The 72,089-nt window shown below is 39.7% G+C and overlaps 1 protein-coding gene across 1 annotated transcript; it reads right to left on the bottom strand.

Annotated features, from left to right (window-relative positions):
• Positions 1–14,923: 14,923 nt before the first annotated feature.
• LOC120750013 (uncharacterized) lies at positions 14,924–33,793 on the bottom strand. The gene is made up of 4 exons (XM_040058127.2): positions 33,708–33,793; positions 17,695–17,884; positions 16,787–17,013; positions 14,924–15,108 (listed from the first exon to the last, which is right to left on the bottom strand). The coding sequence occupies exons 1-4, from the start codon at positions 33,772–33,774 to the stop codon at positions 14,924–14,926; spliced, it is 669 nt and encodes a 222-aa protein (XP_039914061.1). The 5' UTR covers positions 33,775–33,793.
• Positions 33,794–72,089: the final 38,296 nt, after the last annotated feature.

Here is a 72,089-nt window from a genome sequence, read left to right as displayed (position 1 = left end):
ACTATAGAAAATGTTCATTTTTTCAGAACCTTATTCGTATTTGTGGGATGAGAGTGGCCTGAAGGGAAGAAAGGCTGTACAGACTGGGCTAGTAGCAGTGCACTTGTAATCGCCTCATTGTATAGCCAGGAGTTGGCAGCCGATTAAAAAAGAACAGCCAAGTGCAATGGTTATCGCACGGTTTTTGAGGTAAAAGGCCATGGCTATAACACAAGCAGATAGAGTAGAGAAGAATAGTTGCAGGTAACATCCAGAAGTCGCTTTTCTCCCATGCATCAAATATGATTTTTTTAAAAAAGAATTATCTAGAAAGTTTAAAACATAGGAGTATAAATTTCCTTTGGCCAGCAAATATGTCTGCCAGACAAACTGCTCTGTGCCTGACACAAAGGCATAAGCCATTTTTTCCAGTTTTTCTTTTCACATTCCTTCCTAATCCCCTAGGAACAATTTTGCCACGTACATACCCCACCCTCCCTCTGATTTTATGTCCAGTGATCACGAAGTTTATCAAGCTTTTCTAAGGGGACAGCCAGGAGGGAGTGTCGAGTCTAGCTGTAACAGTGCAAAGATCACAACAAGTTGGATCATTTGGAGTCCTGAAATCAGAGTGAGCCATGCCATTTTATGGCTTCCTCAAATGAGTTTCGTTTATCTTTTTGGGAACAGCTGCATTGCAAACAATTGACATAGCCTATAACGATCATAGCATGTCTCTTGATTATTTTGGCATCAGACAGAAAAGCAAAATGTAAGGTGGAAAGAAAGCAGAAAAAATTCAGAAGCAGCACAAATTAAAAATAAGTATTTAAATTTATTATAAAACTTTTTAAACTTCTTGAAGGGTTAGAGAGAATAACTTTGCACAGTGGTAGCATCTCTTTATCAGTCACTAGAAACTGTATGAACAAGTTCCTCTCAAACTACTTAATAATTCTCAATTAAAGGCAGTTCTACAAAAATGATATTAAAACCTTACCGTGTGGCCCATTCTAAAAATGTTTTTAATAGCTTTTGAGTTTTGAGGTTTTCTTTATTGCTTGTTAGTCTTTAATTTGATAATAATTATAAATATAGACTTTCAAATATCTGCTTTTGAAGTCTACAGTTCACATGAAAAGTTGAAATTGTTGCTATTAGATTATTTGGTGCTTTTTCCATATACATTGTCCTCCTTTCCTTGTCTTCTTTTTGAGCTCCTCATTCTGAGAAGGCTTAATAAAATTTTTTGAGACACCAATGGTGAACTCCATTGCAAGACATATACACAATATACTTAATTTTAAAAAATGTTTGCCTGTGGCAGATGCCCTCAGTCAAATGAAGCCATCTGTGTAAAACATTTTGCATGCATTTTTAATGTACCTGAAGCAGGAAGAGAACTTGTCTCTTGAGATGATTTTTGAATTTGTTTCCTCTGGCTTAGTTTTTATGGATGCCTTTTCAATATTAACACATTTAAGCAATATAATCCTACTCAATTGCAACTTAGTGTCATTCCACACAAATTTGTACTCCATCTCAATTTTGCTGATTATTATTTACTTTGGATCAAACAAAACATTGCAGAGTTGGGTTTTTGTGATGGCATCCCAAATAATTTCTTTCCCTTAAACAATATTTTTGTAAATGCCTTTGACCTGTTATGGTGTCAATTCGTGTATTACTGTTTGTGCACCTGAGAACATGTGGTTTTGCATGTGCATTTGGGAACTCGGATTCAGGAACTAGTCCTTTTGTTTCAAATAACAATAATATATATAAATCAAGTGTAATACTCTTATTTTGTCTCTGGCCTAGCTGTTTTCTTTATATTCTAACATTTGCTGCCATCCTGTGGTACACGGAGAAAGGCACACATACACAAACAAATGACAGCGTAACTTAAATGGGGAGTGTTTAAATATACAGAATGAAGAAACCTGTAGAGGTCTTGAGAGGAGACAACACCACCGGTCTTCACTTGTTGCTAGTTTGAGCAGTGTAGTGTGCATCTCTTTGTCACATGTATCAAAAGGAAGGCCTATGTATCACAGAAAGAGTGAAGAAAAGTTTTGGGTCGTTCCACTGAAGGTGATAAGGAGGTTTGGATTTTTTAAAACTCGTAATTCTTCTTCAAGGAAGAAAAAAAATTCAAACACCTTTCCCCCTCACTGCTTAGCTATTACATTGAAAATTTCTTTAAGAGCTGTCAAGTGCCAGATGCTTGAAAAAATTGTTCACAGTGCTACAAAGAAGGAAGCTTCATGCAAAGGCTGCTTATAAGGAAAGCTGGGTGCTCATACTGGTTTGATCTACAGTGATGGAGAAAACCTAGAACCAGTTTTTGTACGCACAGAGAAAGAGGGTAATGATGTGCTTTAGATTATCTGGTGTCTTACTGGCTCATGAACTTGCATTGATTGTGTAAGATCCAGCAGATATGTCAGAGACTCATCTGGATATTTTTCTTGTAGGATTTTTACCGTTGAGAGTTAGATAGGTATTCTTTAGCAAGATTGAGAAGATAAACATTTTCATATTGCTCTTAACAATAAAGTTCACCCAGAATCTGAGACATGTTCCTGATGAATGGTATGGGTCTTTCTTGTGGAGGGCCTTAGTTTCAACAAATCAGTGCAGTCTGATGACAGACCTTCAGATCAGCTGCAAAGGTAGTGCCTATATTCTTTTATAAAAACATTACACAGTTGTATGTGGCACTTGTCATCTGAAAGAGAGTAAAAGCCTTGGAGAAAAACTGAAATGGCTATTCCTTCTATACCTTTGCTTTTATTCCTTTTTATTCCTTTTATACCTGCTCCCTCTTTGCACCCTCTGAGAGTCCAGCCTTCAGATAGCTGGGACCAGCCTGAACAGGAATTCCAGAGGTTTCTTGCATACTAGAGATCAAAGAACCTCTTTGTAACTCCTGGGTCATCTTATAAATAAGTCAGCATTCCCCAGTCCTCTAAAGCATTTTGAGGCTGCTAAAGAGGTGGATTAATATGGGCTCACACTGAATGATTATATATATATATATATGAAAAGGGAGATCAAAGATCACTTTGATCTGAAGGTTGACAAAAAATCCAAAATGCACAAATAGTACCGTTCTCAATTTAGGTATTCAAGGTGGCATTTTGCTGCCTTTCCTATTGAAGGCATACTTCAATATATACACTTAGTTGTGTACAGAAAAGTGAAATCTTGTAGAACTGGACCTAAGAGTGTGAGGAAATGGGGCTAAGTTTGTGTAGAACTGCCTGGCTCTACCTCCTAAGTTTATGTTACTTGGCATTGGTATTTTCTGGTAAGATTTGTCCCCTTTAACTACTTGGCAATTTAGGTTTTTCTTACTGCTCTTTTCTTCTTGCCTTTTCAAGGAGTGAGAGATTATGAGGTGTTTCAGGTTTTTTTTGAAAAGTAGGAGGCATTCAGATTTCCTCTTCTCCATCAAGAAATGAGAACTGAAAATTTAGTTATTCTCTGGTGAGGACTGTTACAGATACTTTCTGCTTCTGAGCTCAATGGAAAGTCAGATGATGTGGCTGGAAAAGGTTTGGTCTTCCCATTCTTCTAGGTGAGAAGGATGGAGAACAGAACTGATATTAGAACTAGCAAAGACTTGGTGATGCTGTAAATGTTAAGAGTCCTGCAGAAGACCCAAGGCAGTGAGACATCGTGCCAGCTCTCTAAGCAGAGAGATGAGTAAAAACATTCCAAGAGCAAATTCTCATGGAAACAATTTCAAAGCATATTAAGGATGAGAGGGTGATTGGGAGTAGTTAGCATGGATTTATGACAGGCAAATCATGTTTGACCAGCTGGATAAGTTCCTATGATGAGATAACTGGCTCGGTAGATGTGGTTAGAGGAGAGGATGATGGTTATCCCGATTTTAACAAGGCTGTTGAAGCTGTCTCTTCTAATAACCTCATTGACAAGCTGATGAAGTACAGGCTAGGTAAGTACAAGCTGATGAAATACAAGCAAGCTAAGGACAGTGAGGTGGACTGAAAACTGCTGATTTCCTGAGCTGATGGGTTGTGACAAGTGGGGATGAAGTCCAGCTGGAGTTCAATCACTGGGATTGACACTGAGACAAATACTATTTAACATCTTTATTAATGACCTGAATGATGGGATGGTGTATCCTTAAGAAGTTTGCAAATGACACAGAACTGGGAGGAGTGGTTGGTTGATGCATCTGATGGTTGTGCTGCAAGTCAGACAGCCTGGAGGAAGGGATCAACAGGAAACCCATGAAGCTTGACAAAGGCAGATGTAAAGGTCTTGAGCCTGGATGAGCTCCCGTGCATCAGCACAGGCCGGGAGCTGACTGGTCACAGTTCGGCTTTGCAGAAACAGACCTCTGTTCTGTGGCCAACAAACAGCAAGATAGACATGAGGCAGCAAGGCACGCTTGTGGCCAAGTCAGTCAGCAATCTCCTGGGCTGCATCAGGGAAAGCAGTATCGGTAGACAGGGGGAAGGTGATCCTTCCTCTCTACTCAGCAGTGGTGAGACACATCTGGAGTACCAAGCACAGTTCTGAGCTTGCCTCAAAGGCAAGAGGTGTGGACGTGCTTGAGGTGAGTCCAGCAAAGGGTCGTACGGGTGGTTAAGAACTTGGTCGGGGAATTTGACATCTGAGAAGAGGCTAAGAGCGCTGGGACTGTTCAGTCTACCAAACAGAAGACTTAGGCTATCCAATTAATGTCTGCATTCCTGATGGAGTGGAGTAAAGAAGATAGAGCTAGATTCTTCTCAGTGGTGCACAAAAGGTATAAGAGGCAATAGGCAAAAACTGAAAGATGGGAACTGTTTAAATGTTAGAAAAACTTTTTCTAAACTTAAGGGTGGTTGAACACTGATGCAAGTTGCCCAGAGAAGCTGTGGAGTCTCCATCCCTGGAGGTATAAAAGCCTCAACTAGACACAGCCCAGAGCAACCTGCTGTAGCTGACACTGCTTGAGCAGTGGGAGTTGGACTAGATTATCCAGAGGTTCTTTCCCACCACCAAGATTATGTGTCTTCTGAAATGAGCAGCAGGAAAATGTTACTAGACTACCTTTCTCCAAGGAAGAAAAAAAAAAAACCAAACAGAAGGGTGAGGGATTTTATGCAGTGGAAGGCACTAGATATGGGGCTGTTAAGAAACAGAGACTCTTCTTTGATGGGAGAATTTGCTTTAAACTGCGTCTTTTCATCCTAAAGCATGTCTTGCTTTTTTGCACTTGCTGCAGGCTTTTCCTTCCACATTAGTAAAACAGAACCCACAGATCTCCCTTGAATCAGCAGCTCAGAGAGCTTTATGAGTTTGGTAGAAAGGGGATGCATAAAATATAAGTGTGAAGCATGCTAATATATCCTGCCACTTATTCAAGGGTAATTTTTTTGTTTGAATTGGAGTAGGCTGAAAGTGGGAAAGGCTAATGGTCTGTTCCTAGGGAATGTGCGCAAAAGACTGAGGATGCCTGAAAATGGGGCCTGGGGTGTTTATTGTCAGTGGACACCACCAGGTCTGACTGCTCCTGCCCAACCCTCCAGAGCCATCAGTCCCTGCCCCAGTGATGCTGCAGCCACAGCAGGGCCCATCTCCAGCTCCCCACAGCCCTGCCTGGCCTCAGTCCCACAACCTGTCCTAACCTGGGGCCAGACCCAGCTGCCTGCTCCTGGCTGGGGTGGTGGGACAGGCCCTGGTGGACAGACCCCATGAGCAGAGCCCTCCTCCTGCAGCCCTGGTAATTGTTCCACCACTTTTCTAGAGATGTTCTGAGGCTGTTGGTTAGTGTTGTATCCATTTAAAGTTAATGCCTCCTTGGGGTTTCTCTGGGACCCAGGTCCTGGCCAGAGCTCTGGCAGGCAGGCTGATACCAGCACCCTTTGTCACAACAGAGTCTTTGGGTGAAACCTTCTAAACTTTAGCTATTGACATTGACTTTGAAAGACTGTGCTGGAATCAAATTAGCAAATGTAATGTGGGCACCTGGAGAACTTTGTTCCTTTTATTTCTGTGACAGAGCCTTGCTATTAAAATACAATAATAGATGTGCACCAGGTAGTGCATTAGGAGAAAAAACAATGGGTAACTAACTTCTGAAAGGCTATAGATAGTGCATTAAATGGTGACTTTTTTCTCACTAACTTGGGTATCTTGTCATATGTTAATTAAATGCCTGGAAAAATCTTTAGGAGATAATAAGAAGATAATAGTGCATAGACTTTAATGTAAATTGGAAGTATTACACTGTATATCTTCTTCTGTCTTACTTTTAAAGCTCGGTAAGAAATCTTAGCTCAAACAATTGATCTTAATGTACTAAAAAGTAAGACAATTTAAAAGTAAATTAGAGAGCTGAAAAGCAAGCATTCTGAATTCCAAGTGATTTAGTCTGTCTTCTTTGTTTGAACTCCTCATTTCCCACTTGTTTATGTATCATTTCAGAGTTTATATAAAGGCAATCCTTGTCCTAGCTCATACTGTCCCACTGGGAAAAAATCAGATCTCTTATGTATTTCTTTGTTCCTCTTTCATGCCCCTTTTCCTTTCCCTTTTAGAAGTCTGCTTCCTGTGGTTTTGATCATGCGTGTCAAACTATAGTCTATGTGCATTCATGCAAAGGCGTTGGAAGGATGTCTGTCATGGCCATAATGAACTGAATTCTGCTGTCCTTGGCAGGAAGATGAGAGAGCTTCTGATTATCCTCATGGCCACCCTGGCTGGAGTTTGTCATTGTAAAGGCTGACACTTGCATTCCAGCAGGGCTTGATCCTGTGAACCACACAAAGGAAAGCTCCCCATTTATCTTTGTCCTTCTCAACGCTAACTGAAGAGTGTGTGCCTTACCTTGAGGAAGAATACTGGGCAAAGCTCGGCTGCCCCATCATTATTGTCTTATCTTGTAAGAGGGGATATTTGTTTATGTTAGATCTAGATAATAGAAAAATGTTTGGAGAGTATGCACAGTCTGGCCAATACTTTCATCTTATAAGTTCCTGAACACCCTGATGCTCTTGCCTTCTTAACATCTTGAGCTGATTTTTTTTCCTCTCTGAAATCCTTCAGCAGAAGAATACATTTCTCAAAACACAGGGGAAATAGGAGTTTCTCTTACTTGAATACTGATGTCACTTCATTTCTTTCTTTCCCTTTCTTCCTTCATCCTTTATTCCTGGAAAGGGAGACGTGACACTGTTCCCGGCTCTTCAAAGCACTAGGAGTAGAAGGCAGTCCTGGATTTCTGTTCTAGTTGTGGTGTTCTCAGTTAGAGGGGACCCTGCTAGTGGCCCCCAGGATGTTTCTTCGTGGTTAGCGATTCATGAAGTGTACAGAAATGGCCCACTTGAAATCCCAAACAATTTCCATGGCAGTTCAAAGTGCTGTCATTTACTGTATCAAAAGTAAAAATTTATTTCCATGATGTCCAGAGAGTGTTGTAACTTAGATCAGAAAATAGGGACCCTCCTTTTTCTGTGTTATAGAGTAGTTATTTTCTGCAACACTTTCTATCTGATAAATGTTTGCTGGTTTTGGCTTATAAATGAAGTAAAATAATGCTCCCCTAAATCTGGGATAATGTTCACAGAAGCTGCTTTATTCTGTACAGCAGCAGTGGCTGGCTGCAGCCAAAGGAAGACTTAAATTTTATCAGATTTTCTCATTCATCTGCAAATCTCTCCAAAGGTGCTGGTGCTTGTCTGAGACTTTGGGGTAGTGGCTTAAAGGTAAGCTAAGCAAGAGAGGCTTGTACTACTTAAATATTTGTGAGAAACCCATAGAAATTGAAAGTAATTTTGACTTCTATGTTCCCTTTTCAATCAAGATGTTGAAACACCAGCTTTGGCAAAAGAGTTCCCTTTTCTGTGCCATTGTCAGTGATTTTGGTGACACTCTACACCAAGCAAAGGCTCTGTGTAGGCAGTTAAAAGCAAAAGTCACAGTAGTTTTTCAGAAGACTGTATTTTAGGAGCTAAGAATTCTTCATTTTGATGTGCAGAGGTTTTCTTCTCATTTTAAAAATATCTAACCATTAAAATAAGAAATTAGTGTTTTCTGAAATTAATCCAGAGTGACATTTGTCTTTTCCTTTCCAGCTTGCTCATTAGCCATACTGTGATACTTAACATAGCCTGAGCTCCCCTAGTGCTCAAATAACTGGCAAAACAGCTTGCCAGTCTCCAGTTCAGGACATGTTTGTGTACAAGAGTAACTGTTCTCCTTAAAAAAAAAAAAAAATCACTGAGAGTATATTGGCATTTAAATAATCTTGTCATAAGATTAATGGGTCCACTTTTTGAGTTTTTAATGAGTTTCATTGTTTTCAGCCAAATAGCTTTGTGTTAGAAATTGTAGCAGACAGAAAGATAGGTGAGAGGAAAGCACCCTGGTCTTTATTTCTCTTTTGGATCTCCTGTGCTGTTTTTGCCTCGCTGATAGATAACAAAATTATAGCTGAGATTATATAGTTGTGTAGCATGTTTCGTAAAAACAATGGACATAAAAAGGGCAAAGTTAAATTTCACAATTTCAATTTTCAGAAAATTCAGTTTCTACCCAGATAAATTTAGTCATTTGAGTTCTTAATTTAGGGGACCCACATGAAAGGTCAATTCATTGCAACACAGGTCTTTGGAGTACTAAAGAACCCATAGTAATGATATGTGGGGAGAAAAAAAAAAAATCAAAACAAAGCCCAACAATTGAGGAACTCAAGTGTGTACATTGTGAAAAATCTACAGGCAATTCACCTATAGAATGGGAGCAGCTGTTTAAAAAAAAAAAAAAAATAACCAAACTACTTGACTTCTGCTTGGTGCCAGTAAATTTCTGGTTTGACTAACAGGTTGATCCCAAGCAGTACTGAGAAGAGTTTTGCAACATACTCTTTTTTTAGAAATTATGTTTAATAGAGGCAAAGACTTTTATGAGTTGTCTTCTGTCACAAGGGATGTGATTTTTATATCTATTTTTAGAAATGTACATACAGATCTTACTTGAAGTTTGCACAGAGTATGTTTTCTTTCATTCCTACTGTAATAGCAGGGTCTTCAAAATCTATTGAAACATGTTCTTTAACTTTTAAATTTGTAGCATCACATCAATAGTCACATTGCATGTATTCATAGGAACAGCTTAAAATGACAGAACCAGCAGAAAGAACTTCAGACTTAAAAAATATTTGAGTATATGTATTGTATAAAAGAGAGGACATTACCTGGTTCATGCTGACAGCTTCTAGGGTCCCCACATGGGATCAGGATGCTGTCGTGATGGTGGTTTTGGAACTGTGAAAGTCTGTACCACTCTATAGCTGTATTATGTGTTTTTATACTGTTTGAAAAATAGTGAGCTAAAAAAAAAGTCAACTGTTCCCTGAATATTCAAAGCATCCCTTTCGAATAAGGGATATTCACATCATTATCTTTTCCATCCTTTTAGTTTACTGTGTCTTACTACTTCCTTAGAGCAGAATCAATCTGTGAAGCTATGTTAAACCACCTTTTTAGAAGTGGCTGATACTCAAAATGCATACTCTGAAATGGCTGCAAAGTCCAAGCAGGTGATGAGAGACATCAATTGACATCTATTCTTTTGTCCTGCCCTATAACAAAAGAAGGGAGATGAATCCAACTAATTGAAAAAGTATTGTTTCATCAGAGTTTGGTAGGTGTTTCCTCACTTTCTCTCCTTTGTTCTCTCTCTTTTTGGAAATAATTTTTAGTTTCTGAAATGGGAGAAGAGAATTGACAGGGTACTTCACCTTTCTTTTGATCTAATTCAACAGATGAGAAAATAACTTGCATGTACTGTATCCCACAAGTGTCATGTACAGATAGATGTATTAGCTCTATGTAGTCATGGTATCCTAAATGAGATATGCTAACTCATGCAGCAGTGAATTCAGCACAGGGTTTTACCTGCCCAGTTTTAGCTCTTTCCAAAAGAAATATGAGTATGTATGAAACACCTTTATCTACTCTGGACTGAAAGGTGCAGCACCTTCTTTAACCAAGAGTAGCATTTGCATCAGCTTAGAAATTGGAGCCTAACAATATTCATTGTTACTATTTCCTGCTGGTTTTAACCATTCCATTTGCACAAAATCCCATTCAGACTTCTTAACAGTGCTGTGAATTTCTCCAGAGGGAAAACAGGAATAATGTTGTGGTTACTTGCATAGTAGTTTGGTTGGTTTTGCTTCCTGGACTCATCTCCCTTACTTGGGAATTTGTCAACAGTATGTTCTCTTCTGAAATTAGATTAAGAAATAACTTTTCTAAGACAAAGTCTTTTGGCATACTACAGGCTTTATTTCTGCCAAAGTATAGCTGGATATGGCAGTTAGTTTCTTTTGAGGTTACTTGGCTACTACAGTAGTTCTAGGAAGCTTTGTTCCTTTTTTTTTTTTTTTTTTTTTTTTTAAGCATTTAAAAAACTTCCCCTCCCCCCCCCCGGACTGGTTATCCCAAAAGCAAAGATCTGTTCTGGTCAAGAAATGCTCTTTCTAAAGAACCTTTCCTTCTGCTGTGGCTCTCTTACTTGGGTAATAGTTCCTCTCCATTAACCTACTGACTGAGTTAAAAGGAACAGAAGTTGCTCCTGGACACAAGAAAAAAAAACCCTTTCTGGTGCAGCTGATGGGCCTCAAAGGGTTGGAGTTCACTGGCAGGGTGATCCAAGCTTTCAGATTGTGCTCCAAAATGATGCATTTGCTGTTTCTTCCTCAGCTGCTGAATTCTTTGCCACTTTCAGTCTCATCTGACAAGAAAGAGGGCCACATAAACATTTCATTCAATGGTGATCACCTTCCCCAACCATTATTTTGAGAGTGCAACTATATTTAAGGAATAGCCATTGTCGGACGGCAGAGCTGAGGGGTGTGGCTCTGCAGAAGGATGAAGTCTGTCCAGATGGTATGAGATACCAAGGTTTTGTGTAAGGCAGGGGAAAAAGATGTGAGTTTTGGAAAGATGAGAAAGAAAGATCGGCATATCGAAGAACTGAGCAGATTCTGCCACTTTGACTGTCACTTCAGCCATGTTCAGACAGTGCTGCATCAATTGCCAGTCACGTCATATTGGGATGTATTTCAGATCATAATGGTAGAAATACAGTGTTGAGCTGGTGAAATCACCAGCTGAGATTCTGATTTAACAGGGAATCAGTACAAGGCTCACATTCTGAAATACTAGATTTAAAACACCAGACAGATTCCCTGGCAGATCCTCTGGCTCTGGGAGAGTGAAATATGAGTGAACATGAGTGGTATAATTTTTTTCTTTCTGCAGGCTGCTCATTTTTTGCATCACCACCACAGTGATGACTACATAAATATTCTTCACTCTTTACTACAATTTGCTTCAATGCCCAGAGGGAGAATTCTACTGAAAAACTTGAAAAAATAGTTCAGGTGTCTGTAGAACACAGAAAATGTGCATATATGTGTGGTGGGGAAATAATTCACTAAATATTTATGTGCATCTCTGAGCAGTTTAAAAGCTGAAGGGATGAGGAAGACAGTCTGTGGTTTGTGTGGGTTTTCTTTGGTTTGGTTTTTGTGGAAATACACCTTTCGGCTATGTCTCCACAAGTGTTCTAGAGATCTCTTAATTTGGTTTGTGTTATTTCATATTTGAACAGGACAGCTATCACACTTCATTCTGTAGGTCCCTTTGGAATTAAGAGAGATTTCACAGTTAGAGGCCATGAAGCTCGCTTAAATGAATACTGAAAAAAAGCCCCTAAATGCCTCTGAGGTGAAACTCGATAAAATCTGTAGGACTCCTCTTGTTTACTTCAATATTCTGTGGACTGGAAACAGGGTGAAGATACACAGTGCAGTGGGGATGAGCCTCAGAGGAGTCCTGTGGTCTTTATGGCATGTCCTACCATGCTAGTGATGAAAAACAAAGGCTTCTTATCTGCATGCACTAATTTGCAAGCAGAATAGAAGCTCTGCTTCTATTTAGCATATTTAAGGACAATCAACCTGGAATCTGTTCGGGGGTAGGGGGGGCATGTCCCACTGTTTCTTGGGAAAACAGAGTTACTAAATGCCACTGTTATTTATTAGTTATTATGTCTTTTAGCCTGCTCTGTGGCTGCAGCAGAGCACAACCATATTGCCTTCCTATCTGCCAGCTGAAAATACTGCAGAGCAAACTCTGGGAGGCCCTCCTTAGGCTTGGTAGCCCGCCTTTGTACCAGGAGCTTTCTTAAGTAGAGCTTTCTCTTAATACCTCTCATCATGAACCCTCATTATGAGATTCACCTGATCTTTTTTTTTTTTTTCCTTAGTTCTGCACTCAGCTGGAGAGGGGGATAGGCATTAGATCTCTATATCCCTTGAAAGGGGGCAGTTGAGAATGGAAAGGAATCAAGTGGGTGGGGGAAAGAGGGGGGAGATCTATGAAATGTAACACCTGTCTTATTGCTGTGATTGAGAAACTACTCTGGAATATTGCCAATGCAGGCATAATTAATCTGCACTCTCAGGCACAAGCCAAACTGTACAGTTGACCTAATTAATGCCACATTTTTATTTTTGTATCTGGAGGCACAGACTGAGAAACAAAAATAAAGCATGCGAGGCAAGCTAATACAAAAAAAAAAAAAATTCTTTGCATTTTCCTTTATTGATGACTTTTTGTCTTGTTTGCTAGTATAACGATCCTGTTACTATACCTTTGCTGCTCATTGTTTGTTGTTAAGCTAAATTGCATCTCTTCCAGTGATGCTCTTGTTGAGCTTTGTTCACAGCCTAGCCTGTGCATCACATACCCTCCAATCAGTTGATGAGACAATGGTGCTCATTCTCTGCCTCCACTGTTGTGTTTCCGCGTGCCGGCTGTGTGCTCTCCTCCCTGCCTTCCCGTGGGCACAGCACCAGGAAGCGAAACTTGCCAAGATGCTCAGTATAAACTCTTTGTCCTCCAGTTCCATTGAAGAACCGAACAGTTCTTCAGTTTGAACTGAGGTTGGATTCACTGCTGGCTGCCATCATTAGCAGCTGTGTCCCGCTGTGAAAGTCCAGTGTGTGGATGCACGCTTTTGGCTGCTGAGAAATGATGGAGCGTGGGTAGGCCCCTTGGAAGTCACCTGGAGATACTCATCTGAGGGGGAGGACTGTGCACTAGCCCTGTGCAGCAGTGATATGTACCAGACACAGAAGAATCCAGCCACACTAAATCTTAGTTTCTTAAGGAAGCTGCACTGCAGTGTGTCTTGGTCTCCTCCCTCCGCCCTTTCCTTTTCCCTCTTCTCTCTCTGACTTTTGAACTCTCAGGCTAAATTTAGCTGAAGTTTGAAAAGGGATAGAAGTTTAAAATAGGTTTAGTTTCATTACTTTCCATTGCAATGCTGATGGAAGATAAACACCCAAATTAGTTCCCAAAGAAAAAAACCCCAAAGTATTGGACAAAATTCAACCATGTGTATTTGAGAGCCTGCAGGTTGTCAGTCTTCCTGTGTTCAGACCAGTCAGTAACCAAATACCAAAGTCCAGTGTAACTGCAACACGTCATCTCTCATACACAAGATATTAGGGGGTTTCATGTCTTTGTGGGAGTGAAAGAGGTTTAAAGGATGAAAAAAACCAAACTGACTGAAAGTTAATCTTCCCTAGTTCATGGGACAGGTTTTGCAGTTAGATATGAGGAAAAGATCTTATCCTCTACAGACAACTGCTGTATATTACCAAATATAACTTACCCCTGGAGTAATGTAGGTTATATGTTTTTGCCTTTGTGGTGTGGACCCTCTGTGAATATTATTTATTTCATGGGTTTTTTGACAGAGTAGGATCAGCTAGCCTGCAAGTTCTTTGGTTGTAACACGTTGCCAATGGAGTTCTGTGGGAAGCATTTACTATATTTCATATATAAGAGTAGAAAGAGCAGATCAGGCAATTTTGTATCTTGCTTCACAGCCTATGCTACAGGTTTGCTGTGTTCTAGTGCAGCAAAGAACAGATTGTCTTGGTGGTTTACTTTTTTTTTTTTTTTTTTTTTTTGGTTGTTGTTGTTGTTGTTAATAAATGTGTGATTAGGAAACTATATGGTATACTGCTTCTTCCAGACTCTTGCTGGAACAGATTTAGTTTGAAGTGTTACAGGAACAACTTCTGTCCAAAACCAGCCAGAATGACAGTGGACATGGAAAATCTCATGATCTTTGGCAGTCAGGTAATGCCCCAGTGAATCACATATGTGGTTTACATGTTAGACAATTGTAGATTTTCAGTTGCTAGCAATTTTTTATTATTTTGGAAAAAAAATCTGTTGTGTATTCTCATAATTTTAATCGATGAAAAAGACGGTAATATATGATTTTGTCTGCAAACAAAACTATTCTGAATATACTGTCAGTATTGCATGCCAGGTTAACAAAAAATGTTTGCTTTTAGCAGTAAATATCATTTAACAGCATTATTCAGTTTAATCAATTCTAGTTACTCTCCAGCATTTATAATGCATTTACTTTATATTATACCTGAAATATCTGATTACAGCTTATTATATCTTATTAAATTCTGTAATGCAATAAGCATTACATGCTTATTTTGAACAGTGACACAAATATTTGCTGTCAGTGTGCTCCTGCAGTATCCTGTTTTCCATGCTTCCTGCAGTCCTCATCATCTGTGTCAGGCAGTGTTCAGACCTGGGCAGATTCACAGGAGAAAGGATTAAATTACCCCTGAGTCACAGAAGGCAAAGCAAAGAGTTCTGACCACCGGTCAGCATTGTGCTGCTCCACACAGCGTTAGGACTTCATAGAGGACACACACTAAGTCACAGAAATCCAGATTAGATGCTAAAGGTCAGATAAACCATCTGTGTTATTCAAAGATGAGTTTAAGCTTAAATGGAGGGGTTTTGCCAATAGTATCATTAAAGCCTTTAAGCAAGCAGAAATTGAGGGAGAATTACAGAATCTGTTACAGAGGTGGTACAGTGTCTGTAATTTCAGACTGCGGGTTGCTCACAGACTGCATGGGGTTTTCTTGTTTCATATTTGCTGTTACCAGTGGAGTAACTGCTGCAGGCAAGTTCCCTTTCATGTCCTGTTCCTGATTTGGTTTTAGAATACCTGGAAACACTTCATAGTGCTGTGTCAACGAGCCTGTTGGTAACAATGCAAGATTCGGAAGAAAATGTTTGAGAATAGCAAAGGGCATGCTGTGATTGATGACAGCCTTCTGGTTTAGTAGCCAGGTAGGCACTGGAAGCAGCCCTCTTGCTAGAGAGGGTGTGTGCCCCACTTCATGTGAAATACTTGAAAGTTCAATCCAGGGTAAGACTTGTCACCCTTCATGTGCCATCCTGGGTATGTCCAGCTGGAATAGAAAAGCCAGGGGCTGCTGCGAAAAGCCCCGTGGCTTTGACAGAAGCTACAAAACTCCGATCTGACCCAGCATCTTTATTTTCCATGGACTGTCCAAGAAATAATGACTAATTGGTGATTGATGCTTGTTCATCAGTTCCTTTCAGATGTTCTGAGGTTAAACATAATGCTGTGATTCGAAATTCATGCAGGAACCAGAAGCCTTGTTGCCATACAATCTTTCTTTTGGCTTCTTAGCTGCAAACAGGCCCTGCTGCCAACTGTTTCTACCAGATCGAGCTTTCCCCAGTTTTCCTTTCAAGTGTAAATTGCACACTGGCCAAATTAGGTGATATATACACTTCTTTCCTTCTTTCTTGTGTCCTGTCTTTCAGCTTAATTCACTCCTGCTTGGCAAGAGGTCTGGGCCACAGATTATTGCACTTGTTAGACTGCAGTGCTGGAATTGTGAAAATGATCGTATGAATGACAGTCATGAAAATGAATCCCACAGCACTAAAGCAAACCCCCTCCACTTTCCTTGGCAGCTGAGTATAGATTTCAGCTACACTTTGCTTAAAAGATACAGGATTTCTCAGGGATGCGGAAGCTGATCATGATCATTCCTGAAAGCAGTGTGTTATGCATATTTTCCTGAGTCACAGGTAGAGCTTTCTTGCAGAGCTGCAGGGAGGGACAACGTTGCCACTCTCTTTGTGCAATGTCTGCTGGCACTGGCATTTTTGGGGGGGAAATGTTATTTATACTGAGTATGAGGTATACAAAGAATAATCTCTTAACATGCTGTAATAGTGATGCTTTCAGATTTGAAATATTAAGTGATCAGAGTTCACTGCTGTGAAATTCCTTAATTAAAATCATATCTGCTGTGTTTATAAAATGTCTAAATTTGCCATTATGGTTAGAAGAACACACAAGAGAAGGCTTTGTTGAAATGTAAACACTTTGAATTATTACTGCAGTGTGCTGTCTGAATGCTCTCATTTAATGACTCTGTGCTCAACATTCAAGTGAATATAATTGTAGCAAAGGGCTATTAGGCTCAGTGTTTAGGCTCCTACCTTTCCACTGAAACAGTTTATTGAATTGAGATCCTTTGTTAACTCTTGCCCTTTTTATTTTTCCTTTTTTTTTTTTCTTTTTTTAAAAAAATTTCTGTTGGTTTTTTTTTGTTTTGTTTTTGTTTTTGTTTTAAGCTGGTTTCCTATAGTGGTGAAAACTGGTAACTTACTCTTTTGAATGTCATAATGCAATATTCATTTGCTGAGATTCAGGCATCCTTGTAAATGAGATCTTCATCACTGTATTTTCCTTTAACACCCTGAGAGGAAATGGCTCCCTCAGAACACTGGGAAGGTTGTGGGAATTGGAGGAAAATGGTTCCTCCAAAAGGATAAATAAAAAGACCTTGTTTGTTTAGGTCAGAATATGAATTTAAACTAGCTTTATCACTTGCCTGCAGCCAGTGCTAAGAAGAAAGCAGCTGTTGTAGCAGGTTCATGGGTGTAAGCAGGGTGGAAGAGCCGTTTGAGAGATCTTAGATGCAGATGCCACTGGACTTTTCCAAAAACTGTCTTTCTGTTATTCACATGTGGATGCTCCAAATGATAGGTGGTCATATTCTCTGTTATTCTTATCAGTTGTAGGAGCTGAGGTGAGAATCTTCTTCCGAAATGAGAGCTCCTGAGCAATGGCAACACAGCAGGTATATAGCTTAGACAATGGAATGGTGCTGATTGAGGACTGTGATCACTAAAATCCTTGCAAACTATCTTCAATCTCACCGAAATGAACAGCCCTGACAAATCTGATCGTCTTTAGAATGAAGTGTAGAAACTGGGTGGATTTCAGAAGGAGAGTAAGCTTGGCTTTCCATTCAGAAATTGCCTGATGAAATTTGTAATTGAGTCATCTCTGGCAAGGATTTAGTGCTTGTGGGCATTCCTTAGTGTTTATGCCCACAAATTTGGTTTTAGTTGGGTTTTTGAAGAATTTACTACAGCCATGGTAACAGGAAATGTGAACCTGCCATCAGAAAACCATGCTGATGGGAGTTTCTGTATACGCTAAAGAGTATATCCTCAGCTTTGGGACTCAGGGAATTTGGTCAATAAATGATTTGTTTTTCTGAAGTTACCCATTGTACTGTTTTGTTGATTTGAATAATGAAAACACAAAGTCATGCCACAACCAGAGTTTCATTGGTTTTGGAAGCTGCTGAGTTGACACAGATCTTGCTGTAATGATCCCCAAAGCCAAAATCTTGCCTGTAGACTGTGCAAATTATCTTAAAAGGAGACCGTGCTCTCTGTCCAGGACGTTGCTGAGAACACCCCATGAAGGAGAGGAGGGGAGGTGGTTTACCTGTTGAAGTGAGGTGCGTTTAGGGGCAGCCGAGGCTCGGCGAGGGGAGGATGCTGCGGTAGCACCGAGCGCTGAACACCAGAGGGCACAAACTCTCTGACAGTCGCCTCTTCTCTCCCGGCTCCGTGAAGGCCAACATCGAAACAAGTCCGAATAAAAGCAGGCTTCGGAAAGCAAACACGAAACTTTACTGGAAAACCAAAGGATAAGTAAACGTGGTAGAAGCTTCAGAGCGCAGATGAAAATTTCACGCGTGGGATGCGTAAAGGTGTGCTATGAGAACTTGTGTCCAGGGCCCTTGCATGATACACACGCGTGTAGGGTTTTTTTAAATGCACAGATATATGTTAACAGGGTGTTGCTGCCACACATATGTGAGAATTGCTTTATCTGTGAATGGAAACATATATGGGTCAAGGTCATTCTGAACTGGTGACAACCAAAATTACTATATAAAATGCATTTCTTTTTCTGGAGGTTGTGTTTAGTAGAAAGATAATTTTAGAAACAAAGCAGGACAATTTGGAACCATTTACCTACCTGATTTCCTGGTTCTCTTTATGTGTCAGAACTGGGCACTTGTGCTGTTATGAGCTGAGTTGCACAGCATCACTGGAAAATTCACTGGTACTAAGTCCGAAGAGTTTTCTAAGCATATATAAAATTATTGTTATGCTAGTTTCTCCTAGCTAAGAATACAAGAGAGAATTTGTATGTAGATGCATGTGAGTTTTCAACAGATTTTTAAAGTGAATCACTAGCCAGACTGTGGTTTGGAGCCAGTAGCTTGGGACCTTCCAGGCCTCAAAGTAAGTGTTATCTGTCCCTCTGTCAAACTTCTGTTGTAGGAGTAGGTATAATACTCCCCTTTCAAGCTGTGTGATGCTGTCAGCCTCACAATGTTAGAATTAAATCCGAAAGAAATAGACTTAGGGGCTGACTACAATTTATCATGTGATACAATCTCAGTGTATTTTATTTTAAATTTGAGTCTCAAATGGGTGAAGAAAGCTGTAATTATCCTGTCAGTACATGTAACTACTTTCAAAATTAGAAACTGATCAGTCTGAGTAAAATTTAGTTGTAATTTCAGTAATGCCATTAAACTTCTAATTATTAGCAAGTGAGGCTGGTCCAGTGGCCTCAAAGTATATCCGTAATTTGGGAGACCCAAATTTAGTCCCTAGGTGTGCCACTAGCTTCCTGTTGGACACTGATCTCTTGGTGCTTCAGGTCCAAGGCTCTCAAGGAGACGATCAACTCTCCCAGGAACCTGGGCAGAGTTCAGGATACTCAAACATATCCTAAAAGTGTAATTGAGGGTCCTCATCATCCGGTCTGGTGCTCTCAAAAAGAGGTGAAGCCCATCTCAGCAAACACATTTAGGCAGGAGGGAAATCCTTCACTTGTTTTTTGTGCGGCATGGGGTGTGCAAGAGTGTGTGCTGGTGTGGAAAACCTGAACCGTTTTGCCCACATGAGAACCCTTGTCTGGACATTTGGTGAGACCAGTGTGGGGCGGGGCTTCATCCTCCTGCCTCAGTCAGTGCCTTCATTTACATCATCCAAAACTGGTTTCTGGAGTTGATTTTTTTTTCTTTTTATTTGTTTCCTGGCAAACACTTCCATTTAGGATGCATCCATAGGCCAGAGGCTGCATGTCAGCCTCTGGGGCAGATGTGATTAGCTCAGTGTATCATGGCAGGCACCTGGAAGATCATGGCAGAGTGAAAAATCAAAATGGAGTTTCTGGGAGCTGCTCCTGCCCTCAACCAAAATGACAGAAGGTGTGTTTTCCTCTGTCAGGTGGTAGCCATAGCAGGAGTGCTTCTGTCTTACGCTCTTTGTCTTTCTTGCCTAAATCAGCAACTGTGGAAGAATATTCCACACTGGGAAAGCTCCTGCTCTCCCTAAATGGTATAATGGTGCAGTAGTGGTAACAACAGGGCTTCGGGCCAGATCTGTGCTGAGTAGGGATCATGCCTGGCAGTGCTAGACCAGCCAGAAGACCTTTCACTCAGGAGGAACACAATGTTATCCCTGGGGAGGAGCTCCCCGACAGAAGTGGCCTTTCAAGTTGGCTCTGAACCAAAACTGTCAGACCCAGGTGGCAGGAGTGGCAGGTGCATGCTGTGAGTGACAGGGACAGTCAGAAATGCCATCAGGGTTCTGTTGGTGTTAGCACCCATCTTACGCTAGTTAATACATTTCTCTTGGGCAGTCTGAGCTCCATTATGCTCATCATTGCTGAGGCTTCCTCTAGTCCCTTGGTGCTCCCAGTCCAATCTTTTGTAACAACATAATTAGTATATCTGGTGATTAGCCACATCTTCCGGCTCTTTCTGAAGCCTCAGAACAGGATGATTTGGACAATGCAAGCAGAGATTGGAGAATGTTGATACAGCTGCATCGAGTTATTTGCACTATGCCTGTCTCCAGCCTATGCAAATAGCAGAAGTGATTCCTTGCTTCATATAACCTGACTTCAGGTGGGCATTCACCCATGCATTCATTTATTTGTGGAACATAAACAAACTCTGTAGCAGAAAGGAGAATCTGTGAAGGCGCACAGAAGTACCTGTTCTGTTCCTGAGACTGAAAAGACACCCAGAAGAACAGAGCATTTGAGCAAGCTGAAGAAATGGCCTCTTTTATAAATCTGCTCCATTACCGTCCATTACTGAAGGTTCTCTCTGAGATCTTAATTAATCCAAGCAGAGATGTGTGTCTGGGATGTGAGTTAGGATTAGAAATTAGTTCTAAAAACAAAGCAGCCTATGCAAATTGATGAATGCTGTCCTAAAAAATAATTCCGTGAATGAGTTCCCATTTGTAATGTGACATTCCTTGAAATAATTGGCCAACAATTATTGGCCTCCTTGTTTGAGTTGGTAGGAAACAGTTGGCTTTCTGGGCTGCAGGTGTACATGGCCAGGTCGTACTGAGCTTTTTGTCCACAGACACCAGGACTTGTCTTTATCCTTCTCCTTCCATCCTGTACCTGTGCTTGGGAATACCCCAACCCAGATGCAGGACCCTGGCCTTATTGAATTCATGAGGTTTGCATAACCTCATCTCTCAAACCTGTCAAGTTCCGTCTGGATTGCATTTCCTTTTCTCCAGCTTGTTGACCACATCACACTGCTTACTGTGATCTGAAAATTTTCTGAAGGTGTGCTCAATCCCACTGTCCATGTTGTCAACAAAGATGTTTAACAGTGCCAGTTCTTGTGCCAACCCCTGAGGAATGCCACTTGTCACTGTCTCCACTTGGGCATTGAGCCGTTGACCACGACTCCCTGAGTACAACCATCCAGCCAATTTCTTATCCACAGAGCGGTCCATCCATCAAATCCATGCCTCTCCAATTTGGGGATAAGGATATTTTGTAGGACAATGTCAAATGCTTTGCACAAGTCCAGATAGTTGATGTCTGTGTTGCCCTTTCCTTGTCCACCACTGCTGTAACCCCATCCTAGAAGGGCACTAATATTGTCAGGCATGGTTTGCCCTTAGTGAAACCATGGAAGTTGTCACCAATCACCTCATTATTTTTCATGTGCCTTAGCAAATGGCATTTCCAGGAGGAACTGCTCCATGATCTTGTTGGGCACTCAACTGTGGTTAGGATAGGGATAGAAAGTTTTTGAATGTTATATTTAGGCTTTCAGTGCTGCTCCTTCTAAGTACTTTAAAAACTGGATACCTGCCATTTCATTCTTGTTGGTTTAAGAAAACCCAGAAGAGATTTATTTTCTATGGTGTTCCAAAAACCAAGCTGTCTCTAGCTCTCTGACTTTCTTCCCTGTTGATTGGTAGCCACCTTCATCCAGCTAAAGCAATGACTACAAAACACTTGAGGCAGACACTTGACCTCTTATATGTTCTTCGTAGATGCAGATTAATAGAAATAGTAATGGTGCTCTAACCAAGAGTAGGGTCATTTCCTAATAAACATGTAATGAAAGGAAGGATTACAAGTAGTGGTCATTCTAAATTAGATACTTATATTTTAGATGGATATATATATTCTAGATATTATTTTTTTCTACAATGTGCCTGTGATCTGAGAGAAAATCAGCTTGACCCCTTAATGTCTGTAGTCATTCTAAATGAAAACATAATTCTCTGTAAGATATGTAATACTTTTATTTTAACATACCTCAGCATTGGAAATTACAGCTGCATTCACTAAGATGCTTCTAGGCTTGCCTGGAGATCAAAGTTTGTTTCCCTGTAAAAGCGGTATTTTGGTAGGGGGAATTTAACAATATTTTCTTATCTGATTTTTGGCTTCTTGCCAAAGAATAGTGCTAGTAGGGCACTCACTGCTGTTTATATGACTTTCATTGACTTCAGTGGGCATTGAATCAGGCCTTATAAGCACAATTTCCTTGTTGTTAGCAGCTGTTCATTGCTTAGCATTACTTGAGCCACTATTCAGCTGGCCATCTGCGATCTGGGACTTCTCAGACTGCAAGAAAATCATTATCTGTTCCATTTTGGCAGGAGAATATTGTAACTTATCTTAGGGATGTATTTGTACAAGGAGAAATAATGTTTTTCCCCAATAGCTGTTGCTTGCCCATCTGTGGTTCTAACATGCAAACGTTAAATAATAAATATGGTAACAGACCCAGGGCTTTGTACATTCAAATTACTGCTTATTTCACCAGGATGCTTAGATATTACGTCTGATAGCAGGAAAGTGTCCATTTTATCAGTACACATACTTGTTTGTCAATCTCTGACACTAGTTAGTCTACAGAGAACCTAGTGAAAGCTTAAAAAATTATGTAAAAAGATCTCCCTGTCCTGGAGACCTTGGTGAGTTATGACATTAAATCATGACAGAGAATTTGGGATGAAGCTGGATTTAAGGGGCATAAAAGAAGAATTGAATTGACATTACATTAAGTGTTTGTATGGATGAGAGCAGCCATTTAGAGTTAGAGGTATTGTCCCATAATAATTCTCCAGGTAAATCAGCATTTTAGTTAAACTGTTGAATGTTATCCTGTATGGCTAGATTCCTTCCAGGATACACCTGTTCCTGCATTCTTGCCAGAACCATTTACAAATTCCTGATAACAAATATTCACCTTAAAATAGAGCCCCATTTTCTAAGAACGTTTAAAGGAAATGTAGTAAGGGTCAAGAGAAGGAAAAGAAAGATTGTTTATGTTAGTATGCCTATTTCAAGGAAAGGATTTATTAGCCCACAATCAGAAGTGATATGTATGGAGAGCTTGCTAGGAGGGAAACTGTCTTTTTGTTTAAGAAATATTTTACCTATTCGTGATAATTCCTGGGCTAAAGGCCACTCCTGATTGCTCATGTGATAAAGGACAGCAACTGCTAGTTAGGTTCCTGGAGAGTAGCCCTCTGTCCCTGATGTACCTTCAGCCATGCTCTTGATAGGTACTGGAGATTTCACATCTCTGGCATTGAACAGGAAAAATCTGAGCTTTCTCTGGTTTCTGAATTGAGCTTATTTCACTTTCAAATGTTAATCTAAAACAAGGAAAATCGGTTTCGCTGTTGCTGATGAAGCTTAACTGCTCATTTACATGAACAAGAACGACAGAAATGAAGTGGGGAAGGCAACTGGATTTCCCTTACCCAGGATTTCCCTGCACCTAAACTTTCCACTTCTACTTCTGGTGGCAAGGGAAAAAAAAAAAAAAATTACAGTATTTCATCGGTTTCCCAGACTCTGGGAACTTACAAAGTTTCTCGCAGATTTCAGAAAAAGTTTTCTGGATGCCAAAATAAATGTCTGACTTCACTATGCCCTGGGAGGAGAACCTGCTGAGTTCTCCCACAGGGGTTGGGAGGGTCTTGCACTGTATTAGCATCCATGTTGACTTTCTGAATCCATCAGCAAAGTTCTGGAGAGAGATAATATACAGGATTGTACCTTGCTCTGGGAACTGCCGAGAGAAATACAAAGATTCTATCCTCTAAACAGGACATGAGATGCAAATTCTCTATTTCAGCCGGTTTAACAGTTCAAGGACTATTCCCCCCATCAGGTGACAGGGAAGGTAGCGAGGAAATATTCATGCATCCCCCAAACATTATTTTAAACCCAAAAGGGTTTAAAATAATGAAATAAGTTTTCCCCATAGTCAGGCTTTGTTTGCCAAATCAGGAATCTACGTAGTAAGTAAACCATATGAAAATGTAATAAGTCTTCTACACATTTAGCAGATGTTCATGGATTTATCCGCTATAGGAAGTTATATATCAAACTGTACAATTTTGGTGCCTGTTTTGTGTACTCTGTGAATCTCAGACATGTTTAATATTTCTCCCTCTGAGGTTTAACAGTGCATAAATAATATTTAATAAACAACCTTTAACTTTAAACAAACTTATTCAGATAGATGATGTCTACTCAGATCTCATATTTTAAGAATACTCATAAATGCTGGACCGGACTGATCAAATCCTGCAATATGTCCTAAATTTACATGCATGCAGTCTCCCAGCAGCGTCACTTTCAATGTTTCAGTGAAGGATGCATTACTTTTGAACTATTAGAAAGGTGAGCAATTCTGCAATCCTGATGTGCAAATAATTTAAACTTGGCACATGAAATTCCTGTCCAAGAACTATTATTTTTTCCCTTCAATGTATTCAGGGAAATAGTTTATTCTTCATGTTGTTAGGGTGGAAAAAGAACATTCCAGTGCTTTTATTTCTCTCATTCTCAGGCCTGTAAGTGTGGTTGTTTAAAATGGAAACTTGTGACATATACAAGAGGATCTTAGACAATTTTTCAACTAGAAAAACTAAAAAAAAGCAATCCCCAAACAAAACAAAAATACATCCCTTTATCTCCTCCAATGACTGAGTTATTTTTGGATTTGCAGCTTCAAGGCGTATAGCAACTCTTATTTCCTAAATTTCAGGATTAAATTTTAATGATGGCAAATGGTGATCTGAGAAATAAATGAGGAAGATATAAGAACCCAGAGGAAAAATATACATGATACAGAAAAATATGGAAGACAGATTAGCAGGTATTTAAAAATAAGCAAACAAAAAACCCCATGAACTTCAATCAATCAACCAAGAAAGTGAAAACTGCAAATTGCTGTTGAAAAGCAGATAGCTCATGGGCCTTGTATTCCTTGAGTGTCCAATAATAACTAGTTTTCTCTGGGTTACTCCAATGTCCCTCAGAATGAAACTTAGCTAAGGAGATCCATAGGATTGAGAAGCTACTTGTGGTGAGGCATGAGGAGTAAAAAAGCAGCCTTTCTTTCTCTTTTCTCTCAAACTCAATTTGGTTTGAGATCCCACCCCCTCAGTTTCTCCTACTCTTCCATGCTTTTTAATGTTTCCTAGAATGAAACTCTCACCATTGACTTCGAGAGATTTTTAGATGCTCAGCAATTGTTAACATTTGACTTTGTGTGGCACTGCTTGGTGTAAGGAGCCTGCTCAAAATAAGTGGGGATGAAGGTGGGGCTGATCAATAACCAAAGCCTGAGCTGTTGGAGATACTAACTCCAGCCTGGGGGAGTGTTTGATGTGATTTCTTGACTGCAGTCATGTCTGCTGGTTTTGCTGTTGCTCCCTGCAGAATACAGATGTCTTCTTCAGCATCATCACTCTAATGTGTATCAAAGGACAATTAGGAGTATCGGTGCTTATCACTTGTTTTTCTTAGTGTGCATGGTTTTTTTCTGTGATCATATGAAAACAGGTTTGTTAGCATTTTGATTAGATTACCTACAGTAAGACTCTGTAGTTCAAAGAAACAGGCACATAGCTGATACGCAGTAGCTCCCAAAAGCACAGGTTTATGATAATTTTCACAATGCGGCACACTGTGTATCTCTTATTGCTAAAGAGGTCATTAATGAAAGTCTAAGCTCAAGTGCCTAGCAGGTATCAAGGCAGTCATACTTTATGTATTCTGCTTGTTAATGGTAAAGGTAAAATATCTATTATATGTTTAAAACTGCACTTTAGCTGCTCAGGAAAATGAGAGCTGTTCTCAGTCTCATTTCATATTATCCACTGCCTGCTTTGTGCAGAGCTGAATAGGTGATTAAGTAGGGTGTGGAGATTTTTCTTGTCTCTGAACTGCCTATTCCTTGAGAAGACAATTGGCGGTAATAATTCTTGCTGTATCTCAGCTGGTGAAAAGTCCTGATCCCGGACATAGCAGGAAAGTGTTAGTAAATGCTGTAGTTTTGTCTCTTGGTTGAAAACCCCAGAGGAGCTTTCTCAGATTAGTTCTCCAAAGAAGCGTGAAGAAAGCAGCGCTCTAAAGCAGTTTTCTCTTGGATTTGAGTGCACTTTATCGTCAGGTGCAAACATCAACGCCGCTACAAGTGAAATGGGTTAATAGGCTTTCACATAGGGTGAATTGGTAGACACCCCACAATTTGTTTTTCTGCTGGCCTTGTTCAAGGTGAGGTTATGTTACCTGAGAGAGAGAACATTTTCAATTTCGAACTTAAGCAAATAGACTGGGTGCATTAATTACAGCATTCCTACAACCGGGATTCCCTGGATTAGTTGTGAAATCGTAAAAATGGCATAGTGGGAATTCTAATTGGTTTGTATAAATGTGAAACATTCAGTCTTCATTCTACAAAATATTTTTAAGTTCTTTCTCCTCATTTAAATTTTTAGTCAGTTAAAAAATTCTGTGTTATAGCAAAACATTGACATGTGTAATAATGTGGAAATGAAGGATATCAGCATTTCTGAAATGATTACGGTTAGAAAATGTTAACATAAAACCTTAAGTTGTTTAAAAATTTTTTTCCTATTCTTCCTGACCAAACATTTTCACTAGATGTGGCTTGACATGGGAATAGTTCTGCATTTGCCCCCCACTCCTTGCCACCCCCTATTCCCCTGAAGTTGTAGGTTTTGACTAATTTTAGCTGTTAATGAGAAGGAAGAAAAGAAATAAAAACAAAAAACAAAAAGCCAAGTCTGGCTGTACTCTTCCTTTACTTTTACAAACTTTGACTCCACCGCTAAACTAAGATAAGTTTTATGTGTTTCCCAATGGTATCCTCTACTCAGATTTTTAGAGATCTCTAAGGAACAGTACGTAGGCAGGGGAAAGCAAAACTAGTTAAGAGGAGTAAATGTAGACTAGTCATGTGGATTTTCTGCTTATTGTGAAAGGGCTGAAATATTTCACCCCAGTAGAATACTGGCTGGGTTTGGGTGTCTCACTGAGTTACCGCAGCTGGAAGAGTTATTGCACCTGAACCGAGCTGCAGAAAGCAGTCAACTGATGTGGTAGCTTGAGGCAAGCCCGAGGTGAGACAAATTTGTCTAAGTGTTTTTTGATGATGATCTATGCTCATGGTTTTACCTCCTGTATGTGACAGGCATGTTCAGCTGACATCACTGCATCCTAATCATCAGAGAAACACACTGGGGGCCTTAGGTATGGTGTAAATAAAGGCTGCCACGAGAGCACACTGGAAGGTTTTGGAATGAGCACAACAGGGTGTATTTTTTCAAGTGTGCTTTTTCATTCAATATGTCAGCTAGTTGTAAGTACAAATCAGGCCCCACTGCAGCAGCACTGAGCAATGCAGATCAAGAAAAGGGAGCTTAAAGAAGTATTATTTTGTGGCACTAAGAATTCAAGGAGCATTTTCAGGCAGCAGTCACCTTTCTTCTGTGGGTTCATAACCTGTCTTGCTGAGTACAGGTCCTAGCTTGAGCCCTAGCAGCTGCAGAAGGCAAATGGTTGTGCATGAGGCATCTTGATCAGCTCCCAGCTGGCTGCTGCTGTTCTCCCCATCCCCCTCCAAATTACCAGGGTTACCGCCTGGCTCAGATTTGCTCAGGGTTACGTCTGCAAGCGTCACCTCTGCAACTGTAATACAGATAAGCATTTACCAACAATCTTGAGAGACATTCCCTGGCCTGAAGTGCTCAGAGGCATGTGACAGCAGGATTCAGGGTTGTGCTACCAGCGAGACAAACAAACACAGTCACGTCTAAGCAGTTGCGTTGCTTCGTCAGACCTGGCAAACTGATGATATCGCCTGTCCTTCTGGGCTCTACAGAGAGCTCTGTCTGGGAATGGTTTTAGCAAAGGTCTTCTAAATGTTTCTCTTTTTTGAGGTTGTCCTTTGCAGATGTAAGGGAAGAAGGAAGTTGGTGTCCCAGAAGGCAGTCTTGGGAAGCTGCTAGGTCAAACTGAAAACAAAACAAACAAAAAAAACCCCTAGGTTTAACTTCAGATCTTTATATTTTCCCTTGCAAATGTGTTTGTTTTATAACTGGTGCATCCTTACATGAAGACTTGTCTGATGGCTGGTATTTAAGTTTACTTCTAGCTCTGGCTGCCACCAGGCTGTGCAGAGGGGCTTAAAAGCAGCCCTGCTTTTGCTGTAACTTTTTTTCCCCGAAGAGTTTCTGCTAGTTTGCATACCCTTTTCTCCCAGTCTGGTTTGACTGGGTGAAGGGCAGGGACTGAAGAAGATTAAAATAGGTCTCCTCTATCATACTGCAAAGGAGATTATGAAAGGCATGGGCTGTCAGCTCTGCCACACTCCTCCTCTGCTGAAGTGGATGATCAGGAGACCTGTGTGCAGCAGGAGAGTGGAGACTAAGGGCATAAAGTCACATATCCGTAATGATGATAATTCATGCTCAAATACTTTGCTACCTGAATGCAGATAAAAAGAAGCTAGCTAAGAAATATCTGAGCAAGGAAGCAGGTTTAGCAATGTGGCATTACGAGGTGCCTGCTGCTGGGGCTCTGGCACCTCTGTGGCTAAGGAAACCCATGGGAGTCCTTGGATGTGGTATGTTTCGAGGACTCCTTTTACACCAGGCTGGGAAGCCTTTGTCCATTATATGCAGGATTGTTTTTGTTTTCCTGGCTGGTGATTCTATTCCTAAAGTAATTTAAATGAATGAATACAATATGTTTGGTGAGTATATTACCGTAGCTAAGATTCCCAGTTGGGTTTCTTATTTAAGCAGCAGGATGCTTGAGAGAATTATATTAAGACTTGGGTATTCCTCTGTCCCAACCTTGCTCTGTAGAGTGATTCATGCCACAGGCAGGGCCTGTTCACTCAGACAGGCACTTCCAGACTCAGGTGCCTAAAGACAGGCACTTGGACATGTATTTAGGTACCCACATAAACACTGTTTACTTTGCAGAGGTGCAGCTCCCTGAAAAAGGAGGGTGTTTACAGGCATTTGGCTTCTCTGGAAAAGGAGCCAAGCTTTAGGCACTGAAGCAGAGAAGAAAAACTTTACACTTTGGGTGGGCACAGTTCACTCGTGAAAGTAGTAATAAATACTTTGCTGTATCACAGGAGAGGGCTGGGAGGCTGAGCTGCTGAAGTTGGCATTGCAGCAGCATTTTGGAAATAACAAAGCTTTTTGTCCATATGTACTTGATGTCAGGGCTCACAGGAAAGAGAGCATACCTCTGTGATGGGGAAATAGTAGATAAAGGAATGGAAGCAGAAAAAAAAATATAATTTTGGCTTTTCTGACTGAATTGTGTGTTTAAATCTCAGATGTAATAAGGGTATAAATCTCCATAAATTAATAAAGATTTTTCCTTTTTATTTTCTTTTTTAAAATTCAATATGGGAAGTAATAATTAGGCAAGTGCAATTTATAAGGGAGGAAAATCTGCCAACAGGGTTTGCTGAACTGAGCAATTGAATGGTATTTCTGTGGAGTGGTTTTACAGTGTCACTTGAACCCCCCCAGTTATGCAGTCTCTAGGTAACTGTAGGCAGGTCTGTTTTCCATAATATACTGACTGGCCTGGAACTAAAAAACACACACATAAAATTTCCCAAACCTTGCTGTATCCATTTCTGGCAAAAGTAATGGAGCCTGTTTAAAACCTTGTGCTTTTTATCCATGTCAAGTGATTTTTAAAGAGCTTGGTACGTAAAGAAAATGGAGATATGCTTGGCAAGTTGTTCCAAATCATAGTTACGTATCGGTACAAGGCATTTGTAAAAGAAAATGTATGCTTCACTAGAAGTGCAGAATTCAGAACAAGATGTGATTTTGTTTGGTTTTGGGATAGTGCTTTGGGGGAAGTGGGCAACAAGGTATTAAATAAAGTTTTACATGGAGGGAAGAGAAATAAGCCTTGTTATGAGAGGACAGAAAGGTGGTGGGAGGCCAATGAAAGTGTATACAGCTAGGGAAATACAATGTGGGAGTCACAGGAGAGAACAAAGGAGTTGGTGGCGGTTGCAAGAAATGTTTATCAAGAAGCAGAGTTTGGTGAAGCTGCAGCGAGGGGCTGGAGGGGAGTCAGAGATGGCAGCAAGGCACAGAGAAAGCCCAGCTAGAAACAAACTGAACACTTTTTCCTCAAAATAGTGCCAGATGCTTCTGGCAGTCTTGCTGGTTGGTAAGTGTTGGAGTTCATGACACTGTTTGTGGTGTCTATATTCTTCCTTGGATATTGCTTGGAGGGGGAAAATGCTGCTAGTCTGAATGACTGTTATCCTAGACTGCTTGCAGGAGACAAAAAGAGGGTGTTTTTACTACCTTTTGCCACAACAGCCAGGATGGGAGAGTTACAGAGAGAGACTCCCTTGAGAAAAGTGAATTTTGGACTCTGTTGGAGATAGGAAAGGCACAGACTGTGTATGTGCAGTAGTTAAAACTGAAAGGGAAATGGAAGCATGTTTTTACTTCTAATTCAGTAATTTCTCACTGTAGGCAGGTTGACTAAATGTTGGATAGCTGCATTTCCAACAAGGAGGGAGCTGACACCGTATCTGTTGTACCATCTGTTTACCAGTTACCAGTGTACTGGGGAGAAGCTTCAGCAAGGAGTGGGAAATCTTCCAGAGTTCGCAGTTGTGTTTAACTGCTTGAATGCCAGCGATATGAAGTCAATGCATTGGCAAGCTGCTGTGTTCTGGGCTAAAACTACTGTCTGTAGCCTCTCCTTTTCAGCTAGTGAAAACTCTGCCAGTTGGGTGCTTCTCCTTGCACATTGCCATTGGTAGCAAAAGAAAACTGGCCTCTCCTAGCCAGGCTGCAGCCAGGGAGGCACTTTCCATACCTGTCTTTTAATTGTTCTTTGCACAGGGAGGAGGAAAAAACCCACCTCAATCCTGCTAACAGTGGTACCAGAATAAAAGCTGGTAAATTTTTGCTATAGCTCATGGTCTGCAGGGTGCCCTGGTGTAGCAGCAGTGCTGGTATGCCAGTTTATTAATGAACTGCTCGTGTGAAATTACCAGGCGCACCATAACTAAAACCTCAAAAGAAACTAGCAACAGTAATTCAGCCCAACATCCTGCTTCCCCTGGTTTGCAGTTACACTTTTAGACTGAGAAAAGTAAAAAAGCTCATGGAATCATATTTGAGGAGTTCTGCTTTGGTTTCCGCTCTCAGCTTTTTCCACTCCAAAACTGACAAAACCTCGTGACTACAATCTGGCCTGATTGAAAGCTGCAGGTCCTCTCTTAGCCCTTAAGAGCAGAGGCTTCAGTTTCAAAGTTCAGTGCAGAACTAAGTACAGAGCATGAGTTTCCTAAGTAAAAATTGTGATGCCGTAGGAGGAATAGCAGAATTAGCTTCAAGCTGATAATGGTTTCAAGCCCAGGAAGATGAGACTTGCTACCTTTGCTTTCTGAATACTTAACTTCCTTATTACGTCAATTGCTCTTTGCCTCTGACTCTGACTGTCAAAACTTGGGCAAATTCACAATTAAACTTGAGTGAAACAGTTTTGGATCTCACACAGATCGATTTCCATTGTGGTCAGTTTTGCGTTCTTTGTATTGCATCTCTGTCAGGCTTGAGGCTATCTGCTTTTCCCTTCCCTCCAGCCTAAATTTCCTTAATGCTCATTTATCATGACCTAGAGGCATGTGTGAACCCTCCAGATCAACTCTGTTGGTTCATATAGCCCAGATAATTTCTGACAGCTGCAATTCTTCCTCTTATCCATAATGAGACCCACAGTGAAGAGGACTCATCTGTCCTGCAGAATCTCTGGGGCAGAAATGAGCTTGTTCTGCTTGAGAGCTGCATCGTGGTGGTTAGTGAGCCACTGAGCTCCAGTTAATCCCCCCACATGTGCCCCTGAGAGGCAGGGCATATGGTTTTTTTGCTAACATTAGAATAACAGGACCAAGCATCTTCTAGCAAACTCAGGACCAGGCAGAGTGAAGTGATGTCTGTCTGCAAAATAAACAGAGCTTCAAGTGATGGCTACATGATATAATTTATTTTAATACCTGAAATTATGTGCTGGGACCAGACCTTTTAAGAAAAAAGGTATATGTGCATAGCTGTTCCTGAGGCTCTGCTGTTCTAAGGAGATAACCTAAGCAGGCTTTTAGGGCCCGTCATCTTTTTGTCTTTTCCTTGAACAACTCTAACTACTTCTCTGCCACCCAAGAAAGATCCTTTTAAAATCACTAGAGCCCTTTGATCTCAGGTGCTCACTGTTGTCTTCTGCACTGTCTTAATGTGCAAAAGCTTGCAGAGTTTTTTTCATGCCCATCTTGCTTGTCTCTCTTGAAAGCGCAAGTAAGCTGAAGTGAACATCCCCCAGACAAGGTTTTTATGCTTGTTTATCATCCCCACTCATCTTTCAGGTGAGCACTAAGCAAAGTACTGCATTCACACAGGACAGCTTCTGTTCCCTCTTGATGACTCTGCTTGGAGAGGCTGGTAGTTACTCCTGCTCCCAAGGCCCATGATTTTGATGGCCATACTGAGTGTTTCACTATGGTGTTTATGTAGTCAGCCCCTCTGCATCAGTCAGCAAAACAGCCTGCGCTTTTTTTTTTTTTTTTTTTTTTTGTGTGTGTGTGTGTGTGTGTGTGTGTGTCTCCAAGAAAAAAAGGAAAACCAAAAGCCTGACAGCAGCCTTTACTGACAGCAGGTTTGCTCTGCACTATCTGCCACCTCTGCAAGGCATGTGGACTCTTAATGCATCTTCCATCAGCTTAATCTGTCTTTTTCCCTCAAGGAGCCACCTGAGTGTTTAGTGTGGAGGCCTTTGCTCCTGCCAGCATGGAAAGACTGCAGCATTTGTTTGCAGGCTCTTGGCTTCCATTCCTGGCGTACCTTGCAATAACCCAGGATTCTGTGTGTGTGAAGATGTGTGTCATTGCTGCAGCACCTGGAACTGCTACATCAAACCCCTCACCGCTCAGCCACTGAGGTGTGTGAGTTGAGATCTCGGCCAACAGAAAAGCAGGTTAGAGTTGTGAAAAAAACCCTCTTGTTTCTGTATGGTCAGATACTTATGGTTTGCTCTGCCTGGTATATATTGTGAGGAAGGATGGTTTATGGTTCCCTTCTTTGACATGCTTTTAATGTAAATTTACGTTTGATTAAACAAAAGAACTGGAGCCAGTTCCCCAGCAGTTGTCCACCTGTCCCTCATCTTCAGCTGACTGGAGAGGAAGGGAATCTCTGTGCCCACGTTCCACTGCGGTGGGAAATGGGTTAAGGCGTGTGCACTTGTGCCATTTGGTGTTTTGCACACCTACGAAGCTGCAAAAATTATCTTTTACGGCCTGCTCTACATAGCTGGTTACTTCTGCTCTGATCTTCCTTACTCGTGGGCACCTAATTGAGCAAAATGGTGAGAGCGACTCGCCCGGACGGTCACAGCGCTCTCCCCAGGTGCTTGCTGTGGCCATTCCCCACTCCCCGGAGGCTGCCCCGTGTCAGAGCGGCCCCATCCTGCGGGGTGCCGTGTACACGGCGGGGCTGTGCCTGCCGAGGCCCTGTCCCGGCACGCTTGTGTCGGGCCAGCGCTCCGGGGCCAGGCCAGGACGCCGCAGGGTCCCGGGGCCCGGCCGGCGGAGGCAGCGGCCGCGGCGCTGACGCAAGCCTTGTCCTGCTCTGCTCCCCTCCCCCTGTCCGCACCGCTTCCCCTCGTTACGGCAGGCTGGTTTGATTCATGAGCTTTCTCTCGGCTCGCCTCTGCGCCGGGTGACTCAGAGCACGGGCTCTGGGCGGGCTTCGTTAGCGGAGATGAACGTCAGCACGCACCTTGTGTTTGTGCGGGGTGCCTCTCCTCCCGCCTTCTCCCCTCCCCGAGCTCTTGCAGGGCGAGCATCGATGGGCAGACCCAGGGACGCGTCCTTGCCCCGTCTCAGGTTGCCACCGAAGTGGGCAGGATCCCAGAGATGCGGCTCAGGTGCCACCAGCTATCTCTGACTGAACCCGGAGTGCGGGCTGAGACGAAAGGCGAAACCACTTTCATCGCCCAGCTACGCATCTGCAAATGCGTTCGGCCTGCGAGGGAACAGAAAATACTCATGTGTGGAAAAGGGGTTTTCCTGTGTTGAAAAGAGCATGGGGGTAGGGCAGCAGAAAGCTTCAATTTACAGCACCTTGTAAGGTAAAAATGCCAGTCAGCAACTTCCAGTGTCATAAGAGGAGACCTGCAGTGACCCAATGTTTCCTTCGGATTGGGGCCACGTATTAAGCGAGGCATTTGCCACTGCCCGAATCCCTCCTGTTGGCTGAAGTTGCTTCCTGGAGTGGAGAAGACAATTTTTAATGAGGGAGGGAAGAGCTTTGGTTTTCATTTTTCTGTGAGCAGAGTGGCAATATGAAGAAGGGAATGGTGTACAGCTTTTGGAGCCAGTGAGGAGGGCACATAGGGGCTGATCTCCAAGTCCTGCTTCTCCAGTCACAGATGGCTTAATTTTCTAAATCTGGCCTAGAAAATTGTCACTGAATGCAGCTGTCACACCAAGGTGCTTTGGCTATTTGTAGCCAAGGTGTTTCTTGCTTGATGCAGTCCTGATGAGCCCTTCCTCAGCAGGAGAAGTATTGTGGCCTCTTGAGTCCTCTTGGTCCGACTCAGTTATGGGAGGGGTGAGAGATACAACTGGAGCTGCAGTCACTTTCTCTTCCCCCCAGTGAAGCTGCTCAGGGAACCACAACGTGCTGGAAAGGAGCAGTAGAAGAAAAATGGTACTTGTTTTTTTCAGCTCCCTCAGAACTCCCAATCCAATACCTCTATCACTGGTAACATTAACAAACAAACAAAAACCCAAAAAAGAAATAAAAATAATGCAGAAATACAGAAATAGAAAAAATATAGGCCAGTACCAAGTAAAAGAAGAAATGGGATACTGCAGGAAGTAGGTGAGACATAGTCTGTGCTGCGAAGCACAACCTGTTTTAACAACCAGGAGACAGAAGTTTTACTGTGTAGCGGTCCAAAAGAAGCAAGGTGAGCATGCTGTACAATAGCGATACAGACCGTGCTTCTGCAGCGGCTTTAGATGCAGATTGTGAGCAAGCGAGAGAGCAGTAGGGCAGTGCAGCTTAGGTCTGGTTACTTTATATATCTGAACCTGCTTACAATGCATCAGAGAGAAGTTTGGATAGTAATGCAATAAATAAACAGTTAAGACTGAATATTAAACATCAAGACCAGTCCAGCAAGCTGCTTGACCACTAAGCACAGAGGGAAATATATATGGGTATATTATCAGATGAAGAAATACAGACCCACAAGCTGCCTCAAGATGGAATGGTACTTTTAGGTGGCCTCTGAAAAACAAAGCAAATAAAGCTTTTGTAGATAAAAAGCACAAAGAAATTTAGACTTCTGAGAAGGCTTTGAAGTCAGAGAGCTGCAAAATGGCAGTTTGTGCCTTATTCCACTGGGCCTGCAAACTGGACAGCAGGCCTTTGTGCTTTGCAGGGACATTTAGCAAATCACCAACATTATGAGGAGGCTGTATTCATTCTCTAATAGATGGCAAACAAACAGAATAACTTCTTGAATCTTTTGTCCCCTAAATGCAGGGTGAGGTAGTTAACGGACAAGGATTTCTGGTAAGTGTTTATGTAGTTGCCTGGTTCTGATGCTGTATTTCAGTTGTAAGTGTTCCTTCCTTAGCAGTATCAGATTCTTTAATAACTAAGAATTTGCTCTTTCAGTCTGAAAATTGAAGGGGTAGGAAAGAGCAGGGAGGATAAATACATAGAAGCCTGCTATTCTATTTTTGTTTTCATTGAACTTTTGAAATCAATTTGCAAACAAATTCCCCAGCAGTTTTTTGGTGGAAGTTTTAAGCCTGTTCTTCTGAAAAGCAGTATAGATGTAATCATAGGGATGAGACACAACCTGCCTCTAGATTTCTCAGGAGGAATATTTTACCTGCTGCAGAGATTTCTTCTTCAAGATTTTTGATAACCTGACTTTTCTGAAGACTTCCTGAAAACAAGAATTTCCGTGAGTCTTTCTGTCTCTTTCATTAAAAACAATGGGAAAAAACCCCCCAAACAATAACAACAACAAAAAAAACCCCAACCAAACCCAAACAACTTTTTGGAAACCCTTATATTTCCATAGAAACACATGCAAATATAAAGTTCTGTAAAGCCTCAGAACAAATTATAAGTGAAAAAAAAGTAAATAGCAAAGCCAAGTTAGAGGTACCTGAATAGAGTGAAAGTGAAACAAAAGCTAACTACATGTCTTTGATGCCTTTCTGTAGTATCATGGGATACTTCAGTGGGAAGGGGCTTCAGTATGTCCCTAGTTCAGCTTCCAGGTCAAAGCAGGATCAGCCCTGAAATGAGACCAGGTTGTTCTGGGCTCTGTCTAGTGACTGCAAAGCACCTCTGGACAGCTTGTTTCCATGGTGAGGTCTATTACCTGTACAACTCTCTTGTTCAAAGTCACCTTTTTCTTCTGGGTGGGGAAATAAAAAAATTCATATTTAAGTATTCTAATGAAAGTGCATCAGTGACCCCTGGAAAAAGTCTTGGGGAACAGCACAACACAGCCACATAGCTCTTCTGAGCTAAACGAGTGGCTGCAGCATTGGTATATATAACATGGGAGCAGACCCATTGAACCTGGTACAGGATGCCAGATCTCTGAGCTATAAAAATGTGAGGGTTATGTAGTCTCATGGGGGAATGTGTATCTGATTACTATAGCTGTAATCGGAGGCTTTCAAATGTTCTTTTCTTTTGGACCACTGTGTATATTCAAGTAGGGCTTCAGATTTTTTATTGTGGTTTTTGAAACAACCTTTCCATGACTTGCTTTTGTGGGCCTCTTCAAACTGGCCTGTGGATCTATGCACAGTTCAAAACTATTGCTAGGTATCTTCACCAGTTTTTATGTGTTTCTTCTCCTGATGTGTGACTCATCTGTAAATGCAGGGAAATATTTGTTCTGTCATCTCTCATTGTTAACTCTAAATAGAGGGGGTGATACCTTTATCCAATTTTTTTTGCAGTAAGACAAAGATAGAATTTTCTGACTCCTGACCCAAGTTAGTAACTTCCATTTCTGCTGCTTCAGTTCTTCAGAAAGACATTCAGAACTGGCTTGAACTCATCATATGGTCCTTCATGTGTATTTGCAATATTTTGTATTGCAAAACTCTCTTAGCTGTGAAAATTTAAGACTAAGATTGACTTTTCAGTTCTGTAAATACAGTTGGTCTTTGCAGCATAATTTGCTAACTCCAAATATCTATTTTCTGTGGAAAATAAGGTGATTTGAAAATTCTGATGAAAATATGCCCTGTTTTTATTGTCTTGTTTTATTCTTTGGCTTTTGTTTTGACAAAATGCTGCATGAAATGTTTCATAATAGTAAAACATAAAAGGAATGAGTAATGAATTCAAAAGTCTGTGTTTATTAGGATGAAGCATTTCATTTTCACTAAATGCAGACTAGGTAACTGTAGAATGTTTCAATCTTCAGTTTACTGGTAGGAAAAACTCCTGCACCAAGAGAATGAATGCTGCCAAATTTGTTGTAGATTTTACTGGGACATGCACAGAGGTGCCAGAAGCTTGGTAGAATCAACAGAGAATGAAACAAGTTAATGCTTGTAGGGTTTCATTGGTATGCTTTACTTGTAAGTTAAAATTCTTTTCTCTGTTTTTTCCAATCATTTTTCACTCTCTGGTATATATGTTTTCTCTCTCTCAGATTCTTTCTGTATTTTTCTGGAAAGGAAGGAAGAACAGGAAGCAAATGCCTGAAAATTCTGATTATTAGTGAATGTCAGGCAAAGAAAATATGGATGATGTGGAATTATCTAGGAGCATCTTTCTCTATTAACTATGAAAATCAGATGGCAGAGCCAATCCATCTGATTGGACATATGAGGATATGTCTAATGGTAGGAAACAAATACTGTATCAGTACTTGTATTGCCTTTCTCCACTCATTGCTCAGTAGAAGAAATTTGATGACAGTACGGTTAATAAAAGCATTTAGTCTTTCTTCTGGATTTTATACCATGACTGCGTGAACGTTGATAACATAATTTTTGTATCTTTAAGGATCTGATACTTCTGACTGAAACTCTAAAGCTTGGAGTCAAATTTTGAAGCAATGTGGAGTGACATTTGGCTCTAGGACAAGAAGTTAAAAGTCATTAAAATCTGAGAATTTATATAACCTGAAAATATAAGAGAAATGTGTAATATCAGAATATAGTACGTAATTGTAGGAGTGGAGTTCTGTAACGTGGATCAAGGCTTAGCTCTTTGTCCAAATGTATGAAGGCAATGTGTTTGCAGACTGGCTCATGCACTGCAGTGTGAAGAGGTAAGGGTAACTTCTGCAAAAGTTTATCTGTTCATCTGCTGCCCCGCCTCTATGAAAAGGTTATACTCTCTAGAGCTGTCTTTATTAAATATTGGGTTTTTTTGACAAGCATCAAAATCTTTCGAAACTCCGTTTACAGCGTGGTCTTCAGTGTCCTAAAGAGATCTGGACCTGCACAGATGAACAGGTACTGAGCAACATATTTAATACCTCTGGAGCAGAGAGCTTATGAATGCTTACTAAATATTCTGTAGCAGCAGTCTGGCTACGTGCTGCTGAGAGGGAATCATTGGCTTTTTCCAAAGGAAAACTAGTTTCTCAAATTGTTTATGGAGAATGGCCTCTCTGCAAAATAACCAAGTACAAAATTTGTCTGTCTGACATAGTCACTCCTTGATTAAATTCTTCTCTGTTGTTTCAGAAGAACTAGAAGAAATTTTTCATAAGTATCTTGTTTTAATCATAGGTATATAGCAAATTAGAGATTATTTGGGGAACTTGTCAGTAAATTTCCCTGGACAGGAGATGTCTCTGAAATCCGAATATTTCATTTGAGAAATGGGAAAAATGTGAATGTACATGACAGCATGTTGGAGGAGAAAAAGGCAGAGAGGAAATGAATAAAACAGCTGGTGGAGTCACTTGAAAAACATTGAAACCATCTTGATTTTGAGTCTGGAACAGATGTAGGTGCAGTTGTAGCATATAGTGAGAGGCAGAAGGAACTGCAAGTGGGGCTTTTACTTTAAGGGACTGAGAACATCAGTGAGCTGTTCCATGACGTATGAAACCCACGTTTTTCTTTTTGTCATTATTTCTGCTTCTCTATTATTCTTTTTACCTCAGAAACACTAGATTTTGGGTTTTTCTGTTTTTAGTAGAGGCCTAGTTTGAGGGTGTGGGCAGTAGAAAGGTGTTTGGAAGGCTGATTTGAAGGGGCTGCATGGTTGAAGAAAGTTATATTCAAACTTGTCAGAGGTATAAAGAGATTGATTAAAACCCTTCTCTGAGTTTCTAAAGTAAAGCTTTTATGTAATCTCACCATAAAGACTTCTGAACAGAAAATGAGGGAGGTAATGTTCAATAGTATTCTTTATTCCATCTTATTTCTTTGTAGCTCAGTTACACTGGCTTAATAAAAGTTCTCGGGTATTTTGCTTATGAGAAAAGTGCTAAACTTTTGAGAAAGAACTCAAAATTCCACCTCATTTTGCAAATATGTTGAAAAGAATGACATTTGGAGATGTGGTATTATCTCGTCAGAGCTTATATGCCACTTGACTACATTTTACTCAGATCTTATTTTGTAATTGTTTTCATTAGAACAAGGGTTTAATGCAGCAGGCTCTTTTTCCCACATGAAAAAAATTTTATTCCTGGTTAGGTAAATATTTACTTCTTCTGTAGTTTGTTTTGTTATATTGTTATGGAGTTGTGGAACCAACTCTAAGTATATGTTTCTGGCATAAAACTACCTATGCAACACAATCTTCTCTATGTAGGAAGTATAACTGAATATCCCAAAGTTTATTATTAAATCAACGCACAATTAATTTAATTATACCTTAAATTGAATTAATAGCATGCTTTGGCATAAGGAAATGCAAAGTCAAGATTTTAAAATGCATTTTCTTTTATTTAACTTTGTAAGTCATGAAGAAAAGCTTGCCGATGCTTTTAAAGTATTATTAAATCCTGAAAATATATTTTTCATGTGTTCCTCTTTGAATTTTTCCTATTTCGATTTGTCTCAAAAAATTATTTGTGAGCTACACCTGATGTTTGCAAACATATGCCTCTTTGAAAATAGTTCCTAGCTAGGCTTTCTACTTATTTGGCATATGCAGCATTAAAGATATGTGTATGGGTTGCTGTTCTCTCTCTGCTTTCGTAGAGCTTAATAATTACATGTGCACACACAAAATTGTTGCTTTCCTGCCTGTCTTCAGCAGAATTATGGAGAGTAGTTGTGTCCTTTTTTCTGTGTTAGATAATTGTGTAATTACTTGGTGCTATTTGCAATGCACATAGCAGGATAAAAATGCTTTTGTATGTCTTCTAGGTGCAGAATCACAGGTTGGAAGAAACTTGCTTTCTGACAGTAAAACAGATTAATTTTGAGTATGAACATAAGCAAGAAGGTGTAATTTTACACAGTCACTTTCTGGACCGTAGAACAATAAAAGCTAGAAAAGGTGCTTGCCTAAATGAGATCAAATGGATTTAACTTATTAATGTTAGTAAAGATCATTTATCTCGCATGTTGCAGATGAATACATGGAGTTTCAGAAAAGCAGGTTTTGGTTTTCTTTCAGTTAGGTTTTTGTACTTCAACAGACTGGTACAGTAAAAGAAAATGTACTTCAGTATCTAGTTTAAAAAACGATATTTCATCTGCAAATACTTTCTGAACAGAAACCTGGTGTCTTAATTAGATGTTTAACTATCTAGACTTGTAGATCTAGGAAATAAAATTTTTCTCTCCTTCAGCTTCTAATCATCATTAGTCCAAGTTAATTATTCCAATGTTGTCTGTTTCCGGATAGTTTTGGTATCTTCTTCCTCCAGTAATACTGACAGCTTAGGTATTGTCAATTTTCACTATATCTAGACCATAAGAAGGGGCTTATCCTTCCTGAGGGCAGTTTTATCATTGTTTATGGAATTCAGTGAAAGCATTAAATTGCTTTGTTTACAGTTAATAATCAGTGCATTCTTTTTTCTTTTTTTTTTTTTTTTCCCCCTATTCCAGCCTGTATTTGTTGCCTCTCTTCTTTACTGCTCATTTACATACTGTTAATTTTTTTTTTTTAAAGCTTTGTAGGCGATGGGATAATTGGGCTCAGCCTTTGAAATGTTATCTCTCTGGATGTCAGAAAAACTTAACAGAAGACATCAAACTATAGCAATGGATTTAAATGATGAATACATATATTTTATACTTGTTTTTTTAGGATATATATATAGAGAGAGAGAGAATCAAGTTGCTTGCTGGCAGAGCAGCCCCATGAAGGCAAGGCAAGCAAGGCATACTGTAAACAACTCTACTTCTACTGCACTTAATTTCAGAAGCTCCTTGGAGAGGCATAAATGAATGAAAAGTATCTTGGATGCTTTCAAGAATTACAATTCTTCCTTTGTAGAAACTGGGGAATAGTTTGACTGTTTTCTGACAAAGAGGCAGGTGGTGGTTAGAGGACCATTAGACTGGACAATTTAAAGGAAATGTTCTCCCTCCCCAAATATTTTTCCAAGTAGCAAAAAAACAAACAAAAAAAAACCCAAACAAAAAACACAAAACAGACAAACAAAAATCAATCAAACAAAAAAACCTAAACTGAGAAAACCTGAAAAATCTGCAGTATTTTTTTGCTTATTCAGATGAAATTTTGATTATTGAAATTGTAGTATCAAAGGGTCCCTAAATGACTGCTGGTCCATCCCCTGCTCAGCAAGACACAACTTGGAAATTATGTTGTGTTGCTCAGAGTTCTGTGCATCATTATTTCCATATAGAAAATACTGCTTGTTTTTACTCACAAAATAGTGTGCTATAAACTGGTAACTTTTAAATAATTGCAGATCTTTCTGGTATTGGAGCTGTGGTTTATCTGGAGGTTCTTCAGTGCTTTTCTGCCTTTGACAAACTTTGGAAGTTTGGGCAATAATAATGCTGAAGACAAAAAGGTATTGAAGGTGTTGATTAGCAAGGAAAAAGGCTATAGCTTTAGGGTACAGGAGTAGTATTTTAACAAGTAAATACAAAGAAATATGTACGCTTCAACTTTTATTATAATGATGTTAATGCAGAATATTATTTAACTACAGGATTAAGGTCCAAAAGAAAAGGAAGGTAAGAAAAAGAAATAACTGCACAATACAGTGGTTTTTGAAATGAAATTACTTCATTTAAAATAGATATCTATTACAGAAAAAAAATCTGAAAGATTGGCATGTAGAAGTAATATAATTTTTTAAAGCCTAAAAATATATTGCTCTTTGTTATGAAAGAGAATATTTGATTCCCCTGCAAATGTCTCTTTTCTTTTTCTACCAGACCTGCTGTAAATGTGGTGGGGGTAAAATGTTGTCCTCCCACAAGTCTCTCAATTAATATCCCGATTATGTTGGCAGCGTTGACTGCTTTGGAAAAGATCTAAGGTGATCATCACAGTGAGACATGCTTGGACCTACTTCTGTATTGTCATGGCTTTACCAAGATAGAATATTTGGGCTGGGGCTGTGAGCGTTGTTCTCCTCAACCTCTGGGCTGCACTTTCTGTCTCACACAGGCTCTGGCCAGCTCATTTGGATGCCGGTCTTTGGGAAGCACTGGCCCCAGACAATTAGGTTAACTCATTTCCTTGCAGTGGTCTTGCAATGACCTCTTTACTGCTTCTTCCTTGACTTCTCTTTTTGTGGTCCTATAAGCAGATATGATGTGAAAAATCACCATACAGAGTTCCTGCTGGATTAGAAATTGTCATTAATGTCTGTTTGGTTTTTTTTCTAGCAGGGAAGAAAAGGAGACCATTCATCTCAGTGTGCTATGGAGAAGAATAGAAAGAAGGATGAGGTCTTAGATACATATTGCTAGAAAAAGACAAGGCTTTGACTTGAAGGTCAGCTGCAGCACCACAGCCACAAACTTCAGCTGTGATTTTGGTAAATCACATAATCTTGAAACTTTTATCTGTGAAATGTGACAGACACAGCTGCTTCACTGAAGCACAGTGTGGGTAAAGATCATTCATGTGGAGGATTCAGGTGTTGATATGGCATTGATGGGGTTGACAAAATTAATGTAGTGAGAGTCCCATTGCTTTCTGGAGTACGAGCTATATATTCTAAACCTTTGGGAAGGAGAAGGAAAACTGCTTGAAGGCATAGTGCCTTACAGTAAATGGAAGATAGTTTACTGGATGATGAGAGAAGGTCAAAGAGACCTAATGTAAACTTGTGATCTTTTTAGGATTCTCTTTGGGTGGTTTTCTTTAATGTGTTAGAAGCATACCTTCTCTTCTCCTTACAGCTCTGAAACAGAGGCATAATACTGCATGAAAGAAGGTAAAAGCATGTCTTTCCACAGCAAAGCTTCTATAGTTACAGCATCAGATATTTTGTGGCCTGTGATTTCTGGAATGTGTTGCAAAATCATTGATGCTTTTCTTCTTGTAGATCCCAGGAATCTTTTGTCCATCCCTTGGGAAGGTTTTGGTCAGTGCAAAGCTTAGCATAAGCTCGAGTCCTCTAAGTCTTTACGCAAGCAAGTAAGTTTCGTTTTAGAGAATGCTGGCGCTGTGTACTACTCCTTACTGCCATACATGAAAGTTGGCTGTTTGCCTGGAAATACGATACTCGTGTAAGGATACACAGTGGCTGGTGCAAGGGAGAAAAACAAGGTCGATAACCTCTGCCACTACTCCAGAAGGTCAGCTTTATTCACAGGAACAGCAGCAGGTTGCTTCAGCTTACTTACGTTAACCACCTTTTCAGTGCTTTCCATAGTGAATAGGACTATTTAAAACTTCAATAGAAATCTGCATTCAAAGAAGACAGCTAACTTTTTATTGCATAACTTAAAGATATCACTGATCTTTCTCCCTCCCCCACACAGACAGAGCTGTCAAATTGAAAACATTTTCAGCGTGGAGCACAAGCCTACTCCTTTCAAACCTCATCGAAATTAGCTTCAGAACACTTTTAGAGGAAAAGAAATGCTGCAGAGAAACAGCTGCAGCATGTTTGATCCTCCTTTCTTTTGGGGGGCCCATGGAACTGTCAAAGCTTAGATCTCTGAAAGATAGTGATTATTAAAAAGCAAAATTGAGCACAGCTAATTGTGAAATAACTCTTTCTTGATTGGGCTCTGTTCAGTAATCATTTGATGGAGGTAGAGCAGATCTACAGAGGAGGTTGCTTTACTGCTGGCATGGATTCTTCAAGTGTTCATGTGATGTTTGTTCTCCAAGAAGAGACAAGTTAGAGGAAAAGTTTCATCCATGTTAGCAGAAGTGCTGACAAGAAGTGTTTAGCTGCATTGGTCAGTAGGTTACATATTCAGCTCCCTTGCGCAAGTCCTACCAACTCAGTTTAGAGGGACTGTGGAGTTGTTGCTGAATGATGAAGGATTGTGTTGATTGACATTAAACTACAGAAGGGAGAATATTCTGGATACCTTGCGTCTCAACTTAGGCACCATCCTGGGGCTTCACTTCTCCAGTTTAGTCTCTTGCTCTAAATTGCTCTCTAGGGTATAGTTTCCTCTCAGATGTACAGCATAGAATCTAATAAGAAACTGCCCTTCCCAAATCAGTCACTTGTGTTTCTTCAGCAATAATGCTTCTCTTTTTGGAATGGTTCTTGCCCTTTCCTCTCCCAAGGAGCTCTCCAGCCAAGAGATGTCCCCCATATTACTTGTTCATGTCTTCTCACATTACTTGAAGCAGTACAGTGCAGAGTGTTTGCAGTTTCTCAGGATGTCTTGTGGTGGTTTTCTGTAGCTGTCTGATCAATAAATACTATTAATAGTGCAATGAAAAATTCTTGAGAAGAATGCATTCTAGAAATGAAAGACTTTACTTTTCGAACTACACCCTTGTTAATCTATACTAAGTATTATTTGAGAGGAAATGCACCTCTTTTTTTAAGATTGCAGCAGTTTGATTTGGGCTTAGAAGAGGATGGCAGCATGGGTTTAGATGGGGAGAGCTAGAAAGAGGTGTTTATTTTAAAACAGATCCCTCTTCTGTGAATTAAGATGTGACACCTCTAAGTTATCATCTTAACTTTTGGTAGATTGAGTTCTTCTATGGTTTTTTTCTTTAATAGAAAGATTAATATCTAAGAAATGGATTAATATCTATGAACTTAAGGCATATTTACATAGCTGGTATCTGTAAGAAAACATCAACAGCTGGGTGTATAGTACAGCTGTTCTTTTGCTTTCCAAGCCCAAACAGTTTTGGTTAGTGGAAGCTCGCCCAAGATACATTACTAAACATATACTAGGAGATAAGGAACAGTTAGAATTTTTCCTTTACACTTTCATCTTTCTTCTGTTATTCTAAACCCATCCAGGTAATTGGGCAGCTATTAGGGTTGGGATGGGGAATCCTGCCGGAAAGGTTTGGTATCTGATAGGGAAGTATTAATTTCTTTACATGTTCAAGGACAATGTCTACAGCTCAGCAGCAACTTGGAACAAATTCTCCATCATGAGAGGAAAAGAACGCTGCCCAAATGCCTTCCTAATTGAGAGCAAAACTGAGGCAACCTGAGACAAATTCAGAACCTGAGTTACAAAAGCAGGAGAACCAGTGGAGAAAGTAAAGCAATAGGAGTTTGGCAAGAGGCAGCAGAAACCCTCCCTGAGTGCATTTGTTGCACAAAGCTGTTGAAATGTTGCTCCCTTTCTAGGGATAATGCAGCAGCCTTTTTAATGATGGTTGTTGCAGATAATGTGGCAGCCGTGATGAAATATAACCCAGGCAGTGAACCAGAGAGAGCTTCAGACTTGCTGGAGTCTAAGAGAGGAGGGACAAGCACCAGAAATGACTGAGAGGATAAGTGGCATGCTGAAAAGGACATCCAGTAATGACAAAGGTAGAAAATTATACAGAAAAATTGAAGTAAATAATGAGCCCCAAAAACATTTTGAGAAATTTTTCCTAATAAATTTTTCCAGATTCACACAAAGTTTTGTGAACCAGACCATTCAGTGTGCCAGTTAATCCAGGAATAGTGTCGTATGTTATGACATAGGAGTCCTTAAAGAAATTTTAAATAATTTGGATTGTATCCATCAATGGGGAAGAAATAGTTTTATTCTCTAATAAGGTACAAGATTTATGCTTATAAGACTTACTTATGGTCTCATGTCTTCAAGAAGCTCTCTCTGACACCTTGGACAGAATTCTCAGGGCTTCTTCCACTGCCATCCCAGCAATTCCAGAGCTCCTTGCAGTCTGAAGTATAGTTTTCCATGCAATGTGCCCATTTTTCGTGGACCTTCTCATAGAAAACTGGACTCACCATTGGAATGCATAGAAGATTTGTGGTGGGACTGAAAACTGGATTGAAAGTTTAAGATCTTATGAGCATTTGTGCTTCAGCTGTTTTTACTGTGTATAAAATGTAATGAACATGCTCCAGCTCACAGAGTGGTAAACAATTTTACTATGTTAATGTGTATATACAGAAGCAGCAGAAATGAACAGGTAATAAAATATTCTCTTTGATTTTCTAAATATTGCATTAATTTTAAAATCATAAAGAGTGTGGATATAATGTCACAATGCTTTTCCTTCTAAGGCATAGCAAATTGTGGATTTCACATCAGCTATGCCAGGCATCGTGAAATCTTGGTAGTTTTATTTATTATTATTTATTATTTTATTATTTTCAAATGTAAATAAATTTAACTTTCCTGTCCTGAGAGGCTATGAAAATTGGCAGGACTTTCAGGTAAATATGAAATGCACCTTTAGTAGGTCTCAGAATCAGACTGAGGTTGCAAGAATATCAAAGGCAAAGTATTTCAAATCACAGGCATTATAGTATGACTGTTACTTATATTTTGTTTTACTGTATGGAATAAATTTTAGTAACAAAACCTGTGTTTAAGATGGAGAACTGGATTATGGGATAAAATTTCAGCGTACATGATCTTAGTCAGATGAACTTCGTTGGAAGCTGGTGTGACACTGAATTTGCCCTTCTGCTCTATCCAAATACTAGTCATCATTTCCATAGTGTGTAAATGTTCATTGGGATGATGACATTTCATTCCCATCTTATCCCAGCTCGCGTTACTGCTTTGGGAATATCTATTGTAACTCTTATCCTTCCGTACGCTGCACTGTCGTCACCACCGCTGTGGCTAATCCACTACTATTTGGCAAGAAAACTGTTTATCCATTCTGTGTTAGGGTAGATAGCTGAAGTAAAAGCTGGAGGAGGAGACACAAAGCGCGGTACATTGTGTTTGTTCTGCAGCGCATTAACATGCTAGCTGAGCTAACAAGGAGGAGATGACCAAGTGTTTTGGTCATTAGAGTAATTTTGTCATGGGGTTTGATGATATACTCCCAGATAAACTACGAGGATACTGTGACTAGAAGTACCCGGAAAGTAGTAAAGACTATGTTCCTGTAGATTTCATAACTATCCTGTACTTTCTCCATGGTTTGTCATGTGGAGAATCACTTACACTCTGAATACTAACCTTGATCCACTTGAATTGCTGCACTAATGTAGGAATGTTTATGGCTCAGTGTCTTAATTTCCTCCATTTTCGACTATCTTTGTTTTGGCTGCTGATGGCTTAGACAGCAGCCATTTTTTGATACCACAGGCCCCATTGTTGCATAGGGAGAAAAACAAGCCAAGGGCCATCCCATTTGAGGAAGAACACAAACAGTATTTACCCCACACCGTTACTTTAGAGTTTGAGGTGGTTTGGCTTTTTTATTCTGTTTTTTTGGAGTATGTTAGTTTATTTCATTAGCTGTTTATGCTAGGAAAAAAAATAAACCAAAACGAATTGCTCTATCCACCCTCAGGAAAAAGAGAGAAAAACAAATTATCAAGGGAAACTTAATGCATCTGTCTCTCCAAAAGCTAAATTAGCAAGTACAAAGGAATGGACTAAAGCTTGTTGCAACTCATATAACCATTTAGTACTTTAAATGTATTGCTTTCATTTGATCCTTCTTAACTAAGAGCTACTCACCATACTCTACCTCCTTGTGTTCTTGCTGATTAGCATGAAACCATGGAGCTGTGACCTTGTTCAATAATTGTGCATTTGCCAGTTTTTGAATGAGTTTTCCCCCTAGGCTAAGTAGTATCTCTCTTGTCCAGCTCAGCCTTGTGATGGCAATGGTTTTCATTCTGCTGTCTTCTAGGTAGTTCTTGGGAAGATGCACTGTATTCCTTTCGCCTGAGCATTTCTTATTGTCAAACAGAAGCAAAGGGAAGAAAAGCTTAAAAACTCCAAACCATCAAGGTCTTTGATAGTAAAGGCATAGTAAATACTAAAAAATTTAGGAGAGCGTACTTCTTGCAGCGTCCATTCTGCCATCTGTGTGCTTGACAGCCACCCTCATGTCACTGAGCACACGTGCTGCTTTGCCACCTCTGTCTCACAGGGATCCCCCATCCCTGGGGCCTGCACAGGAGCCCACCAGCTGACCCTGCCTCTGTGCTGCCAGTGTGCAGCCAGCCCGGGAGTGATGGTGGACAGCAGGCAGTGACTGACTGCACCCAGATGGCACTGCAGGAAGTTAAACAGCAGGAAAAAGCTGAGTTTTATCTTATTTTATTTTTGCTTGGCTTAGGTTTGTTTGTTTGTTTGTTTGCTTGTTTGTTTGTTTTGGGTTTTTTTTGTCCTACCTGATAAGGAAAACTGAAGTAATAGTAATATGGGGAAGGATACAGTTCTTATATTTTATTCCTGTGTTACTGATTGGGAATGAGGAAGAGAATTATGCATGCTTATGAAGAGGGAATATCTAGAGATTTATTAAGGACTTTGACGAGGTTCACTGAGCTTAATGCTGTGATCAAAAAATCATTATTTACTACTCTAAGATACTTATTTTTGAATGAATGTTCATTGGGCCAGCAAGCAACTGTGGACATAACAGGAGCTTCTGTCTAGATTCAGATTTCTGTTGCAAGCTCTGCTGAAGCTTTTTCTCCTAAAAGAAGTTCCACCTTTTTAAAGCAGTGAAAAATGCAAGGCAAGCTTGAGGTTCAACACTTTAGTTCAAGTGAGATCTCAGACATTTATTAGCGTTAAACAAGAGTATTAGGTTCTTCCTTTCTTCTGAATTTCTCATGGCCACAGTATGCTCTCTAAGGTCTTACATTCGAGAATATTCTGCTTGTGAAATTCAAAAATGAAAAAGGAATGCATTATTCTGTAATTCTTTTTCTAAATAGCAAACATTTCCTTACTCCATCACCTTATTTATGGAACTAAATGTTCTCTAGCATTTTTCAAGCTTCCAATATATTAAAAAAACCCTTATTGTTAGTCTTGATATTCCTAGCTATTTGTGCTTCATTATTCCTTCGTGCGCTTCAAGTACCATCATTACATTCCTTTGATTTTTCTTTTTAGAAGTAACAATGCTGTAGTTCTATACTCCCTGTAATTTTTAGAGCTCCATTTTTGCTTGCAATTAACTTAACCAACTTGTCACTCAGACTTACTGGCTTTGAAATTTTGTGCTTAATTTTGCATAATGGCACACACTCCCCCTGAGCCACCTTCATCATGTCTTTAAAGTTTAGCTGAACTTTCACAGCTTGCCAACGTTATCACTAATAAGCTGTGCCAGATTATTTCATTCTTAATTTTCAGATTACACAGTTTACTTTATTCAAATTTCTAGCTGAATGCCCTTCAAGAGCTGCATTAGATGGTAAATTGCAACCCTCAAGCATTCCCTAACTCTGAGCTCATCTCTGCTGTGTAAAACATTTTTAAAACTCTTTTGCTTTCTATTATCTGCAGCTCAGAGTGCTGTGAAAGCAGAGCTTCTGCAGGACTTGGAGCAGTGTTCCTCATGGGATCTTTGAATACTCTGTTCTTCTGAGGTAAATTTAAATTATTTAGGTGCATTTTCTAACCTCACAAGAGTCATTTGTTCAGCAGTCCCCGCTGTGGCTTCTTCCTTCCTTCCTTCAGCAGGTTCTGAAGGGGTGAACTGCAGTGGCATAAGGGTCTGCTCTGAAGGTAGTTATAATACTCAAAACCAGCTCTAGGCATACCCAAAGGTTTGGCTAGAGTTTACCTGTGTTGTGGTTTAACCACAGCCAGCAGCCCAGTTCCACTCAGCCGCTCTTTCACTCCCCCACCAGCAGTATCGGAGAGAATCAGAAGGGTAGAAGCTGAAAAGCTGACGTATGGTGATAAAGACAGTATAATAGGGAAGCAGAAGCAAGCACACAAACAAAGGAAAGCAAGGAATTAATTCACTGCTTCCTGTGGGCAGGCAGGTGTTCAGCTATCTACAGGGCCTTGTCATGTGCAGTGGCTCCTTGGCACTGCACATGACAAATGGCATCACTCCAAATGTCCCCACCTTACTCCTTCTTCTCCCCACTTTATATATTGAGCGTGATGTCACATGGTTTGGAATGTCCCTTTGGTCAGTTTGGGTCACCTGCCCGGGCTGTGTCCCCACCCAATCTCTCATTCACCCCCAACTTCCTCACCAGTGTGGCCTTAGGAAAAGCAGAGGAAGCCTTGGCTCTGTGTAAGCCCTGCTCAGCAGTAACAAAAACATCTCTATATTATTAACAGTGTGTTCAGCACAGATCCAAAACACAGCCGCATACCAGCCACTGCAGAGAAAGTTAACTCTACCCCAGACAAAACCAGCTCAAATTCACTGGCCTGAAATAGGCCTCCACTTTCTTGTGGTGATTTACAGAATAAGTTTAGTTTATGTTAAACATGGCAGACCAGGGGGATTATTTGTCAGCTAAGGACTATGCAGAATCATCTTGGAGCTGTTTCACGTGTACATTTCTTTAACTTGAAGACTATTCCTCTGCCTCCACCTTGTTGTGTAAAAATATTTATGGGTCACTAGTAGGGTTTTGCAGGGCTTCATCCTCGGGCCTGTGCTCTTCAACATTGTAATAAATGACTTGGCTGCAGGACTGGAAGGGATATAGAGCAAGTTTGCAAATGATAAAAAATTGGGAAGAACTATTGAGTCCCTTGAAGGCAGGGAGGCCCTACAGAGAGACCTGTACAAATTAGAGATGGGCATTTAACAGCTATGAAATTCAATAAGGGAATGTGCCAGATTCTGTACCTGGGATGGCACAGCCCTGCATGTATGGACAGGCTGGGGAATGAGATGCTGGAGAGCAGTGCTGAGGAAAGGGTCCTGTGTATCCTGCTCAGAGGAAGACTGAACACGAGTCAGCAGTGCCGTGGCAGCCACGAGGGCCAACCCTGTCCTGGGGGCATCAGGCACAGCATCAGCAGCCGGGCAAGGAAGGGGATTGTCCTGATCTGCTCTGAGCTGGGGCAGCCTCACCTCAGGTGTTGTGTGCAGTTTTGGGTGATATAATGAAAAAAGACATTAAACTATTAAAGAGTGTCCGAAAGACAACCACAGGGATGATGAAGGGCCTTGAGAGGAAGATGGAGGAGGAGCAGCTGAGATTGCTTGGTCTGCTCAGCCTGGAGAAGACTGAGGGGAGACCTCACTGCAGTTACACCTTCCTGGTGAGGGGAGGAGGAGGAGACACAGTGATCTCTTCTCTGCGGTGACCAGCGACAGGCCCCGAGGGAATGGCCTGAAGCTGTGTGAGAGGAAGTTTAGATTGGATATGAGGAAAATGTTCTTCACCCAGAGGGTGGCTGGACATTGGATCAGGCTCCCCAGGGAAGTGGTCACAGCACCAAACCTGACAGAGTTCAAGAAGTGTTTGGACAATACTCTTGGGCACAGGGTGTGGCTTTGCAGGCCCAGGAGTTAGACTTGAGGATCCTTGTGAGTCCCTTCCAACTCAACCTATCCTGTGATTCTGTAATCATATCCTGTCTGTTTCTTTTCTGCGGGGCTAAATAAGCTGAACTCTCTTTAGTCTCCTCTTGGGATGTAAGCTTTCCAATTCCCCTGCTTTTTGTAGCATCATTCTCCTGTTTGACTCTTTTCCTCTTACATGCAGGTTACCAGAATTGCATACAATATTGCAGATGATAAATAGGTATGTCAGATGTCTCATTTGGCACACTTTTAAATCACATTTGCCCCTTTCAGGCTGCTTGATCCATGGAGGCTCACTGTTATCACTGAATTGGTCCTGGGATTAAACCTCTCCCCACCTTCTCCTCTGTCAGTTCCAAACAATAAATTTTTACTTTTGGGTTTTGAAGTTTATTACTTTGATTTCATGTTACTGCATTTTATACTGTCTCTGAACACTCCAGTCTTTCCTGAATGACACCTCAGTCACATCAGTATTGGTCTTTTAAGCTGATTTCATCCTCTTGTGCATATTTTCATGCCAAAGTTACTATGAAAAAATGTTGCTGTCAAGATTAGGTCTGCAGGAACTGTATTAGACCTTCTGCAATTTGGAGTAAGGCTTTCATGGTTTCTGCTATAGCTGTCTTCCCCCATGTAATATAACAGTATCAATCTCCATTTTACCAACTTCCTCTCATGGCATGCTACCAAACGCTTTGTTAAAACCTGATCTACTCCATTTGATTTCTCAAAAAATCATCTACCCTCCATAAGAAATAGGCTATTCTGACACTATCTGCCTTGATAAATGATAATGCATTAATTCCCCTTTTGTCTATCCCTTTAATTTTATGTTATGTTTGTTATAAGATTTTGATACTACTGGGTATGAGCTAATAGTATTTTAGGCCTTAAGTTTAATTTGTAGTGATCTTTCTCACATGTTTTGCTTTTTTAAATGCATGCTTGTTGTTCCCCAGTGATGCATGAGGTATCATGTCTTTCTATAGAGGGAATTCTAGAGAGAATCACTGTGGAAAGAATTTATTGTATTAAAAATTTATTGTTCTGGATTTGCAATTCCTTAGGTGTTCTGGTGTTCTGAAATGCAGATTCCCGCTTCCTTACTTTGCAAATTGCAGCAAGCACACTTAGGTTTCTTTCCGTCTCAGATGTGGCATTCTCTTTGTTATGTTCAATTCATTTCTATAAAGAAATACTGTATTTCAGTTCAGATCTGGATTACATTTAAGTGTCTTGTTGATCTATGAAATCATATAGGTTATCTGCCTTATCCATTTTAAGCGGATGCAGGCATTATCTTGTAATGGCAGAAATTAAGACTACTGGTATGGTCATCAACCTGTCTGATGCTGACAACAAAACTATCTGTATTAGACCTCATGTAATATTTACTGTCAATTGTATTAGTAATTGCAGAATTTTTAGTTGGATTTATACTGGCAAGAAACTGATGGACTTTTCATAGTGTTTACTTTTTGACTGTGAACATGTTCAGTTGTTACTAGTTCACTTTTGTGCATGTAAGCATTAAAGTGTCATTACTTTGAGGTATTTATAGGAAATGAAATTAAAATCTTGCAGAGATAAATCTGACTCCCATGTATCTGGGAAGTAGCAAGAATTGTTGCTCATTGATTTGCCTTCTCAGAGTGAATTGTGTTCAGGCCTTTTTCTGGTCAATCTTTTGTCTTTTCCTGATTGGCAAATAATTATGTATTTCAGTAGTATGTAGGTGACAGACACGGGTCTGGATCAAATGATGATTTGTTTGGTCAGATTCCCTGAAGGTCTTTGAATGTCATGACTCTTATGGGATTAAATAAATAATATAGTGAGAGCCTAAAGACGGTATGTTCAGTGTTATCTGTGTTTCTGAACAGGCTGTCACCTCTTGTGCTAGACGGAAGGGTTTTAAGGATGTGCATTTTCACTTCCAAATATGAATTACAATAATCAACTAAGCTGTGATTTGGAAAGCTTCCCCTTTTGTTGCATAACGTTAACTTTCACCTCAGCTGTTAAGAACCTCTGTGATAATAAATATATATAGCTCTTTTATAATGGAGAAATTATTACTTTCAGTCAGCAGTCTTTTACAAGTTAGCTTTTTTTAAAGTGAATGTGCTTCTTTTGCTGTGACAGTTCTGGTCTTAATGATCCCGCAAGTTCTGTGGTAATGAGTATCATGTGGCCATCATTTAGAGCTGTTCTCACGTGCAGCATCCGCGTCAGAGCCAAGAATTCACGTAAATTATGTTTGGATATTATGTTCTTGCTGACTTCTCAAGTGATTTGCATGGGACCCCCTGGAATTTCCCCTGGAATTTCTATCAAAGACTGCCTTTGATTGCGCTTGTGTAAATGAAGTTTATGACTCAGTTTCTTTGGTAATTTTTCAACAATACATAAATACTTCGGTAATGCACACTGAAACCAACTTTATTTAATACTTAGAGACTGAAACATGTTTTACTGTCACTTTCTTTTTGCCTAATGCAGTTATTGTTCAATGAAGTAACTTCAAAAATATGCAGTGACCACATTTGAGTCAAATACCAATCTTGTTGGATTTGAAATCCTTAACTAAAGGAAGAAACATCTGGTATGTGGGTGGGAAGCCAGTACCTAAAGTAGTTCTTCCAGGACTTCAGAGAAATACGGAAGATGAATGCACTTAATTTTCAAACTGTTCTGATGCAGGAATTTCTCAGGAGCATTACTTCTGTCAGAAGAAGTAGTTGTAGTAATTGTAACTGTTCAATTTGTTACAAGTAGCAAAGACCTTTATGTTCTATTTTTTTTCTGCATATTTATATAAACATCTAGAGAAATTACAGGATTTATTAGTGTCTGTCTAGTTATAAGTATTTTTCTCCTTTACAGAAATTTCATTCATGTGTTGACATTAATCTCCTGAGTTTTGGGAGATCCACTTGGGAATTAGGCTGAAGGCCTTGTGCCTGTTTGATGTTGTCCAAGAGCTTCTAACTAAGTAGAGGGATCTTTAAAGTGATCTAAGAGTAACACAGGGCATGTGATAATGTATTTTTGAGTTTTGAGTCATGAGGATGTAACAGAATCAGACTTCTGGATTTTTTTTTTGTTGTTGTTGTTTGTTTGTTTGTTTCTCTGCAACTACTGGAACGAGAAACTACTATTTTCTTAAGGGTCTGTTCAATCTTACACAGTCACCTGACTCACCTAACTCTGAAAACTGAGAACTGATGATAAATATAAAGTTGTTAGAACAGCTGTGATAAGAACACTGCACTGTGGACCAGTATGTTGAGAGAAGGATATTAAAGCAAGTTATTTAAAATTTACTTCTGTTCAGAAATTTAAGACATACAGATTATTGTCCCCAGCAGGGGAAAGTTACTTCCCAGTTGCAGTACTTTTACCTATTTATCTCCTTTTAATCTGTTGTTTAACTTTTCTCACTGGCAGGCAGTGAAAGTTAAATCTTCGGTTTTAAATTAAACTGCTTTCCTCAAAATCAGAGATGCTATACATATTTATCTATAGCATAAACAAAAAAAGTAAACAAAAAAGGAACAAAATTCAAAATAATATTCTCAATGGTATATTTTGCAGTTAGGTAATAGAAAAGGAAACTGAATCTAGAAGGCAACAATATGAAGCACTTCATGGCAGCAATCCTCTTTGAAAACTTGTAAATAAAAAGTTAAAATTTTGGACTTGTTTTAGGTTTTGAAGAAAGCAAACAAGTGGGGGTTTCTGTGTGTGTGTGTGTTTTGTTTTTTTTTTTTTTCTCTTTCCTACTATTGCTAATTTATAAGTATTTATCACACTGATTTCAGTTCACAATGGTGCAACTTGAAGTTTTTTCAACTTTTTGAAACAATGTAGAAACAAATCTTTAAACAAAAGAACATACCGGGTTTTGTGGCTGTTCTGTTACAAAATCTTGAACTATTTAAAAGAAATATTTGTAATATGCTGCACAACTGCTGTGGATCATTACTAGTCTGTTTTAAATTCTTCAGCCTCTTCAAAGACAGATGTTTACCTAATTTCTTCATGTTTTGAGGTATACTATGTGGGGATATATTCCATTCTCCAGAATTTGTTGTGATAAATTCAAGACTTGTTATTATCTTAGTTTTTTGCCTATAATGCATTTTTTCTTTGGCTTTTGAAGCGTGTGTGGATTGGTAGTGTATGCAATTACTTGGAGTTTGTAGTGTCCTAAAGGAACTAACATGATTTATATGTGCAAAAGAAAACTATTGATGGAGACAAATTACTTTCCTGTCACATTCCAGTACAGTTTGTACACCTTTCATCAGGTCTGTTTTATGCACTTCCTGAACCTTGACTTTGCCAAAAGTCTAAAATAAGAGTATAAACTTCAGTCTAAAAGTTTTTGCTTTATCACTCCCTGTTGCTTTTTTATCCATCCCTTCTTCAGTCTGCAGACTGAAACTGTGAAGCTGACTATTTATGTAAAAAAGCTTGTTAGGACAGTTTACTTATGCTTCTGCTTCAGTACAGCTAAGCCAGAGTTCAAAGAATTTAATCCCTCCATTTGGACAAATGGCTTTGAAAATCCACACCCCAAAGTAAGTGTGAGTTTAAATGTTACTGAAATAGGAGTTGGATTAGGATGTCCAAGCTGCATCTGGAGAAAAAAATTAGGAAGACAAGCGAGGGCAAGAAATAAGTCAGACTATTGAGGATTACAGTCATGTACATATTTAAAAATACCAAAAATTTGAGCAATTCTGTATTCAAGCTGAAAAACTTCTGGTTTTTTTTTTTTAATTGACAAAAGGGAGGTTTTACTTCTGCTTTTATACACTGACTTTTTTTCTTCAAAGATTCATTTCTGTGAAATTAAACTACTTTCTTCCAAATTCTTGGCTGAGACAACTTGAAAATTGGAGTCAAATTCTGGACTTGGTTTTCACTGGAACTGAAGAGGGCAAGGAGATGGAGTAAAATGATCAGTCTTGGGACTGAGTTAAGAATTTCCTTTCTATCTCAAAGTCTAATGGGAGACTTAGATTCTCTGTGGCTGTCCTGACTTAGGGCAAATTTGGGAGGAAACTTCCAAAGGGGTACTTATAGAAAGGAGATTCAAACAGCCCCCTCCCCCTACTGGTTTGGGAAAAGATTTCCTTGGAGAGAAGTGGCAAAAACCTGTTTATTTAACAGGCAAAGTATTCACAAGCATAAAAATTTAATAATGTTAAACAGTAAAACCTCTTGCTTTTCTGAAAACATGGCAAATTCAGAGAGGTGTAGCTCGGCTCAGTCTCTTCTCAGTCCCTCCTGCGCTGGAAAATGCCGCGTGCTGGGCCCTGGTGAGCCACAGGTGTGAGCTCCTGGTGCTCTTCTGGGCTTTCAGTCCAGAGCAGGGCTGGTCAGTTCCAAGAAAAAGAAAAGCACAGTCCAAGGACCTTCTCTGCCTCAGCTAGCTAAAAACTAACTAAAAGCAAACAAGAGCTCTCTCCCACTGTCCGTGCTGCAAACACAGTCTGTGAGTAGGAATGATGAAGCTCTTATTGCTGTGTTTTGAATACAACTGCCTCAGACATTGCACCACTTCTCCTTCTCTCCCCCTTCACTCTCAGATCTTGTTTTAAAGGTGCAAAGCTTATTTATGGGCTTAACAGATGAATGGGGATACAATTCAGCATCATAAAGTCACCCCAGGACAGCTGCAAGAGTTTGAAAATTTCTATTTTCCAAACAAACGGAGGATGCTCTGGGGGAGGCAGTTTGCATTCTCCTTTGCAGAAGCTGTCCTAGTTTGACAGAGATCTGAAATGTGTAGATCCCAACTCTCATGTGTGAGTGATGTAATATGGTCATTTCCCCCCCGTGTAGCTAATTTTTTTAGAATAGCTCTAGTAGGGGATGTTTTAATGGATATTCCATGACTACAGGCTTGGACATTTTTTCTGAAACAGAAAAGAAATTCATTCAGTTCACCTTGGGAAGTAAGAAGAGTTTGAAGTGGGTATTGAGATTGAAGCACAATGTGTATATGTGCTCTGACAAGTCTCTCACCAGTTTGATATTGAGTGAAGAGATGGGTGACAACTTCTCAAAAGTTGTGAGTCTAGCCCTTGATTGCCCTTCACTCTTGTAATGGTTCAAAACAAATTACATCATATGTGTGAGTGGCATATTTCTTGTTTCAATGCAAGGACAGACTAGAAATTAGAAAGAGGTTTTCTTGTACTGGAAATTTTCTTGTCTTTCATCATCTCTCTCTCACACACAAAAAATAAATAAACTTCAAAGCTGTTTTAATCCAAGCACAAAAAATTTTATTATTCAACAAGTGAATTAAGGATTCAGGATTAAGTTCTTAATTGTAACATCATTAAAAAAGCCCAGCCTGCCAAGAGAAGTAACTGGAGATGGCTGTTGACTAAACTCCAGGAAGAAAGAAAAGATTGCTATAATGAGAGAGTAGCTAAAGCTTTAAAGAGAGGAGCTTTTTGGTAGACAAGGAAGGTAGGTTTTTTATACTGAAAATGGCCATGTGAAGCCCCAGTTTATAAGACCGGAACAGGAAGATAGGTTTGCCAAGCCTTTAGAATTTAGATACATCAACATACATCTATTTTGCATAGAAGGCTTAAAATTGTGTGATATGTAAGCACTACAAAAGCAGAGGTATGGAAGTATCTGTATAGCTTTTAATAGTTGAAGTAATTTAAAGTGTTGTAGTAAAAGGAACTTTTTAATAATGTTATGTGTAAATAGAGATTTTTATTGTAAGTGAATTTGTAGAATTGAGAAAAGTAATCTTTCCCTGAGTTATTTAAACCCATTTTTTTCCCAATATGCTTCTTAAAAGTTAGAGAAAAACTAAACAAATTAACCATGTTTTTTTCCCTAATGGCCATGGAAACTAAGCTTTTTACGTGTTTCATGTTTATGCATGTAGTGTGTTACAAATAAATATGAAAACATTTCTCTTTTCATGAATAATGTGCAGTCCAAGGTCCTGAGCCTATGGAGATGCTTACGTGCGATTCACAGAATCATCCAGGATGTAAGGCCGGCAGGGACATTTGACTGCCTTGGGCTATTTGTTTTGTAATACGAGCGGTTTCATGTTACCCCTCTCAACTGTCCTCTACTTCGAAACATTTGTTTGGGTAAGCAGATCTTACAGAGAAGTGCTCAGACATGATTCAAGGATCTCAAGGGGTGGAGAGTCTGCTGCTTCTCTTGGTAGCTCGTTCCAGTGATTAATCATCTCTTCTGTTTAGAGTTTGCACCTTATTTTCAGCTTGCATCTGGCTTTAGCTTTAAGGCTCAGGGCTGGTTCTATGCTGGCCAAGTTGTCCTTCTTGAACTCTGAGCATCATGAAACATCTTAGTGGTTCTGGTGAAACATCTCCTGCTCTTGCATACATGCAAAACTCTTGGTGGGGTGTGTTTATGCCTGTGTGTGCTTTGAGATAGAGCAAACATTGCTGCCCTTTAAAGCAGGAATTAAAATCAAATGTGCCTTGCAGTAGGTTAGGAGAAGGATCTGTATTTTTTCTGTTTCCTACCTACTGTATATTTTGCAAAGACCAGCTGTGACCTATCATTAAATGGTTTTATTATAGAAAAATAATTTAATAGGCTTTTCTTTAATCTGTGATAATTAAGAGCAGCATTTGCTTTTTACTTCTAGGAAAAGGGTTAAGGGGAAACATTTTTTTGCCTTTGCTGTTGAGCATTTCTTACACATGCTTGGTGAAATATGAATCTTACCCAAATGTACCTTAATGGTACTGCTTGTGTATGTTACAAAACCTGTAGGACATGCTCTTGGCTGACTTGCACTGCATGTATAATTTCTTGCAGTTGATATCTGTATTGACTCATCAGAAGATTCATTCTTTGTTTGCTTTCCAGATGCACACAAAGACTTTACATTTTATATTTGCATGCTCTTGGTTACTACTTGCAGTCCTGTATTTTTTATGCATTCTGGGTGTCAGGAAGGCATTTCCTGCATCACTTGGTTTGCTTCCACACATCCTGAGTGAGAATATTCTCTAAAGAGTGAGGGGCTTTTGACTCTTGAATTAAAGCAATTTAGTTCTGTTTTAAAAACTCCTCTTGAAGTGTGATAATTTCTTTTAAGATGAGGATGTTAATCTGTCAAGGTTAGAGTCACCTCTAATCTGTGTCAAAGAGAGGCATGTCTGTACCTGCATCAGACATGAGGCATGCACTCCTTGCACATTTCTGCTAGTGGTAGTACAGATCTACTTAAACGTCATGGAAAATATACTTGCCTATACTTTCATTGTAAGAGACAGTAAAATTGCACTTTTTTTGCTAATAACTAATGGCACGTATGGTTCATAATGTACAGCCCAAGTAGAACTGACACTGAGCGATCGGTAAGTCATCTGTGACACTTCGCTATTGTGTTAAGGTTTTACTGAATTTATAATCTTGTGTATATAATTGGTTTCTTTTAAGAAAGCCTGATCATGAGATATATTGCTTAATATAATTTGTGCTATTTTTGCATGGATGAGAAGTTTTTAATGGTTCTCAGTTATATCTGAGCCATGACACTACAAGTGATCCGCAGAGATATGGAGAGTCATGAAGCAGAATTTTGTGAGACAGCTGCTTGTGTCCAGATTTCAGTAGACTTGAGGTAGTTTTACCTCATGGGACCTGTGCTGTCTATATATTAAAAAAAAAAAAAAAGGCAAGCAAGCCTTGCTGTGCCACCCATCACCCATGCCAAGGTATTCCTGACCCCAGTTTGAGGCAGCGTCAAATGAGAGGTCAAAAGAATGTTATTCAGCAGAAATTTACCACAGGAGTTTTTAGGGATCTAAGCTCCTAGTACTAGCTTGGTTGTCTCATATGGCAGCTTTTTTCATCTTCTGGCCTCATTCTTAGGAGGAGCCAGAACTGGTGGTGGAGTGGAAGTTATGGCTTCCCTCGTCTGCCCTCCTAGGATGCTATCCCAGGAGCAGATGTTTTAGTAGTCCTTTGATGGTTTAATATCTCCTTAGCTAACCTACCAGAGATATGGAACAACTGTGAGTTCCCTTGTGCAACCCACTACAGTTTGCATGTACTAAGAATTAAGGATTAGTCATTGTTCTTTAAAGAAAGGATCTGGTCTTAAATCTTGGTGTTCATAATTCATGTGAAGCTGTAGTGCTGCACCTGACATACACCATTCCGGTATGGGGGCATAAGGTGTTGCCAAATCCCTGAACAGCCTGGGGATTGACAGGATGAGAACTGGCTGTTCAAAATTCTTTCTGCCCGTGTTTAACTTGCACATTTTTTGTCCGAGTCACCCGAGTGTATATTTACTGAAGTGGCTGCATTATTTGGCATACCTAATTTTTAAGAACACGATGCTCAGACAAGCTGGCAAGCTGAAGTTTTCAGGCAGGTAGGTATGCCGATTCTGTTCTAAGATGTGGTTCATAAATTGGGGCCCCAGATCTGACATGCACAGAACAATTATTAGTAAAATATTGCATTTGTGTAATGTTCTGCTATCTAAGCTCCAGTACAAGGTTGAGTCCTTTTGTGCTCTGAATTGTACAGAACATAATTCAAATGTCAGTTTGTATTTCAAAGAGTATACACTGAGACACTTACTAACAATTTGCTTTCAACTCCATTGTGTTGAAGGCCTGCCTGGAGAGAGGGGTATTATTAATTGATCATTTATAACAAAATCGTGGATTTAGGCTGTGCCACATCAGAACTTCTCCAGCAAGGGCAGGCATCTTTACAAAAACTCACTGAGAACATTGCTGAAGAATGTACTTACAAAAGACAAAACTGCATGTTACATGAAATAGGATATCTTGTCAATGTATTTAATATGCTGCTTATAGTTGGCATTTGAAATTAATTGAAACACAGAGAAGTATGGTACACATCAAGGCAGTTTGTGTGTAAAATGAGTATTTTAATAACTACTTGGTTTTATCCTTTCTGACAGTCCCATGGTCTTACCTGTTTTACCTTGGGTTTTTTTGTGTTTTGTTGGGTTTTTTTTTTAAACAACTTCTTTCACTTTAGTCAGTGGCAGTTGAAAGCAAATAATGACCAAATGTCATCAGTTTTCAGTATTATGTGATTAGTATGCAAACAAATACATCAAAGCATTGTAATTCTGTCTGTGATAGTCTCCTGGCTTGCATTTCAGAAGTGTTTATATCTCTGTTATAAAAAAAAAAAAAACTTGACTACCCTGTCTGTATATCCATGTTAGGGCTTGGAAATGCATAAGAAGGGTGGAGCTGACTGAATTATTTGCATGGAGTCTGGGAAAATGGAGCCTTGAAGTTGGAACCTGAATGTTACTGCTTCTGTTTGCTTCTCTGCATTTTAAGTAGAGAAATGCTTCTGCTTTCTCATGGTGTTTCTCTTCCTAAAAGTTGTTCAGAATTTTAACACAGTTAGTACATCACGTTATGTAGTCAGTGGTAGAGGTCCTTAAAATCAAAGCTGTTGCCTTTCAGTAAGACTTCTGCTTAAATCTACAGGCTTTGGGCAAAAGGCTTGTATAGATTTCCTTGGGTTTTCGTTTCACTGTTACATCCATACCTGTTGTTAGCTGAAACATCATTTAAGCTGCTCAGGCTATGAGGTACAGTAAAAGTTATGTTCCAGCGTAGACCAGTATGTAACAGCACAACCCAGCCCAAAGCAAAAACAGGCGATGGCCCCCTTGGTTCTTGTGGAGAGATGGCCATGGCTGGTTGTGTAGCTGGGATGTTGGGCAACAGGAGGAGCTGGAGAACTGCAGAAACAGAATGCGGGTTCTAGACCTGGATCTCCCAGTTACGCTCTTGGGTGAAATGTCTGTGGAAAGGTATTGTGGATGTCTGACAGTGCAGCAAAAAATGGTCTCCTGCTTACTTCTCATTCCTCAGTTCCACAGAAAGCCAAACTTGGATATTACTGGAATTCATTAGGATTTTGTCCTGATGGCCTGCTTTCTATCAGTTCTTCCCTTGAGGAATGCAAGCTGTAGCACCCCAGGGAGGCTGACAGGACTGTGTGCACACTACTAATCTGATTAGTGACTACTAATGAGATGCCTAGTCTTTGTCAGGGCCACATTTTGCTGTTGTTTGGACATTAATAGGTACGAGGTAGCACTTCTACAGATTAGGATACTTCTGATACTTGACAACTGCTGAAACTCTTTTAGAAAGGAGTTCTATCTGTTGAAGAACGTGATGGGTGGAGATACTTCATTTAGCAGCCACGGGCTTTGCAGAAAGTATTATTTTCTGCCTATAGAGAAATTTGTCATCCAACCTTGCTAGATAGCACACTCTGTCAGCGAAATAGTTTCTGGAAGCAGGAAGCTTAAACTGGAGGTGAAGTAAGAGGGAGATCTATGCCAAAGAAAACAAAGAAGGCGTTCCTATTTGAGGTACAGGCCAGAAGGTCATATGGATTATCTGAGACGTGCCAGGACACTGTCTTGGGAGTGATTACGTATTTCAGAGAACGTGTTCTTGCTCTTGCGTTTACAGAGACACACAAGAATAATTATACTGCCCACTTGTTTTTTCCTTGCTGGAATTGAGATGAGGGGAATCTAGTAAAATTACTTTTTCTTCATAGGCAACTGAACTTCACAGATTGGACACATGGCCCTAAATCAGTTTTGTTTGAATTTCAGGAGATTATAGTAGTATTTAATTGGTTCAGCCCATTTTTGATATTGATATGGTTATTCCATATTTTAGTATTTTTAGGAGAGAAAGAGTGAGGGACAAACCCTTGTCAATTTGCCTTACAATAACTTCACTGTAAGGACAGTTGTGATTTTTCTGTTGGTGTTCATTTACCAGACTTGCATCTCACACAGTGTGGGCTCATGTCTTTGCAGGCACTATTGTGGAAGCTGTCATGTCCATTGTTGATCCAGATTTTCAACAGTTCATATAGCTCTGTATGAATGTAAACTGTATGAATGTTTGGGAACGTAGGTTTCTAGGTGAAACATGCTCACCTGAGAAATTCAGGCTGAACCTACCTTTCTAATATGCAGACATTTAATGTATTTAGAAGACAAAAAAAAGTGTTTAGAAAGAAAAGTGTCTCCCACTCCTGCTGTTAATTAACAATTTCCTAGGCAAAGAACGTACGTCCATGGTAAAATGTGACTCACCGTGGGTAATGAGCTCTGTCGTGTTTTTCCTTCTTAAATGGTTGAGTAAAGACTTTTCATATAAGGCTGTGTTAGCTTCCAGCTTCCTTGTCCAGAGCTCCCTTGTAATCTAAGTGGGATTTGCATGCACATATTCAGGAAGAACATGCTACATCTTTAAATATGGGTATTTAAGTTTGTAGCAAACATGTTCTCCAGTCTGGAGATGATTCCCTTTTCATTCTCTTGGAAGGATTGTAGACACCTTGGGTGATAAAAATCTCAGAGCATCTCTGCTTTTCTTGAGTGACTATTGAGTAGCAGTCAGCAGTGTGGATAGAATATGGAAGTGTGGACTTCAGGTTTGCATTTTGCTGCTGAGCATTTCTGAGCATGACTGAATCCACTGCATTGAACTTTATTGGATTGCTAGGGTTTAAATTGTCAGTAATTAGTGTGGACTCTAGGAGCTACTGTTATTTGAGAAATATAAGAAAAAAGCTCAGGTAACATGGTTTAATTTCCATTTATTCTTAAAATGATTCTGGTTAATGGATCCCACATGCTTCCTTGTTAAGATCTGTGTTTTGTATGTACTTACGTGGGGTTTAATTATGGTATTCACAAATTCCTTCAGTTGGTAAGCAGAGTTCACACATACAAAAATAATATGCTGGCCTTCTTTCAAATTATGATGAGAACACAGAGATGGCTTCATTTGACAGTGATGAGGACACAGTCTTTGAAGCAGGCGTTGTTTCTGGTATGTTTTCCTATATTTGTAGGTTGATAAGATGAAGAAGGAGGAGAATATGGATTTGTACCAGTGCAACAGCAACTAAACCATGAAAAGGGATTTGTTAGAACTGGAAAGACATAGTGTTTGAAATAAAAAAGTTCTGAGGACTGCATTTGTAATGGAATGTGTATTGTGAACATAGCATGGAAAGGCCTTCTGAAAACCAGATGCAATCAAGGCAGTCTTTCAATTCCATTGGTAACTTAACCTGGAGATGTTTTACAAGAAAGAGTTGGTATTAGACCCTGAAAGAGGTTTGAGTGTGTCTCCACTGGATGTCAGTAAAAGTCAAGGAACAGAAAACAAAATCAGATATTACAGATATGTTGATCTCACTTTCAAAAATGTCAATCAATTGTTAACTACAAATTTTCAGACAGATGAATGACATTGTACCAGGTACTTAAATTATATGGGGTACGGAACACTTTGCCCTTGTCTTTTCAATGACAGGCAAATCTTTCCTTTTCTTAGAAAAAGTCTCAAGGCTTTTTCAGACTGTAGCCAAAAGCAAACCATGAAAGTTGTGCGACTGTGATGTTCTTCACCTGAAAGGGTTGCCATTTGTTTCCAGCTGGTAAAAAATGCTACTTCTAAAGAAGCCAGAAGAAATAGCTAACATGCTATTTACTGTTGCACTTGTTTGTACTTCAGTAGGATTCTTTACCCAGAGGTGGTAAGAAATCTCAACAGTGGCTTTTCTGGAAAGACATCATCTGACAGATCATAAATTACATAAATAATAAAAAGACAAAACCAGGGCATCTACAATGCTGGTGCTATTATTTTGTTCTGCAGAAGCATCAGGAAATGCACTGCTCACACTTTTGAGGATCTGAGCCCTTAATGGAATAAACTTTGAAGATCTCTCATCCCAAGAACTTTGAAATGTAGAGTTAATTACCACTGATGGCGGTATTCATTTAACTTGGCAAAAGAGCAGATTGTGACCTACAGAGCTTTAATTTAAAAAAAAAGCCGTTCCTATTATGTGCTGCATGTATTTATGCAAAGCAGTTTTATCTTAAAAGATAGCTCCTGAGTTAGGTCTGAGCATGTGAAAAGGGTAAAGTTTTGTTTTTTGGTTTTGTTCTTTCCAGGAGAGCTGTAGAGTAGATGAGATGAATCTAGCACTGGATTTTATACCTGCTCTACCTCTTGCAGTGTGTGGGTTCTTCCACTGCTGTTCACATAAAGGTTTTCAAAAATGTCTGTGAAGTTTGCTGCAGTTGGGCAAAAGGAGCTCTCACCTAATTGTGCCCCATTTTAGAACAAGATTTCCTAAAGCTCTCCCATCTTGAGACCTACAGATTGGTCAGAGCTCATTTAGCCTCTAAGTTGAGATTATTAGCTTTCTGGATTCCTAGCTGAATCTCTGGTAGTCTAAAGTGTAGTGTGGGTGGCTGAATCAGTAGGTGCAGCAGTTCATAAATGGAGTGGAAGAACTTTTTGAAGGTCTTAAATTCAACTCTTGATGAGGATGACAAACTTGCAGAAGCTGATTAAATTGTCAGTGATTCATGTGATGATTTAAAGCTCTGTGTTTTACAGAAACTTCACTAAGGAAATCCAGTGTCAGATTTCCTTGGGTTTTTGAGTTTTTTTGTTGTTCACCTTTTGTTTGTTTATTTATTTATTTATTTATTTATTAGTTTGAAAAGATTCAAGGGTATTAGCAAACTCTTCCCACTGATGATAATCCAAAGTCCATTTTTAACAAGATAAATGTAATATTTGTCTTTATGTTTGCCTTTCAGTTCCTTCACTTATTTACAGATAACTTTCCTAATTTTTTAACACCCTTTTCCACATATCTGATTGGAGGGCTAGCAGAGATGACAGAAAAAGAAAAAAAGAAGACAGCTACAGAGAGTCGAAATAATCTCCATTGCAAAGGAGGCTATAATCATGCATTCTCTCTCTCTCTCTCCTGTCTCTCTCTCTCTCTCTCTCCTCTCTCTCTCTTTTTTTTTTTTTTTTTTTTTTTTTTTTTTTTTTTTTTTTTTTGCTCCTGTTTTTCCAGGAGTAATAGTCATCTGGTCAAGCAGCCGTGTGCACAGGTAGCTCCAGGCTGGTCAAAGCATGTGCTGTCACTTGCTAGTCCAGTGTGGAGTGTTGGGGGAAACACAAGTAGAAGGAAATCCACTTAGCTCACAGGAGAGAGAGTCAGCTGAGTGGGGAAGGAAGCATTAGGAGATGGAGGTTAGGAATCCATAGTTAATACGTTTCAGTAATTCTCTTTGTAAAACTGCTTCTTGGGGTCATAGCTTCACAGGAAGCCTGGCTCACAGAAAGCAACAGGAGTTGCTGGAGGCCATCAGGGCCCTCTCTTTGAATGCAGATGATCACTGAGAACAAAGAATCCTGCTGGGGATTTGTCTTCAGTGCCTCCTGTGACAAATACCAATGACCTTTGCAGGCAATCTACTCTGGTGTTTCACTAGCCTAAGCTTTGGAGTTTTTCCTAATGTCAAGACCAACTCCTTCTTGCTAAAATTTCAGCTTATTGCTGCTTAGATTACCCATTGGGAATACACTGAATTCTTTTCATGCATGCAGAAAGCTCTCCTGTCTTCAAAAATAATCTGTATTACTTCATCAAGAATTGGACCAAGTTCTGATTTAATTTCTGAAGAGTTTCTGGTAAAAATTCAGTATAGAAGTTGACTGTAGTAGTAGACTATAATGCTTATCATAGCATATAAAAAGCATTTGCAATACCATATGAAAAAAATTAAACTATCATAGCCCATGGCTGTTGCTTTTACAACTTTGTTAAAAAAAAATTCTTCCTGACTCTCATAGAAAGTTGTTTTTTCTTTGGAATTTTCAAATAAAACTTGCAATTTGGCAGGAAAAAAAATGGAACTTGCATAGAAGAGCTACATCTTACTGGCTTGTATTGGAAATGTGAGTTAAAGACCACATTAAATTATAGAAATTAATTAGATAACAGTGAATGAAGTTAACATAGTAAAACTATTCAATAAAATATGGTAGTGAGAAGGGCTGAGTAAACTAATAATAGTTCTTATAGTCTAGAATATACTTATACGTGAAGTTTGAATACCTGAAATATATAGAACATACCGTGTGGCTAATTTAAAGTTGCTTCTGAGTTCTCCTGAAAGGTTAAATTTTAGGGGGAGATTTTGAATACCTAGTGCTCCTTTATAATTTTTTTCCATGTAATAACAGTCTATAAATGAAGAAGTGTATTTCTGCAAGCACATTTGTGAACAATGCACCCATCCTTAATATGAGTTGAGCATGCTCCTCTGCTCAGGAGGGAAGTATAAAGTGCTGTACAGAAAATTATCCGTGATCCTTTCCTCAATGCTTGCTTTTCAATCCAGAGAACAGACTTAAAACCAGAATAATTTCATGCTTAACTATAAGGTGCTAACCACGAGGCCTTTATAACATAGATAAAGTGTCATGAGCCATATGTCAGCTGGTTCAGTGCGGGACCTTTTGCTGCACTCCTGTGTTGGCAAACACATTAGGCATGTGAACTAGCAAAGTGATTCATGGCGTGGTTTTTGCAGCACCTCTGTCATATAATTTTGGCTGCCTGCAACAGGATACCGACTGTGTCATAGAAGACTGTGGTTAATGGACATTGGGCTCAGAGGTCTGATAAACATGCCTATAATCAACACTTTTTATTACTTGGTTTCATGTTGTTGGTGTTGATATGGTGCCAGTGGACTTTACTTGTTTTGCACTCCTAATAAAGGGAGAATCCTGGCTGTGAGGGGCTTTAGCTTAGGATGCAGGAAACAGTAGGAAGAGGCAAGAAGTGAGATAAAGTTTGATATGGGAGAATGAATCATGAAGCATGCGGGTTTTGGAGGCTGCATATATTTCTTTATGTGTTTTATACCCAGTCTTAGTTTACATGCATGACTGTACAGCCTGGAATGTGTTAAACATTTTTGAAGGTATTTAGAAAAGGGCAAGTTGGGTTTAGTTGTCAGCGCGGTTGTTACCTGCATTGTTGACGTATTGCATAATTTTGCTTATATTTTATAGCAGGGGATGGATTATTTAAAATCTGATACAAAAATGGTTTCATGTTTGCACTTGACCGCTTTAAACATTTATAAGGTATAACATATTTTCAAGCATAATTAAAGTGTTAAAATATACTTCAACGAAGACTCCTGGAGCTAACAGTTATTAGACTCTTTCATTGTGTATCTTAGGTAGTTTTCTATAACTGAAACTATCCACCCCTTAATTAAAAAAACACTGAATCTTAAAACTGCTAATGATGATAAGTAATGCTTGGTTTCTGATGGTTTGTTGGACCTGCTGCTTTTCTTAAGAGGCAAGTGTTGTCTGTGGTCTCCATTGGCTTGGGAGTTATGTGATTCAAAGAGGGCTAAATGCAGGTACAATTCTAATTTTCTCCAATGGAAATGTCATTCTCCTAACACTGAATTTGATTTTGCCTGATGATGACTCCATTCTGGCAACACCTTGTGGGTATGTCAGCTTCTTCTGTGTTATGTACAGTGTACACATGTAACAAAAAAAAAAAAATGCTCCTTGTTCCTCTTGCATAGGATTTAGGTTTTAAGGAACTTGAAAAACATGATTCTCTTGACCAGCTTTGAGAGTGGTGTCTTTTGTTTCCCCATCACCACCTCCATAAACTCTGAAAGCATGTCAGCAGTGTAATCTTTGAATTCAACAGTAAGAGAATATAATAGTGACATTATTGTGAGGTATGAATGCCCTGGTAATTGATTTGAGATGGCATTCATATCTGGAGAGTCTTTTGTTTGCACGCTGTTTTGGAATGCTGAGATTTTGAACTTATAATGGAAATAAGATGGATGAAGTATGAGCTATGATGGACAGAGAATGAAGGGCATCATTATGAAAAGAGCAGGAAGAAAAGAGACTTTTGAGGCTTTTGTTTGCTGTGGGAACCTTAATGAGAGAACATGGCTAACAGATGCAAGGCCTCAAGGTCTATGGTGGCAGGCGTCTGTGCAAAACCCAGCAACAAATATTTCTTGCTGAGTAGGGCAGAGGAGTAGGAACTTGTGAAGCTTGGTAGATGGGCAATATGGGCTTGCCGCAGACAATTGCCTTGTACATCAGAAGCAAAAGGGGAGTTGGGAAAGAAGGTGCTGCATAGAGGACATTGACTCATTGAGACAGAAACTGTGATATTTTTCTTTATTTCTTTTGCTTTGGGGTGTGAGAATTTCACATCATAGAGTTTTAAGGAACTAAGAGCAACTGCTTTCAGTCCACACCCCAAACAAATGAAGAATAGCAATGAAATGAGTGACTCAGAGAAATTACTGACTCTCAATCCAGCAACTGATTGGATGGAATGCTTTCTTGAGTCTTAGACATCTGTATCAGACTTCTGAGCTTGTTTTGGTGCTTGCTTTTCCAAATATCTGGTAGCTGAATATTTTCCAATCCATATTTGGAAATGGTTGATTCATTCATAAGGATAATATTCATGCTGTTCAGGAACTGCAGTAGTTTGCTCACAGATCTCATTTGAATGATGGTACAAAACTATCTGTTATTTTAATTTCTAAAATAGTATTAATTCATTTTCTGAGAACTCTATATGAAAAGAAAAGGGATAGGAGGAGCTACCTTTGAGTGACTCAGGTAAAGCAGAGGAAATGCTGTTCTTATATTTTAAAAGTTGATATTTAGTTAGCTGCTCCTTGTCTCAAAATGTAAAATATTGCTAAGTGATATTTCCTTTTAATGATAAGATGGGGTCCTGTGCATCACATGAGTTGGAATTCTTCCCAGAAAAACCTCTGAAGAAGAAATTGGCCACCACATAGTCTACTCTTTGCTTACATTGCAAACTTGCTGTTGTGTTTCTTGTGGGATTAAGAAGGACTCTCTGTGTGTAGGTGGGACCAGGATATAATTAAGCAATGCTGTTAAATGAATATCAGCTTTGAGTGATAGGAACAGGTATATTGTGTGTGATCTTGTAGTTCCCCGATGTAATTTGTATTGGGCTTCAGGTCAGAGGTATGGAACAGACCTGAAGAAAGCCAGATTATTGCTTTTTGGAGTACTACTGGACATGCACTTTTGTCTCAGGTATCATCCCAGCTATGGAGCAGGGAGAGAGGTTTCTCTGCCAGCTGATGATGAAATCCTGCAACCATCTGCCTGCAAAATAGTGTATTTTTAAAAAATATTAAGCTCACATTTGTTTCTCACTCTTTTTAAAGAAGTAATCCATGACCTTTTCCTGGGATTAAAAAAAAAAAACAACCAACAACAAAACAGCTTAGAAAATAAAATTTTAAGGTCAAGTCCACAGAACTGGAAATATGGGGAATTTTTCGAAAGAATGCATATTCGTGGGAGACCCAGTTTGCATCCAAAGTCACAGAGAAAGCTTATGGCAGAGTAGAGAATTAGAATGCAGATGACCCCACCACAGCCACAGACATGCTCTCCCTTTTTTAGTTTGGGATTTTTGGGTTTTGTCTTTCCTTCCTGTTCATTTTGTTTTTCTCCCAATAGCTTCCATGGCCCTGCATGCCACAAAAACAGGCAGGAAAAACAGCTTTTATTTCTGTTTTCTTGATGACCTTTAAAAGTTTAGACAGTCAGAATGGAGATTGTTGCCATAATAATCAACTATAGAATCAATAAAGTTAAGGTGGTTGCTAAGGGAAGGCCATGTATAGTCGTGATGTAAGCCTGAGTGCCACAGCCCGTCCTGTAACAAGAGAGAGGCTTTATGGGGTGAGGGCGCGCGTGTGTGTGTGATTCTTTGGCAAGGAGGGCTGCTGAAATCTGAATTCAGCTTAGCAGTGTTGATTTAATGTACCTTTCTTTGTTATGGCAACAGAAGGGAACATATCTTTTGAAATATCTAATCTCGCTTCCCTCGTTGACCTTGTTCTTGATAAACAGCATTAAATATCCTTGTAGGAAATATGCTTTAGTGAATGTGCTAGAAGTATGTGCAGATTCATATAGCTGCAGAAGTGAAGAGTAGTGAGCTACTTGTAATACAGACTGAATTAGCCCCTCACCTTTTTCCCTTCAAAGTTCACCATTTCAAAGGAATCACCCTAGATACAACAGCTTTGATGTTGTGAGAGGTGAGTTCTCATCCTTGGCCGCTTTGGAGGCTTATCTCAGCATGTAAAAAATTTTTGTGGTTGTAAAGCTTTAACTCAACAGCTGCTGTGCTTCTGCTGTTCATGGTAGCTCAAGTCATGAAGACTTTCCTTCATCCCTGCCATTCCCAGCAGATCTTCTGACCTTTTGGAGGTTTTGGCAGCTGGTCTGACTGAGTAGGACTAGATAACTGGCCAGTGGCATGAAGATGGCTGGAGAATCAGTTTTT

Source organism: Hirundo rustica, chromosome 3 (assembly GCF_015227805.2).
Source record: "Hirundo rustica isolate bHirRus1 chromosome 3, bHirRus1.pri.v3, whole genome shotgun sequence".
NCBI lineage: Eukaryota > Metazoa > Chordata > Aves > Passeriformes > Hirundinidae > Hirundo > Hirundo rustica.
Note: the sequence above shows the minus strand (reverse complement) of the source record. Positions and strands in the feature narration are given on the sequence as shown.

Coding starts and splice junctions, on each gene's coding strand:
- LOC120750013 (XM_040058127.2), bottom strand. CDS start 33,774: ATGCTCGCCCTGCAAGAGCTCGGGGAGGGGAGAAGGCGGGAGGAGAGG. Junction 17,885..33,707: donor GCACCCCGCACAAACACAAG/GTGCGTGCTGAC, acceptor TTGGTTTTCCAG/TAAAGTTTCGTGTTTGCTTT. Junction 15,109..16,786: donor CTTCTTAGCACTGGCTGCAG/GCAAGTGATAAA, acceptor TGTTACCAACAG/GCTCGTTGACACAGCACTAT.